At 40.2% G+C, this 72,089-nt stretch overlaps 2 protein-coding genes across 4 annotated transcripts; both read left to right on the forward strand.

The window, feature by feature from the left end:
• The first annotated feature begins 5,471 nt into the window (after positions 1–5,471).
• On the forward strand, positions 5,472–22,233 carry LOC308690326 (uncharacterized protein). 2 transcript variants are annotated; one of them, XM_081364730.1, is made up of 5 exons: positions 5,472–5,543; positions 14,827–15,076; positions 18,433–19,631; positions 21,556–21,652; positions 21,930–22,233. In XM_081364730.1, exons 2-4 carry the CDS (start codon positions 15,019–15,021, stop codon positions 21,604–21,606), a joined length of 1,308 nt encoding a protein of 435 aa, XP_081220856.1. In that variant the 5' UTR covers positions 5,472–5,543; positions 14,827–15,018; the 3' UTR covers positions 21,607–21,652; positions 21,930–22,233. The 2 variants fall into 2 exon arrangements, with proteins under 2 accessions (XP_081220856.1, XP_081220857.1); XM_081364731.1 differs by having other exon boundaries at positions 21,559–21,652.
• A 21,329-nt stretch (positions 22,234–43,562) lies between these two features.
• LOC308701824 (uncharacterized protein) lies at positions 43,563–68,463 on the forward strand. 2 transcript variants are annotated; one of them, XM_081384279.1, is made up of 6 exons: positions 43,563–43,653; positions 61,232–61,287; positions 61,453–61,765; positions 62,656–63,898; positions 67,370–67,466; positions 67,743–68,463. In XM_081384279.1, exon 4 carries the CDS (start codon positions 62,925–62,927, stop codon positions 63,894–63,896), a length of 972 nt encoding a protein of 323 aa, XP_081240405.1. In that variant the 5' UTR covers positions 43,563–43,653; positions 61,232–61,287; positions 61,453–61,765; positions 62,656–62,924; the 3' UTR covers positions 63,897–63,898; positions 67,370–67,466; positions 67,743–68,463. The 2 variants fall into 2 exon arrangements, with proteins under 2 accessions (XP_081240405.1, XP_081240404.1); XM_081384278.1 differs by having other exon boundaries at positions 67,373–67,466.
• Positions 68,464–72,089: the final 3,626 nt, after the last annotated feature.

Raw genomic sequence — 72,089 nt, forward strand, 5'->3', positions numbered from 1 at the left:
AGGTTGTACACACTGTCCTTGTTGCACAATTGCTTAGCCTCCATTAAAAATTGGATGGCAGACAACTTTCTGCAACTAAATCCAGACAAAACTGAGGTGCTGATTTTTGCCCCAGACAACATTAGTCCTAAGATTAGGCAGGCCATTGGTGCTCTATCATCCTCGGACTGTAATGTTGTGCGCAATTTGGGTGTCATTTTTGATAAATCGTGTGTTTTAGCAGTCATGTTAAATCTGTGGTTCATTCCTGTTTTTTCAATCTCAGGAACATCGCTAAGATCAGATCTGTGGTTTTTAAAAAAGAGATGGAGATGCTTGTTCACACTTTTATTTCTTCTCGTCTTGACTATTGCAATGTACTGTACACTTGTTTAAACAAATCCTCTATGGACAAATTGCAAGTGGTACAGAATGCAGCTGCAAGACTTTTGAATAAGACCAACAGGAGATCACATATTACACCTATACTTAAGGCTCTACATTGGCTTCCAATTAGCTTTATGGCTCGTTTCCACTGAGTGCTACGGTTCGGGTCGGTAAACCATGAAACGGCTAGTGTTTCCACCAAGCGGGAAGGAAGTCGACCGGAAGTTGAAGCCGGCCGCGTGCCACCATCTTGTCGCAGAACTTCACCTGCTGTTAGCATCCCATTGACTCCCATTCATTTTGGCGTCACTTTGACAGCGAATAACTTTACATCTGAGGCGTTTGAAGACTCCATTTGTCCATTATTTATTTCTAAAGAAACACGACAATGTATAAAATGCTCCATTACCTTGTAGCTTATGTTATGGCCCCGTAGAAGCAGTTTTTGTAAAAATAGGCTAACGATTGCGTCATAACCACACGACTCTCTGTCACACAGTAGAGAGATTACCGTATGGACGGGAGGAGAAGCTCGCGGGCAATCGGGGAGACGTGGAGGCAAAATGACAAAATAATTAATCAGAATACCTAGCAAAAGTTTCTCCTGCTCCTGCTCATGGACAGCTCCTACTCACGCTCTCCGTCTCTGCAAGATTCGAAAGGGAATGATTCAGATTTCTCTCGGCACAGCTACTAGAAGACAGACGGGTTGCTCACGTCACATCTACGTCGTCAAGCTCGGTTTGAGTCTGCGCGTCAGGAAAGGAAGTGCTAAGAAATCTCTAAAAGTGGGCTTCACTTGTCTCATTTGAGATCCAATGAGATGGCTCTGTCCACTTCTTATACTGTCTATGGTTTCCACTGCCAACAGTACCCTTACTTGATAGGCATGGTGTAGCTTCTGCCGGAAAGAAGCGATCGATGTCATTTTCGCGCGAAGAAGAAAGCGACATAAACAACAATGGATGACATACAACAGATCTGGTTCTTGCTTCTCAGCATGTTTGTCACAAGAAGCCAAGCGCCGCCACCGCCGCCAACATTAGGCGTTTCTCAATAGCAAGTACGCAAAGTTCGGACTTGCCAAGCCCAGGTCAGGAGAATGACTCCAGAGGACGCGAGTCCGGTAATTTCTGCAAAATGGAACAGCGCTTTCTTGAAATGACTCTGCTAACGCTACTCCGGTTATCTCTGTATGTACATTTTAGGCAACAATAAAACGAAATATGTTATAAAACAACACACTGCCTCTTTACGTTTTCATTTAAAGAAATCTTAACCATTATAGCCACACAAATGTGGTTCAGGCAATGCGTATTGATTATATTCACTGCATGTAACCTTAGCCTATTTATAACAACAAAAATATATATTTAACACAACCCTGCCTCTTTTCGTTTAAATTTTAAAAATATTAAACTTATTAATATGGTTCAGGCAATATGTGCATTTGTACTCTGATCATCTTCACTGTAATAAAATAAAAAATTACAAAACTAAACCCTGTCTCTTTTTGTTAAATTTCAGTTTTATCAATAATAGCCATTATAAAAGTATAAGTAAAAAGTACAAGAAGCTATACAATAAGAAATAAAGCAAACAATTCAGTCAAACATACAAAGTCAGCACTCGAGTCTAACGTTACAACGGTAAAGTTAAATGGGCAACTTCAGTCCTGGAGGGCCACTGTCCTACAGAGTTTAGCTCCAACCCTAAAAAAATCACCTGCCTGTAATTTTCTAGTAATCCTGAGGACCTTGATTAGCTTGGGTGACACTTTATATTACGACCCGCAAACAACTGCGCAAGTAAACCGAAACTACGGTGTACGTTTCTGTAATTATAGTGTACTTCCGTGTAGGTATAAGGGAACAATATGTTAAGTTTTGGGTAATAAAGGGGTAACAAGCAGATATACAACCTGCAAAGAACTTCGTAAGTAAACCGAAATTACGGTGTACGTTTCTGTAATTATAGTGTACCTCTGTGTAGGTATAAGGGAACAATATGTTAAGTTTTGGGTAATAAAGGGGTACAACCAGAGCTTTGGACTCTGTGGAAACTTTTAAAAAACGCCCAAGACACATCTTTTTGGACAAGCATTTAATTAGCAATATGGTTTTGTATGTTTGTATGTTATGTGTATGTGTATATCTGTTATGTGTATATTTTAATTCTGTGAAGCACTTTGTGACCTTTTTGTCTGTGAAAAGTGCTATATAAATAAAGCTTGTTTACCACTACTGTATATATTTTGTCCCATTTTTGTGTCCTTTTATCTCTTTCAACACAAGAAGCACAAAGGGGATCTAGTGGATCCTGAAGACTCCCTGCACTGACGCTGTACCCTCACCTTCAGTCTCAGCTCCTTGGATTTTGCAAGACTTTCCTTGCTCCTTATTTTCAAAAAACATTAAACTTCCCAGTGTTGGTCTTTGTGAAAAAGTGCAGATACACCCACGTATGACTAGCGCACAATTTAGCACAAAATGGTAAATGGAAGTTTTAAATCAGCAGTTTTTACCAGAATTTGAGAGAGATCTACAAACCTTTTGACTCTGCCACAAGGGCCATTTAGGCTCATCTGGATGATGCATTATCATGTATACTGTAATAATTACCATAATAAATGACATGCAAATTGCAGGGTTTTTTTTTTGTTGTAAATTTGCACATAGTTCGTTTGTAAATATGCAATTAATTCAACCAAAGGTTTACCTTCTAGGGGCAGATGATCCTTAAAGGGGCATTTCACCCATTTGAACATTGCTTTTTATTTAAAGTGGGTCATATATGTAGTCGAAATGTAAAAGAAATTTTGAATTTGGTGCCTTTGTGACCGAGAAAAGACAAAAAATAACTTCAGGACGCATTTGTATGAAAGACAACAACTCCCACAATGCACCACATTGCACAGCTCCGCAAGCCACTCCCACTAATCCAGAAAGCGCATATCTGCCTATAAGAGAAATCACTCTTCCGTCTACAAGTCTAGCTACCACCAGAGCTTGAAATTAATTTCACATTCACACAAAATGTCTAGTTAGTTGGCGAACTCATTAGTGCATTACTCCTCGTTTGTATTTCTTTCGAAAAGGTGAATTATTGCATGGTACCTGGATGTTCAGTCAGAACATTATGCGGTGCGAAACTAGGAAACTTGTTCACAACACAAACGTCCGTGTCCTCGTCTGATTCAGAGATTTCGTCCAGGAGAAATTGTCATCGTTGAAATTCTTTGCCGCAGACGGACTCTATCTCTGTGTTCGTAGCGGTTCGTAGTTGCATAGTGAGATCACCGGCGCCACCGGTCCGCCCTAACCCGAGCCAGTCCGGGCTCCTCGTCCGCGGCAGGCAGGTCTTCTGCCTCGGCTGCTCTTCGCTATAATGTGGCTTGTAAAGGTAGCCACAGACACCTGATTCAAGCATCAGACTTCCGAAATCCTCTTCATCTAGTCTATATCATATGGAGCACTCTCCTCCGCTATTGTCATAACTTTACATCATTCTGTCTCCACAGCGCCTGTTAGCTTAGCTTCAAACAAGATGGAGGATATTGCTTTCAGTTTCAGAGCGTAAAGTCCCACCCACTGATCTGTAATAGGTCTGTAGCGTGAGCGGGTCCCGCCCCCTGGGAAAGATGAGGAACTAGTGCTTGTAGTCTCAACAGAAATCCCCCCCCTCTTACACTTCCTCCTACAATGACGCAAAATGACGATTTTTGCGTCATTGTAGGAGGAAGTGTAAGAGGTAAATAACAGATTTCTCCCATCTCAGGGGAAAATGAGAGAGTGTTGCACGACCATTCAATAGAATGACTGGATTTCTAACAATGCAAAGCTTAATGCAAATGGGTGAAGTGTCCCTTTAACGTCTCTGACTGAAACTGAATATCATTAGCTGCGTTTACATGGACACTTATAATCGGATTGACGGCTCAATCGGACGAAAAAAAAAAATTAATGTAAACACCTTAATCGATCCGATTGAGCTCGATCCGAATGAAATTTCGATCGGATTGAAAGGGGTGGTTTATCCCTATTGTAATCCGATCGAGAGAACATGTAAACACTTGATCAGATTGAAAACCTAAACTGAAAGGACTGCGCATGTGCGATGACGTTAAATAGCGTAATGACGTATGACGCGCAGAACGAGCCATTCTTCCTGTTGAATAAAGTGTCATACTAATAAGTTTCCCGTCATTCTCATTTCACTTGCGCGTCTGTGAAGTGAAGCAGGACAACGTCCCACCAGTCCTTGTTTTGGATTCTCATCCACAGACGTCTGGTTTTGGCCGCGGGAAGGGTCATTTTTTCTGCGTGATCAATAAGCAGCACGGCACAACGGTTAATATGCTCTAAATTATGACCAGAGATGAATATTATGTCCGCGCACTAAACCCCGCCCTCAAATACTTCTTGTCGGTGATTGGCTGGAAGACTGTTTGTTATGGTTTCGTGGTGCGGGTGAGCCCAGTTTGTTTTTGTTGCCGTTTGTGGAGCCTGTGGTGTCTACAGAGACCGCGTTTTTTTACAGTGTGTTCAGGGGACAGGCAGCTAGCGGATAGTGAGGAGATGTTTGCTGTATGTGACAAAAAATGTTTTGGCCTAAAAAACGTGTGGCATCGCTTAGAGCACCTTTAATTGTGATCATTAAAATAATTGAATATTAAATATTTAGTGACCAAGTTTTGCTAATTATATATATATATATGAAGAGTTCGGTTGCAAAACGCGATAAACGCCATTTTTTGACATTTGGATTTTATTATTGGAAATCACTGTTCAGATGTACCTTAATCTATGTGTGAATTGCTGCCATTAATAAGATTTAAAAATGTACATTTTAAGCCTACTACAAAATGTATTTTTTCACAAAACGCGATATCCGCCAGCCCAGTTTCTTTACAAAGTGCGATATAACGGTTAGGCTATATGTAGCCTGTGGATTTGGGGTGCTCTCTTTTCCCTCTCTTCTCCATCTTTCTTCGCCTCTCGCTCATGTTCACTCTTTCCCGTATTGCTACGTCACCTAATGTGGGTGGGAGAGGTTGGCAATTAAGCGCAGGCAGGTGTATAAGCACCTGGGGTCCTCATGCCGGTAGCCATTCATTGTAGCTAGCTATTGACGCGTTGGAGTGCAGCAGTGTTCCTGGGTGCTGTTTGTCGTGCAAGGTAGGTCTAAACTAGCTGTTGTTGAATGACTATAATGGTTATTTGCGTTCAGTGCATCAAGGGAAGTTTTAATGTTTTCTTGATGGGCTAAGGTGTTACCGAGTGATTGCCAACGGCGCTACTGTCTTGTGTGTGTGTGCATGCGTTTCCAAAACACGTTGAGGATGCCTAGAGTGACAAGCGTATAGAGAAGGTACCCTTTTATTTCATCTGTTTTAGTATATCTCTGTTGGTCTATTACGTTAATTGTAATGGGGCTCCGTTGTTATGTTCGCTAGCGTCCAGTGACCCTGGTGAATGCGTGAAGCACGGAACACGGTCTACTCACCCAATCGCTAGCTTGCAAAAGGTATGGCTTTAATAATAAGGTGTTTGGTAAAAAGCAAAACGTGTAACAAAGTTATGTGCTTATGGTTTTTTGCTAAAGAAGTAATGGTAGAGGGTTTTTCTCGCAGTAAATCTACTGGCTTACGTCTGATTAGGATCTAACAGTATGTCATTTATGGGTCTCGCGTTTGCCGTGTGTGCGCATGTATTTAGTAGCTATATGTAAACAGACTACTGATTATGACTCTTAGGCGCACAGAGCACTCAACTGGGTCTTTTGTTTCTTTTTTTGTTGTTTGTTTGTTTTTATACAGCAATCAGATTGTCGGCTGCTGTTCTCTTGAATGTGTTTGAATGTGTATGTATGTGCAGGTGCTGCTTCTTAGACATTTTTCGTTTGGTTTATTGATTTATTGTATTTTTCTTTTTTTTCTTTTCTTTTACCACTAGCCGGTGGGCTGTAAGATATGTGTGTTAGTGAACTGATGGTGGCCACCGGCTAGCGGTTTCTTCTCTTTGCTTGTTTTCTCCCCCCTTCCCTATTAATAGCCTATTGTGGATTGGGCCCATAAGATGGATTAGCCTATCGGGCTCTAGTCTGGTTTCCTTAGAGTGTTTCACCCATTTGAAACTGAGGTGTGCAGTGTAATGCTGTGAAGCGTGCATCTGTTGTAATAGCTCAACAAGCAACGTTGCTGTGATGTGTAAGCTGAGTTTGTAGTGTTTGTTTTACTCTAAAGTGGTGTGCTTTAGCTCACGGTGGTAACGAAACCTAGGCCTGTTTAAGCTTACATTCTGGTGGCTCACTCTACTATGGCTTATCCCTGTTAAATGATGAATTTGTGTGTTATTTATTGACTATCTAAAGCGACTCATTTTTTTAACTAAGATAAAATAAACATTGTATCTTTTTACTTGCTAAACCAAGCCTGTGCGTGGTTCTTTTTAAAAAAAAAGGAGAGTCCCCTTGCTCTCACCAGTCTTGTCCAAGGGGTGGCGTAGTCAGTACTGCCATCGCCCACCAGGAGGGGGGCAACATATAGAACGTTCAGGATGCTGCGCGAGCTCAGGATGTCAAGCGAGGAGAGAGTCACCGCCGGTGAAGTGCTCCGAGTTTGCTCAGTGATTTAACGATAATATCAAAACATAAAACATATGTTTTTAAAAAGAGGATTCAATAGGCTAACTAAAACACGTTTACCATTTAATTGTTTATACTGTAGGCGGCGAGCTGTCAGTCACGTCTGATCAACAGCTGTCTGTCAAGCGGGTCGCACACCGGACGCGCAGCTCAGTGTTCAAAATCCTGCCGCGGCACAGCGCCATTTACATAGTTTTATATTAAATTTACATTTGTGTCTCAAATCGTAGTTAATGTAGGCCTATACGGACTTAACCCCATGCTGCAATATACATTTAGTTTTAAATTTATTTACAGAAATCAGAAAATTGCTGATGCTAACGGATTTCAGGTGAGAGTTGTCCTAGACGTGGCGCGGCGAGGCGCGGCGCTGAGCTGCGCGTCCGGTGTTGCGACCCACTTCAGAGTCAAGCTAACGTCATAGGATCTGATCATACAGGTTTGGTTTTCAGCAGCGGTGTGGAAGGAGCCTCCACTCTTTCTGTAACAAGCTACAAGTCGTTTATCTAACTAACTTAATCTTACTTATCTAAATTTTAACTAATCACAAATAGTCCGAAGCTGTTAAAGGATGGTTAAAACGATAAACATCCTGCAGTTTGTCTGCTCTGACAGCTCAGCTAGCCAGGCAGCGCAACGGGGTTTTATTTTTTATTTTTTTTTTAATGCCCACTGTCCCTATGTGAAGCACAAGCACACAGACGTCCGTAGGCTACGTTGTTATCCGACCTTTTCATTCAGGGACTGCCCTGGATTACTGGCACATGCCATAGTCACATTATGTTTATTATGGCATTATGTTTTTGAATATTATTTACGATTAATTGATAAATTATTGTTAATTTTCCCACTGATGATCCAAAAGATTTCTTCAATGGTATTACAGTAGTAGAACCTATGGTGGATATATAGCGTTTTGCAAAAAAAAAAAAAAAAGTTATGTTGTGTTGTGTATGTTCTGGCCAAAACTAACTCAGAATCTTATTATTATTAATCAATCTTTGTATATACTATTCCATATATTTATGATGTATTTTTTTAAACCAATTTAAGATGTTAAGATAAATATGTTGCATTTTGGCATGGTTTTTGACTTATTTATGAACTATTTATGGACATAAAATTAAATAGAAAATATAGTGGATTTGAAGAATATTGTGTCCATGGCCTTCACTGAGCTCAAGAAATAGTTTAATGTACAAAAAATGTGAATGAACTTGACTGTTGATGTCTTAAATAATAATGTCAAATAACCAACATTTCTCAAAATGGATATATCTCGTTTTGCAACGAAACTCTTCATATATATATATATATATATATATATATATATATATATATATATATATATATATATATATATATATATATATATATATATATATATATATATATATATATATATATATATATCGTCGCTGTCCGATGAAAACCGCGTATGTCCATTTTGCCGATTTTGAGATTTTTCGACGGATAGAATGTCCAGGTTCATTTCCGTATACAGTATGCTTCACATATCTAAATGACCTATGAAAAGTTGTGAAATCATGTCATCTGATTTTCACGTATATCCATTTGGTGTCAATGCTGTCAATCACGCCGCGTATCTCCCGCCCTGTGGAGGCATCTCGCGGTCTAAGCGTCTCTGGAAGCTCAGCATTGGATAGCCGAATAACTCTGTGAGGTAAAGTATCAGCAAACGTTTGTTTTTGACAACTGTTCAAGTTTATTATATATTCGCAATATATTCACAACTGTTATTTACCAGTAAATGGTCTAGACGAAGTAATTGTCACTGTTTATTGTGGAGATGTTAACGCACGGGCCTGTTAACTTAAGCAATACTTTTAAGGTAGTCTAATATTTTTCTGACTAATAAATTACTGACACAGTAAAGGGTAGATTTAAATAAAGTATAACTAATTTTAAATAAAGAAAAACAAAATTTAAATAAAGAAAAAAACTAAATTTAAAAAAAGAAAAATTAAATTTAAATAAAGAAAAAACTAAATTTAAATAAAGAAAAATGACATTTAAATAAAGAAAAAACGAAAATTAAATAAAGAAAAAAAACGAAATTTAAATAAAGAACAACGAAATTTAAAGAAAAACGAAATTAAGTTATTTTATTAAAAACGAGATTAATTTAGATTGATAACGGGTAAAAAGGCTAATAGCCTACATGTTGGGTCCGTGTACTTTTTCGTCCATTCATTATTCTATTTCGGAATGAAAGATGAAATGTAAAAAAAAAAAAGCTGCAGCTTTTTTTCTTTTTTTTTTTTGTTTAAAAGAAAAAAACAGAAATGGCTGTATTTTTTTTGTACATAGCATAGCCTACTTTGTTATGATTTTAGTATCATAATGATTAATAAATGCACGCACAATTATCCGTGAACTTGATTTGAAGCCTTTCAACTTGTGTGTGCAAAATTCAGAATTAAATGAATGTGCAGCAGTTTGTACAAATAGAGTCTGTAGGTCTACTATGCTGTTGAAAGTATGAAAAGTGAACAGCACGAGTAATAGGATGCACAATTTGAGACGGGTCAGACATGATTTTGACCACTTCATTAAGTTTTGTTTTGTATAAAACCTTTCTTTAAAGTGAATTTCGTTTTGTATAAATTGTATCTTAATTTTAATCAATTTTTCATCAACCATGGATTAAATAAATAAGCAAATACCGGTATATAGCAGACAATATAATCATGGAGACGCCCGCGCGTTCACTTGCATTGCACGTTAACTGGAGCGCATCTCATTAACGAAACTCAGTGTATGCCTCACACAGACATGAGAAAGACATCAAATAGGCTACACAAAGCTTGAAAGGTCTTTAAACGAAATAATTTAAAACGAAAAGAAAAAGGCAACTCTCTGATTATGTATGATGATATATGATCATAGCCTAGCCCTAGCCTATTTTGTGAATTGTTCATTCCCGGTTGGCACACATTTTGCTGCCCTTACAAAAGTGCCGCTCTAGGCAATTGCCTAGTTATATGGACGCGCCGGCCCTGGGGTCAGCAATGAGTGTATTCATTGTCCCTTCATAGTTTGCAAGAGATATTTAATAAACTGAGCGTATTTAATAAACTGAGACGTAGGCTATTTAATAAACTGAGCGTATTCATCTGTCAATATGAAACGCGACTTGGCCATTCTAATTAATGATCGGAAGAACGCGTATCGACCACCGTTACTGTAAAATATGCACGTATGTCCATTTAAACTCGATTTTGGTCAAATGTGGATTATATCATTACACTGGCAAGAATATGGCTACATTTAAAAATGCCATACCAAGTATGACAACGCTATGTTCATATGCTTTTAAATTATGGTATTTTTTTCACTTCCTGAAAAGTAACCGTTTTGGACATACGTGATTTTCATCGGGCAGCGACGATATATATATATATATATATATATATATATATATATATATATATATATATATATATATATATATATATATATATATATATATATATATATATATAGTGATAGTTTATTCTAAGTTTACTCAAGTGGAAGAATGTGACTAATAATCTTAGGCCTACTAGCAAATGCATTATATTTTGAAAAATAAGTAATTATCTTAATATCAAAACCTTAAATTTCCTCTGGACTCAATGATAAATACATGTCTGACCGTTGGAACGAAACATAAAAACTAGAAAATCGCATTCATGACGATTTATGGTTATTTTATTTCCATTAGACCTTTGCCTACATTGACGCTGATGCATTAAGAGGAGGGGCTCCCCTATTCCAAGATGGCGGCTCTATTGACGCATTCGTTCCAATGAACTGCCGTATATATCTATGGTTAAAGCCCTTAAAGCTGTATCGCCCAGTCTCTTTACGACTACAGCTGCTTTTATGTGGATCAAACAGACATAACGTGCAAATAAACATCCGCTCATGTCCGTGGTAATAGTGATTGAAGCCTAAAAGTGATTGAAGCCTCTACTTATTGATTGAAATGTTATTTCTGCCCTGAAATTAGTTGATTTCCTTCAGAAGAATTATATTTGACAGATTATAACTCAACTAGTACTTTTTACCTCTTAAAATACCTTTAGATGGCCAATACAACCATTATAATGCGACGTTTCACCTGCCAAAAAGTGACTGAAGCCTCTACTTATTGTCTGAAAGGTTATTTCTGCCCTAAAATTAGTTGATTATATTCATGAGGGTTATATCTGACAGATTATAACTCAACTAGTACTGTATCACACACGGCACGGCCCAGCAGACAGATCAGGGTCAGACACAGGAGAACAAACGTGATAAATATGAAGTTGCAAAGGAAGAACTTCTCGGATCAGGAGATGAGGTGAACTAAAACAGAGTCAGACTGCAATAGCCTGAACTTAAGACCCAACAACTAATCAATTAATAAAACATTTCGGTTTCTTATAATTTGGCTTTGGCTGCATTACCCTATAGTTTATTTTTATTCTTTTTACAAATGTAATCAACATTTTCATAAGTACTAGATGTGTTTAACATGCCATTTTATTTATATTATGTTGAAATGAACGAAATGACTCGAAAAAAGATTCGTTCATTTTGCTGAACGAGACTCAAAGATCCGAGTCAGTAAAATGATCCGAACTTCCCACTACTACTACGACCAAGAGAGATCCGTCATTGAGTTTCACCGTCGAGTTTTCTGAGGTGAGGAGAGCAGTTCACGGTAGGCTATTTATCATATTTTACACAACCATCACACATACTTTATACAGTTTGATTAAGCGACAGACTCATTTCTTTAGTGTTTTCATCGATCACAGCGATACTTGTGCGTCTTTTCTGGCGTCTTCCTTCTGAAATAAACATTTAGTGCAGCAGCAGCGAGCATGAGGAGAATATGTTGAGTTCATTCAGACCTGAGCGAGTTTGTGTTCGTTTGTGTGATTGTCTCGTCAAGTCAGAAGTCAAAGTCAGTTTGAGATAGTGATGGGCATTCCGGCTCTTTTTCGTGAGCCGGCTCGTTTGACTCGGCTCACTGAAAAGAGCCGGCTCTTTTTGACTCACAAACGGCTCTTTAAAAAATATGTTTTAACTCGCTTAAAGTCCACCACACAACTGTGCAACGTGAATATTCACATTTTTAATTGTCCATAACAACCCAAAAACTAGCCTGCTTGACTTGCACATCTAATTAATTGGCAAAGTTATGACTGACTATTTTTCGTACCTTCTTTTTTTACTTTTTAATGTGGATATTATTGAGCTTGTAGAAGTTCAGCTCTTGCGTTCTTCTGAACATCTTGCGCTGCAATTGCCCGATGTCATTTCTGAGTCATATCAGACCATGATCTGTCTCTCTTTTAAATGCCTATTCCACAGTGGTAGGCTACGATTGGCTGTTTTAAAATATAATTAATATCGAAACAAAATAACCCAGACGGCCTCCTCCAATAGTACTGACAGCTGTAGGGTAGACTGTGTACAGTTGAGACATAGGTACAGTTGAGACACCTTAAATAACTTGCGCGCGCAGCATGCACAAGTTGTGATTTTTGCTGTGCACATGCGTATTAGTGTCCTCTTTTATCCTGCAAAATCTGAAGACTGGACGCGTCTCAGATCAGAAGATATCTGCAAAAGTTTTTTTTCTAAGGGAAGGCTTGCATCGTTTTTTGCGCACTCAACTATGAATAACTTATTATCCTTATGTGACTGTTAAACGTAACTGGTACCATTACAAACATTATTCTGTGCCCTAAAAATTGGTATATTCCATGGTAATGAGTCATGCAAGCTCAATGCAAAATCTAGAGAAATGTGCGAAGTGGCCAGCGGGGGATAGTTGAGACACTAGTGTCTCAACCGTACCCCAATAGAGTTATATTACAAAACACGCTGTTTATTTGTTCAGTGTTATGATAGCAGGTTAAACGTCATAATTGGCCAGCATAGGACGCAATTAAAAATACAATTTCATATTTATTATATTTAACTGTATATGTTATTAATGAATATATTTTTTAAACATGCATGTTAGAAAGATAACCTAGCAAGTTATCTTATTCTTGTGCAGGATGCCCCGCACGAGAGCTAGGACAACAAATAGGGAATGCCAGGAGACCATTTAGAGAGGGCCGCAAAAGTTGTAGATGAGGGCATATCAATTAGGAAGGTAGCTGAGAAGTTCAAGATTCTGTTGCTTCACTGGCCTGATATGTGAAAAAAAAGAAAAGAGCTTCATCTCTTCATTAGTCTTTTTTTATTATATTTGCAATGAACATTTAGTTACATTTCCCTCATTAAAAATGGGTGTCTCAACTGTACCATAGTACTGTCTCAACTGTCCCGTACATACAGTTGAGACAGAGTTGACACAAAAAGCACCTTATTTTTATTCGCTAATTGTGGAAAATGTAAACTACTTATGGGTATTATTGATTGATAATACATTAGTCTACATGCTAATGTAATGTCATGTGGCATTTCATGTGAAAATTCAATTCTTTTCCGTATGTATTTTTGTGTGAAAAATCAAAACTCAAAAAGTGTCTCAACTGTACACAGTCTACCCTACTATTGAAACTTTTTTCATTTGATTGGTTCAACCGCCGCCCGCCCGAATTTAATTAAAATATTATTTTTCGTCACATCATCCGCCTGATCCGCGGTTTTTCCGCATCTCTATTGTGTGTGTGTGTGTGTGTGTGTGTGTGTGTGAGTTTGCTCTGCCCTCCCTCATGCAGTTTAATTGGTTGACATCGCGTGTATGATTGACAGGAACAGAATGTGAGGCTGATCAGACAGTCGAAACAAATGTGTGTGCGCCTTTAGGCCTATATAATTATGTTTTTGAATTAGTCAATTATTTTAAATGCAATTAAAATCATTCATTATTTCATTATTAGCCTACATAATGATTTAATTTATATAGGCTATATTTTTAAATATAGAGTCGGCTCTTCAGACATGCGAGCCGGCTCCCGTCGTTCACCGACAAGAGCCGGCTCTTAGATCCGGCTCATTCGCGAACGACCCATCACTAGTTTGAGATCAGTGAGGGAAATTGATATGGGAATCAGTCTCAAATAAATCAAGTGAAAATCAAATAATTCAAAAATCAAGTGTCATACTGGAACAGAGACTGCTTTACATTGAGCCTATAATCCACGTGAGACATTAAATGAATGCTAATAAACATGAATAGCGTTTACCTAGTAACAATAGTGCAACTCTTTGGAACATAACTAGCCTATATTCCCTTAGTTCCCATAACTATTTGGAAAGTTGTATGATCATTTTCAATTTCTGTGCATGTAAATATATAAATTCTAAGCATTATTATTTTAATGATCTAACTACTTTATAGTGATTAATGTAGTTATCATAAGATAAAGCTAGCAATATTAATTTGGGCATATTATGCTGCTGTAATTATTTTTCTGCAGTGGTTGATGAAGATCATTATTGATAGTTTTTGTTTTATTGATTTTTAATCCATGTCATAGTGTGAGAAATTACAGTATTGTCTTTCAGTGGAGCAGTTTTATAGTCTTTTATTATCTATACTGACTCAAATAATGTGTTTCTAACAACTCAGAATAAAGTGAGATGATCTGCTGATGATCCTGAATGGCTTGTTGATAGTCTGACAATTATGTACATTTATTTCTGTCTTTTTTACCTTAATAATATTTGGAATAATTTTATTACATTGTTTAAAGTCCGGCTATCAGTAAGTATAAAAGCATTAACGTTGACTTAGTAACTGATTTTTTATTTTATTTTGGGCAGATCAGCTCCTCCCACTTATATTTACCATAATTTAAGCCCCTCCCACAGCAATCACATCATCAGAGAAGCTCCTCCCACAGCATCTACATCATCAGGGAAGCTCCTCCCACTGTAATTCACCAGTAAATGCTGTAAACTCCCATCAGCTACAAGTGAAGACGAGCATCAGAGCATCAGGAAGAGCTGAGATCTGCAAAGACTGAGTTTATTAAAGAGGACAGTGAGAACATGAGTGATCCAGAACCCTGCAGAATGAAACACACTGAAGATCCTGAAGAACAAAGAGGTTGGTGTTTATTCTTCATTCATTCATGATGCTGAAGATCATTCATGTTAGAAACATTCCAGCACTTCATCACGTTTAGATAAACAGTTCAACTATGAAATGGGTACAAAAGTTTCATTTTTGGTTTTCAAAGAATGGTCAGTAAAGTGAGTTTTGAGAAATGTTCATATTTATTGTGAACATTATGTCAAACCAGATTTAAATTTAGCTCTTTTATTTTAAATTTATATCTGGTTCAGATTTTTTGATTTTCATAGTTTACAACAGTTGTTTCTTTTTTTTTTTGTTTTGTTTTTTGCAATAAACATCCTGTATCAAGTAAAGGAATGGCAGACAGATTTGTAAGCGTAATGTAATGTCATTCACCGTTGTTTTGTGGCTCTTTTTTAAGTATCGGTTCAGGCACTGGTACCGGTATCGTAAAAAACCCGAACAATACCCAACCCTAATTATTCATAGATATAGAGATTAGTCTTCTTATAATATCTTTGGTAACAGGGTAGATGAATGTGATCAATACTGTGGCATTTGTGTAAAAAAGGAGACAATGGATTGAGATTATTTTCTTGTCCTCCAGTCATGCTGTAAAAAGAGCCCAGATAATTAGTGATCGACAATACTGTTTTTTATGATCAATACCTAGGGATGCACCGATATGAAAATTTTGTGATAATTCTTTATATTTGAAAGCCGATAACCGATATATTTGCAGATTAATCTAAATCCAAATGTGTTTATAATTTTTTAGAGCCTGATTACAAAAGTCTCACCATTAAAAGCCATGACCCAAACACACAATTATAATGTTCTCATCATAATTGTATGTAGCCTATATGATAGAGTTGCACTGAACTGTATTTTCCTTTTGGAAGTGATTCCAATCATATTTTAAGCAATTTAAAACTCATCACTCATCTGAAGGAAATAATCCTTTATTTATCAGCTTTAATATATTGGCCAAATTTTCTTATTGGTCCGATAACGATAACATTAAAAATGAACATACAGTGAGGAAAATAAGTATTTGAACACCCTGCTATTTTGCAAGTTCTCCCACTTAGAAATCATGGAGGGGTCTGAAATTGTCATCGTAGGTGCATGTCCACTGTGAGAGACATAATCCGGAAATCACAATGTATGAATTTTTAACTATTTGCATGCATTGTATGAGCTTCTGTTACTTTCACTGTTCATTCTATTGCTCTATCATATTTTATCTTTCATTTAATATTACAGCACATATTTAGAGCAGCTCCAGAAATGTTTCAGTGCTGAGGATTGGTTAAAAAAAAAAAACAATTGCATATTCTTAACTGTATACATTTAATATAGATGTATATTTTTGTAAAGTTGAAAAGGGTAGCCTATTTAGTCAAGAGCAGTGAGTAATTTATTTGTTCATTGTTTGATTAAAAAAGTATTAAACTTCTGCCCCTTTAAGCCCGAACGCACGGACGACGGACCTCATTTGAATATAGCTAGGCCTACTGTCTACGTTCACTCGAGATATAACTGACTTTGTTTACTGGGATACTCGCCAAGATGGGCGTTTTACATAAACTTGTGTGAATTCGTCCATACAAGCGCAAGACGTGAAAGACAATTCAATTCATTATCCGCGCGCTGTCTGAGACACTGGTTTGCGGGGCGCGCGCTTTGGATGTTTGCGTTCATGGAACTTCTTGCCTTGCTCACGCGTCCTGTAACAATGTAGGGAACCACAACCCATTATACATAAATCAGGTAACAGTTCATGTTTTACGTACATATACGATTTAGTTTAAATCCAAATGACACGTGCTGAGCGAACGATCAGCAATCAAGAGCATTCAACAGAAGTGCTCGCTCTCTCTCTCTCTCTCTCTCTCTCTCTCTCTCTCTCTCTCTCTCTCTCTCTCTCTCTCTCTCTCTCTCTCTCTCTCTCTCTCTCTCTCTCTCTCTCTCTCTCTCTCTCTCTCTCTCTCTCTCTCTCATCAGTTAACGTTGATAAGATACATGTCTTGTTTGACTTCGCCATTTACATCTGACCGAACTACAAACTTTCCAATGACGTCTGGTTAAAGGGATGCGCTCGACCAGCTCGTGCGTCTGTCCCGCTGCGCGCTCAATCCACTGCGCGTTTTTCTCTTATCAGCTCGCGCACCAAGGCAATGTGTTACTATATTTTGTTTAATATCCCACTAGGCAGATACATTTACTTCATAGACAGCCTCCTTTTTTTATCCCCATTTATCCCCTCTGTTGTCAGAGTTTCTTTTTCTGGACACAAACACTGTTTACACGCGGCCTGGTATCGGTCGTTGGTATCGGAGCATTTTACGAGTACGAGTATATTGAGCTCAGTATATTCCTACTTGTACTCGTGCATCCCTAATAAATAGGATTCAAAAAGAGTAAATAATTAAGTGCACGGTCACTAAAGCGTCTTTTTTAAATAACATGTAACAAATAAATCATTTAAAACTAATTCAAACACATTAAAAAAACATTCTAAACCACTTGAATAAAAAACATTGCTACTTCAATGTACCTTAGTGCTCTCAGTTGCATATTTTATGTATAACAACAGCATTTATATGAACTATAGGCACATTATGAACTATATTTCAAATGGAGAACATAAAAAAATCAACAACGGGGAAGTCTATCAACTTTGCATAAATGTAAGCATTCGTTTTCAACAGGAATACACTGGGGATATGAACTGCAATATGCATACAGTGAAAAATAAACAGAACAATGTTCTGTATCACATTATCACTATTACCAAGTCCATCTCATCTGGCGTGTCATCAGAATTATTAATGTTTTTGTCTGTCTAGATTGTAAAGAACCAGCTGACAGAGAGCTGTTTTTATCTGTGCGTTTACAAAAACTTAGTAATTAATAATTTTGATGTTTAATAGCGAAATAAAGGTTATATGTCAATACAATATAGGGAGTTTTAAATGAGAGGATCAGTCTAGACTTTCAGCATGTGAAATTTCTACAGACATTGACATTGTTGTCAAATGTCACACTCTGTGGTGTTTTTTTGTTAAGATAAATTCAAAGTGTAACAAATAATAATAAATCCAAAATTTAATAAAATACAAAAATTAATAAATCTGCTCCACTTGATTGCAAAAAGCTTGTGTTCTTGTAATTAAACTAAGAGGCCACAGTGTGACGTTGAATTGAGTTCGCCAAACTCACACAGGAACACAGGGGAACTCGCTTTATTTAACTTTATTTATTTTTTTATTTTTTTAAACGGCAAAATGGTAATATTTTATAGCAGTTGTCTACTTTTATGTCCTTTCACTTCATTTTTTTTTCTCTTTGTATTATTTTGATGATTTTTTCTTTCACTTCAGATCTGATGGAAGAGAACGAGGAGCGTGGAGAACATTTGCGTCGCTCAAAGAATAAAAAGACATTTTTAAAGAAAAATAGAGCCAAGAAATCTTTCACCTGCACTCAGTGTGGAAAGAGTTACACAACCAAACCAAGTCTTGAGCGTCACTTGAAAGTTCATACAGGAGAGAAGCCGTTCACATGTGATCAGTGTGAGAAGAGTTTCACACGCAAAAATAGTCTTAAGATTCACATGAGAGTTCACACTGGAGAGAAGCCGTTCACATGTGATCAGTGTGAAAAGAGATTCTCAAGCAAACAAAATCTTGAGCTTCACATGAGATTTCACACTGGAGAGAAGCTGTTCTCATGTGATCAATGTGAAAAGAGCTTCTCAAGCAAACATCATATTGAGATTCACATGAGGATCCACACCGGAGAGAAGCCGTTCTCATGTGATCAGTGCGGGACGAGCTTCACACAAAAACATCATCTTAATCTTCACATGAGGATCCACAACGGAGAGAAGCCATTCTCATGTGATCAGTGCGGGACGAGCTTCACACAAAAACATCATCTGAATCTTCACATGAGGATCCACACCGGAGAAAAGCCGTTCTCATGTGATCAATGCAGCAAAACATTTCTTAGTGCACCAGACCTGAGGAAACACCTGACAGTTCATACGAAGGAGAAGCCGCATTCATGTTCTGTGTGTGGAAAGAGTTTTTCACTGCTGCAATCTTTACATAAACATGAGAAAACTCACACTGGTGTAAAAGAGTACATGTGCTTTGAGTGTAAGAAGACTTTTATTACAGCGAACTGTTTAAAACTGCACCAGAGAATTCACACTGGAGAAAAACCTTACATGTGTTCACACTGTGACAAGAGATTCAGTCAGTCATCAAATCTGAAATCACATGAGAGGATCCACACTGGAGAAAAACCTTTCAAGTGTTCACACTGTGACAAGAGATTCAGTCATTTAATAAGTCTGAAAACCCATGAGAAGAACCACACGGGAGAAAAACCTTACAAGTGTTCACACTGTGACAAGAGATTCATTCAGTCAGCAGATCTGAAAAGACATGAGAGGATCCACAGCAGAGAGAAGCCGCACACGTGTGATCAGTGCAAAGAGATTTTCTCTATTAAAAATCACCTGAAGCGACACATGACGATCCATGCAGTGGAGAAACCACAGTCTGAGATCACAGTAAGTAGTTCATCTTAATGTGCTGAGCATTAAAGTCTCTCCTGTGTAAGTTAGTTTCCTAACATGATGAGCAACATGACATCTTGGTGGTTGCTTGCTATCTGCTTCACATTTTTTTACATTATTATGAGATACAGAGTTTTAATTATAAGAAAGTATCTCATTATTATGAGAACATTTATCATTATGAGATGTTAAGTCATTATTATGAGAAGTTTCTAATTCATGTAGGATTATCCGTGAACAGGCCATTTCATTAAATGAACCCAACACCGCATTCCACAGTTCGGAACGATTCCCCAGTGAACCATTAGTAAGTCATAAAACACAGTCATGGTGCCGAGATGGCTAAAGGAGATGTCACCAGGAATCAGCAGGAAAAGATTTCTCTTTGTTCCCCAAACTTAAGACCATATGGCCAAGAAACCCTGTGGTGACCCCGATGCATAAATCCACAGCCTTATCAGGAAACGAAGGATGCTAAGGCATTCCCATGGCACAAACCTTAAACCAGGGACACCTCCTTTCTGCAGCTGTAAATTCCAGAGACTTTTGTCACCAAAACCAATAGACTGAAATTATGTCACAGTTCTGTTCAGTTAGTTTCATTTTTATTGACTTTTAGTTTGTTTTCTCAGTCACATGTTCACCTTTGTCTTAGTTTTCCCACCACTCATATGTCATTGCGGTCATTCATTTGTTCTGCACAGGTGTATTACCTTATGAGTGGATTATTAAAGACGTTATACCTCATCTTCATCTTCATCATGTGTTCCTTGCAACCGTTGGTGCTTAATGTAACAATATAGTGTAAAAAAATACATTTGAGATTTGTGCTGGCTAATGTTTACAGGCACCAGGGCACCATACAGACTTTATCAAAGAATTTGCTGACTTTCTATCGGAGTTAGTACTGGGTGCAGATAAAGTCCTAATTGTTAGTGATTTTAATATTAATGTAGATAACATTAAGATGCAACGTATGTATTGTGGCAGGCATAGTCCATTTTTTTACATTATTCATTTCAGGGTTCGTACATCCTTTTGAGAGTAAAATTCAAGCACTAATCAAGGACTTTCAATCACACTTTTTCCAGCTCTTCAATTTCTTTTTATATTATCCAGTTTTAATGTTATTTTTAATGTGATGACCAAAACCATGATTTGTTCATCCTTAAAAGATTGACCCCATTTGTAAAACTAAACGTTTCAAAGTGTAGGAAAACTTATAGTTGGCAAACCAACATATTTATTTAAAATTTTTAAATTAGCACTATGACCAGTAGATGGCAGCAGAGGACCGCTTATTGACTTATAAGCCGTTTCCACTGCAACTAACGACTATTTTTGTATTGATTAATCTATTGACTAAATTAGTAAAAATTTGTATACAAACATAAAATAAAAAATAAAATAACAGTAAATATTGGTAATAACAATAATAAGTCTGATAAAGTCAGCATGTTCTGAATGTCACTATATCCACATGTTCTGGGCTTCTGTTCAGCACAGCTAGATGAAAAAATAAATAGGACTTCAGTAGTGAAACGCCAAATGAAATCCAAATTTCTATGAAATCCTTTTTTAAAGCAAAAGTAAAGTAGGGCTGCAGCTATCGATTATTTTAGTAATTGAGTATTTCACCAATTATTCCACCGATAAATCAAGTAATCGAACATAAATGTGGTAATAAAGATAGATCCAAGTGAAACAACAGCCATTAAAATACAAATATATAATAACAAGCAATAATTGGTTCAAATAAAGTATCAAAGTAAGTAATAATTTGGGTTTTATTGAACAACACGGTTAGGTTACATGATCAAGGTCACTATTTTTTTAAATGTGATTAGCCTTAGTACTTGAAATATTGATTATTCCTCTCTCATCATGATTGTTAGAAATGAAACTTGTTTGTTTTCAGCAGAACTGCCAGAAAGCATCTGGAAGGAGAGGACGGAGAGAGCGCCAGTGATCCAGAACCTGCAGAATGAAACATCAAGATACTGAAGAACAAAGAGGTTGGTGTTTATTCTTGATTCCTCATTCATTCTTCATGATGAAGAACATGCTGATGCTCACCAGATTTACATTGTGTCATGACCAAACTAGTGACTTATAACACAAATCATCTTCATGACATTAAAATAGATCATAATCGTGCACAGCCGTTGTCCACCAGATTTGATGAGATTAAAATGACTATTGAACTCATCAGTGATCTTGACTTTGAGCTTCACTTATCATTTCACGTTTGTCTCTCATTTGAAATCTCACTTGATTTAATGTTTCTTTTAGACCTGATGGACGCGAACGAGAAAGGAAAAATGTGTGTAAATGTAAATCAAGTCTGAAGAATCTCATGAGGATCCGCAGCGGAGAGAAACTTTACATGTGATCAATGCGGGAAGAGTTTAACTCGGGTTTCACTTTCATGTTCAGGAGCTGAAGAAGAGGCCGTAACACTTTCAGCAGAGACGTGAATGTGATATTAATTTGAACTCATTCATTGTTTTTCAGAGATCTGTCTTATTAGTTTTAATTTTCATAAAAAAAAATTGTACTTCAAATTATGATTGATTAAACTCATTATAATTTTATCAACAGCTTGTTGTTTTTGTCCAATTTTATTTTCTGCTGATTCTTCTTATAATTTTCATTTCTGAAAGCCAAGTATTACGTTTGCTTCAGGGGCTTCCCAGCAAACACAGAACGTTCCCCTAACATTAGTTTTTGGTTCCTGTCTTTTTATTGTTTTGGGAACTAAATCATAATGTTCTAGGAATGTTTTTTTTATTTTTTTGCAACAATAATATAATGTTCCCAGAAGGTTGCAGGGTAGTTATTTTTAACAACATAGGCATTTTTAATATTAACATAGAAATAGTTACCAAATATAGAACGTTCCCCAATGGTTATTGTTTATATAAATATGTAAACTAACTTTACAATTAAAACGCTACAGATATTTTTGTATAATGACCTGTACTGAGCTCTGAAACTAGTTTATGCAGCATTTAATAAAATGTAGCAATTAGTTTGATTTAATTAGACTGAATGTGAAAAGCACAGAAATCATAACTTCTTGGGTTTGTTTATATCTTCATTTACTGCTCCTCAGGGGCCTGTTTCAGAAAGGAGGTTAAGTGAAAACTCTGAGTATGTTAACCCTGAAATGAGGGAAACTCCTGAGTTTTCTGTTTCAGAATGGGAGGTATGTTAAACCTGAGAAAGCAGAGTAAGTCAAGCCCGTTTCAGAAAGAGAGGTAACTTATACTCAAGAGTCAGTTACCATGGTAACTTACTCTGTGAACCTAACCTGGTCGGGAGCAGGTTTTCTTCAGTAAACCCAGAGTTTCTTTTGGTCTCCTCCCCTTTTTTAAAGAGGAAGCAGTGTTTAAACACCTCATTCATTCTTTCAGTACATTTTTATTAATAAAATTAATATTTTATTAATAAATGAAATATATATATATATATATATATATATATATATATATATATTTTTTTTTTTTAAATAAGATGAAGTCTATATAACTCCTTAACTGGCAACTGAAAACACAGTAGTAGATTAGAGTTGCATAAATCACTAAATCAGAAATCACTGAACTGTGTTCATCTGTGCAGCAGAAGTTGATGGACCGTCCTCCTGCTGTTCTTCCACACTCTGGGGGAGAGATAAGAATACCCATTTATACTTAGATTTAAACTTAGATTCTATAGGCTACGCCACATGAAAATGTGAAAAAATCTGAATGTGTAGATTGTTTGATGTGTAGACACATAATATTAACATTACCTCTGTAGGCCTCTCTGTGGCAGCAGACACTCTTTATCCCCATCGTCCTGTGAAGATGAGCATTTGGTTGAGTACACTTTATAACACTATTTATCATAATTTCTGGTGTATTGAGTAGGCGACTTACAACTGCCTGGGGTTCTGCTGGGACAGGAGGCTCCAAAAGACAGATATTACCATCAGAATCTGTTGGGACCAACAAAAATCCTAACCCAAAGTAAAATAAATGGACATATCAAAAATAGCCTATATAAAAAATAACACGAATGTAAACCTCTTACATTTTATGAAGGCCCTTGGATCTTTGGGACTGGCTCTGAAGTCCGTCCAGGAATTCCCTCATCCAGAAATGCTGCTGCACTGCTAGACACTGGATGCTTTAGTTATTTAATATGTCACATGTTTGTAAAGTCAGGTAGCCTACACTCATGATATGCTCAAGCCTTACTTGACTGAATTATGTTTTTATATTTAATTTTCAGCTGCTGTCATGTTCTTCTAATGCCTGCAGGATTGCACCTACATGAACATTACAATTAGGTTGAATAACATAGGCCTACTGTTCTTCCAGTTTCACCTCTGATATTATAACAGTTGGGTAAGTTACTTGTATTACTAACTACAAATGACATCTTCAACAGTGTAATTAGATTAATGTAATAATGACTATCTTTAGAAATTATTGGTCTACTTATTACTAATTACTAAATCCCATATCAACCTCAACCACTTGAACAATAAAGGAGAGACAAGAAACAGCACTTTTAATGCTTTCAGATAAACAATATACAGTTGCATGAATTATTCTTGAATTGACCAAAGTGTGTAGAGGGAGAAGGTTAAATTAAAAATATACCTTTTAAAAATGTATGTTAAATAGCCTATACAGAATTGTTCTATAGTCTAATACAATTACATCAGATTTAACTTTAAATTACAGAAGAATTAAGAGTAATCCCTTTAATTAAATTACAGTATTTAGATTACTTGGTAATGAATTACACCCATCACTGTATAACAGTAATTAAAATGTGAAGAAATATGAAGACCTTTTTTTGTCTGACGCTGTTGCCATGGTAACTCATAATATCTGCGCTCCATTGATAATGGCTTTTTATAGTTGTGGTGCACGCGCTAAACTCAGAGTCAGTCAACTCAGAGTTGATTGAACTAACTAATTTCAGCTGTTCTGTAACCAAAAACTCAGAGTTTCCCATCTCAGGGTAAGTCAACTCAGAGTTCAAGTTTTAACTCAGAGTTGGTTGAACCTCCTTATTGAAACAGGCCCCTGCTCTGCACACGCTTCTCCAACACGTGTTGTTGTACACAGTGCAGTGTTTCGGGGATCTACGTCAGAACGCTGCCTCGTTATTGGCCAGTTCTGCGTCAGGATCACACGCATTGGCCGACGCTGGTCATGTGAGCAGCACAACGAATGCTGAGTCTGCGTTCTGACGTAGAACAACTTAAACAGCATTGGAGAATGACGGAAGAGAAGAAATTGATGAATAAAGTTATTTTGTTTTGTTTTTGCGCACTAAATGTATTCTAGTTGCTTCATTAACCGCAGTCTGTGCCTCTTTGTCTCCGTCTCTGTTTGAAATCTGCAATTGCAGTTATTTGCGTAATTATCTTTACGAGTGTTGTGCATCAGCACGGATGAATAATGTCTGTGGATTGATGTGGACAGAGTGATGGTCATCCAGAAAAAGAACCCACTGAGAATGGCATGTCAACTCTGTAGGAATTGTAATAATGGCAGAACAAAATGCCTCTCTTTCTCGTCATGATCCCAGTCCATATGTGTCCGCTTGATGTTCGGTGTTGGCTCTCTGCCACTCACTTTATGCCAGTCGCTCGCTCCCAGACTCACAGATAACAGTCGCCTGAGCTCCTATTTTCAAATCTCTCACCCGAGTCACTTGGTTTTCGGGCCATGGCTCGATTTATTTGTTTTTCAGCCCACGGTCTGGTTCTGGTGACGAGGCTCTTATCTCATTGCTAAAACATTTTATCATCAGGCCCTACTGCCCTATACGCTTGTTCCCTTTGCATTCCTTTTCTCTCTCTCCGCTCTGCCTCCCCCAACCAGCAATCCTTTTTTTCTTACAATCCACACACACACGCAGGGGCGTCATGCAAGCCAAAATTCTGGGGGGGCACAATCTGAGACATTGCAATTGTTTTCTGATGGGTGATATGGATCATGTTAGGAGGGGTCAGGGGGTTTCTCCCCCTGAAAACTTTTAAATTCTGGCTGCTAAACATACCATTTCAATGCAGTGTGGGAGGGACAGAAATACCTTAACGGAGCTAGCAGCAACCCTCCTCTATCTGAGGACTAAGTTAAAGTTTCTATTTTGTAAGTTTATGTAAAAGACAGGTTGATGAAAGAACTGTAAGCTCAAATTCAAAAGCTTTTGAAGTCTACTTCATTAAAGCATGTTTACACACACACTTACTGTATACACTTAGGCCTACTACACATGATTTTAAAAACAGTACCATTGCAGTTTTTATGATATGATTTTAAATTGGTATGTGACCTACAGTAAGAACGATCTTATATTAAAGGTACATAAAGGTGCTGAGGTCTGACTTTGTGGTGCTCTGAAATTAAGTTATTTTAATATTAATATGTGATGAAGGACTTTGAAAGAAGTTTGACAGATTTCAGTGCTGAATAAGGTTAACACTACCCTGTTTATTTGAAAATGGTTAATATTTGACAGAAATGTAAAAAAGTAATCAAATCAAATGTAATATGCCCTGATCCGTGAAGAACCGTGAAGAACAGTCTATGGGAGAAACATCAAGTCGATGCCTTGATAATGTTAGGTTGGATTTTGCAGTTAACAAATTTAATACCCTGGTTTCTATGAAACTGAAAACAATTGAACCAGCTGGAGACTTTGACACAAGACAAAACAGAACAGATGTTTCAAAACCGATCAGATAACGTTATGGCTTTGTATGGCAGTAACGTTAGCCAACTAGTTTACGGTTAGACTAGGCTAGCTATCGATAAAGTTACACTGACACAACTTAAGTTAATGCTCTGAATTCGCAGCTAATATCAAATCCATAACTTTTTGATCAAGTTAAAATTTCCAGGTCAACCACAAATAATCCCACTACCTTTTAATATCATCCGATAACTAATTCAATGCCGATTTGTTGCTTTGCCCACTTACCACTTCAAGACCATCTGTAAAACATTGCCAGCTCAACGTGTGAGACGAGTGAGTTGCTTGAACATACACAGCAAAGATTCTAGATTTGATACACAGACACCATATTAGGGAAAAGGGGCGGGCTGATGCTGACCGATTTATTACACATCCAGAAGAATACATTTGAGTCGTTATAGGCTCTGGTATATTATGGAGCATAATAGGAATAAAGTTGTGACAAAAAAAATTATCAGAGAGGAAAAATCTGAGGGGGCACGTGCCCTCACTTTGAATGGGCATGACGACACACGTCTCACATAACACCCCTTTTGTTCACTCCCTTCTTCCACCGACTCTTGCACCGTTGTAAGCCTAGTGACACTTAAGGTTCCCTCCTCCTCTTCTGATTGGCTGAGAGAACATTAAGTCTAAACAATAATTCATTTTTGATAGATAAGTGGGTATATCGTCGTTAATCAGAATAGTTGTCGCCCAATTCCAAGATTTAAGTCCGTGGTGACCTTCCAGGGTCCGAGAAAGACGTCTTCAAGTCTATATGTTGTATATCACAGAGTTCAAAACCTTCAACGAATATCAAACGCACACACACAACACTGACGAACAACAGTTCTCTTCAAGGCTGAAGAAGGCCTGAGCCTTATTATCAGAAGAGCAGTCCACCAGAGCAGGCTGATAAGACATTTCACTCCTCAGAAAGCAGGAACGATAATATCCCCCTTTACTCCCTAGAGAAATACACATGAGGATTAATTCATTCACTTAATGAAAAGCAGATGAAAGGGTGTAGAAATCGACCCTCGAACTTATACAAGTCAACTAAGACAGATATATAGAGCAACACATGGGTACAGAGTCTCTCTCGCCGCTCTCTGAATCCCAAGAGAATCATCATCAAAAGGCCCCTTGCATGTGAACACGACCCACGGGCACACATTGATTCTCAGAATAGCAAGATATAAAGTTAAAGTTGCAATTCTGTCTTATAAAGTCAGAATTCGGACATTATATCTCGCAATGAACTCGCAATTGTGAGATAAAAAGTAGCAATTATCTTTTAAAATGTTTTATTCTGTGGCGGAAACAAGCTTCCATTTGACAACATTAAAACATGGATGTAAATTATCTCGTGCAAAATCTATAGCATTCTGACCACTGTAATATTACTTCAGAAAACTGTTCATTAACAATAACGGAAAACATGCCTGTGATGTCCGTTAGCAAATAATGCAGTTATAATCCAAGTCTTAATATCCTGCATTTTATAGTAATATTGCCTGAAAACATCAATCCAGAGTGTCAGTCGTTTTCGGCGTGCTCCTGAAGAGCGCTGGGTTTCAAAATGCACATCAGGATTGGTTAGAAAAGAAAAGGCGGTGCTTAAAAGACAAGGGAACACATCGTAGGATCAGCAGGATGACAGACATAAAACAAAACCAAACCAGACAAACAACATCACAACACATCTACGCAAACACTATTCAGAAGTGTCAGTGATCTTAATGTTTAGTTAAAGACCGTTGTTATTAACCCTTCTTTCTTTTTCTTTTTTCAAACTCAATTAGATTAAGTATTTCAGAATAATAGGCCTATATGGTGCAGTTGAGAGTAAGGCAGCCAATTGTAATTTCTCAAATGCATTTTGTCATTTGTTTGCTCCACTTTTTCATAATCTTTTTGTTTTGTGAGAGCTCTACCTAATCTTGGATCCATGGCCAATAACGTTTCCATCTCATTATCCCAGTTTTGACATCATTTTTGATTTCCTAATTTTGGACCATTTGGAGTTATTTTTCCTTCTCCAATCTATCTCTAGAAAATGATTAAAACAAGAGAATAATGGCAGAGAATAATTCTATCATGCTTTTAGCCCCATAGTTGTTGAAAATAATAGCCCTCACTATATCAAATCCAGCCTCAGTTTGAACTATTTGGTGAGTTGAGCTCCCACTATTTTCTTTTTCTTATAGGCCTGGACTTGTACCTAAAGCAGAGAGGGTTAGTTTAGCAGAGAATATAAGTAATTGCTATGAGTGAATAATCAAGAAGAATAAAGTTAATATAATAATTGACCAAATTTGAAGCAGTCTCGAGAGTGATGATTGAAGTAGCCACACCTGTTCTTCTGCTTTTAGATCAGTGTGTTCTGTCGCTCTGCATGTTTTGTTGTCAGCCTTGTTGTCACTCAAAGGTCGTTGCAGAGTGGAGAATAGGCTCTGTTGTTTCTCTGCCTCTTCTTAGTTTGGGCTTTTGATCGATCCTGCCACAGTTTTGCATCTCAGAATTTCCTCTTTGTCCTCAGGAAAAGTCTCAAGTGAAAGGTAAGACCTTTTCCAGCATTAAATCAGAATTTCTGAGTCTTTTTGAACTTCAGGAGGGGAGCCGAGAACCCCTCACCCGCTTCTCTCTTCTTCTTTCTGCATTCGCCTCTTTGCCCTTTGCCCTCTTGTTGCTTCCATTCGTCAGGGTCACAGAAGCCATCTGAAATTTGAACACTCAGAGATCTGCATGAATCAAATTGAACCTTTACAATTAAGCTATTAGCTCTTTATCTACATTCCACTTTTTAACCATCGTTTTACTAGTTATTTTATATAAAAAATCTCACTGGTTGACCACAGAGGTTCCCTCATTTTATTTTAGTAAAGCAAGTTCTTCGTTGCAGGAAAAAGCAAACTAGTTCTGTTTTTCTATATCAGCAATAATATAACTCTGATGATCTGAGAATAATACAATTAAATAATTTTCCCTATCATAAAATCAGACTTCAATCTTATGGCGTTATTATCCAGTCAAATGTCGAGAGCGCATTATTGTAGGGCGAAAGTACATTAATATAATGCGCGAGCGCGAATCTCTTTGCTCGCGCGCGGAATATAATGCGTGGACGCGAATCTCTCTGCTCGCGCGCGGAATATAATGTGCCGAGTGCGAATCTCTCTTGCTCGCGCGCGGAAACTGAGCGCGCGCTCTCAGACAGGCTGCTCTTGTAAGAATTTTCTCTGGGCTCGCTCAGAGAATATGCCTGCACTTAAGACATGTTCAGTGCAATCGCGAATCTCTCCTCTTCACTTAAAGTAAGCGTGTATGTGCTTAGACATGCGTTCGCGCATGCTTAAGTATTTTTTTTATTAATGCCAAGGTATTAAAAATAACTTGCACAGCAAAAATGTACAAAATACATACAACGGAATAAAGAAAGCAAAGCAGCATACATAAAGCCTGTACATATGCTCATAAAAAAATAAATAAATAAACAGACCAGAAAGCTGTAATGAAATAAATAAAAAAGTTGAAACAAGTATTGTCTTAAGAGTTTTAAGATTCTTAGATAACGAAATGCTTTGGATGTATTGTTGGACCTCTCTTCTAAAAACAATGAATAAGGGATTCTGCTGAGTGAATTTACTACGGTGAATGTGAAATTTTGCAAGGAACAATACTAGCTTAATAATAAAATACTCATTAAATTTAGCTTTTTGTATATTAAAGAAACCAAACAGCACATCCTTAAAAAGCAAAGAGAAATCCGGAAACATATTGCGCTTAATAAAATGATAAAATTCAACCCAAAATACCTGTGTGTGAGGACAATCCCAGAAGATATGATGAGCAGTTTCATCATCTGATTTAAACCTTTTCAAAAGCTAAATTTTATATTATCAATCTATTATTGTTCCTTGCAAAATTTCACATTCACTGTAGTAAATTCACACTCAGCAGAATCCCTTATTCATTGTTTTTAGAAGAGAGGTCCAACAATACATCCAAAGCATTTTGTTATCTAAAAATCTTAACGTTCTTAAGATAATAAACTTGTTTTAACTTTTTTATTTATTTCATTAAAGCTTTCTGTTTATTTTATTATGAGCATATGTACAGGCTGTATGTATGTATGTATGTATATATATATATATATATATATATATATATATATATGCTGCTTTGCTTTCTTTATTCCGTTGTATGTAATTTGTAGCCTACATTTTTGCTATGTAAGTTATATTTTTGATACCTTGGCATTAATAAAAAAAAAATAATAAATATATATATATATATATATATATACATATATATATATATATATATATATATAAATATAGCTGCGAGCAGCGATTGCGGGCCCAAGCCGGTGGCACCGCCAACCTGGTGCCTTTAGTACACTAAAGGCACCGGGGTGGCGGTGTCACCGGCTTGGGCCCTCCATCGCTGCTCGCAGCTATATATATATATATATATATATATATATATATATATCTATATATATATATATATATATATATATCAGACAAGTAATATTCTTTGTCTTGTCACTTAAAAAAAAAAAATATATATATATATATATATATAATTACCTTTTTTTGGATGCTAAACTATTGTTTATTATATGCTTTGTACTTCACTCACGTTCCAATATCGAAGGGAAAAATGATCCTCTTCACATGCGCAAAAATGTCCTTGGAAAATTCACAGTGGAGCGGTGCTTACTGTGATTGTACGAATTGTACTACTGACTATTTAGAGCAGTGTAATCTTTATATGTTAGGTTGACCATTTTATTATTATATTTTATTAAGTCTATAATGAACAGGCTGCAATGTCAAGATTGCAATGCTAGTGTGTGTGTGCGTGTGTGTGTGTGTGTGTGTGTGTGTGTGTGTGTGTGTGTGTGTGTGTGTGTGTGTTCATGTTTTTCTGTCCCGGTGGGGACTTTAACCTGAATGCACACAGACTCATGGGGACTCGTATCACAGTGGGGACCTAAATAGAGGTCCCCATGGGTAAACAAGCTTCATTCAGAATGAGTTTTTTTGGAAATGTAAAAATGCAGAAAGTTTTCAGTGATGGGTAGGTTTAGGGGTAGGGTTAGTGTAAGGAGATAAAATATACAGTTTGTACAGTATAAAAATCATTAAATCTATGGAGAGTCCCCACAAAGATAGTAAACCGTGTGTGTGTGTGGCGTGGGCGCGTTTGAACAGTGGACACATAAAAACATACTCCGTCATTATACAGGACGACATTCAAACTGCAAAGTGTTAACTTATATTTGTGTACAGTCGCAATAAAACACAACATTGTGCTTTTGTAAAATAATTTCAAGCAATCAACCCCCGAAAGGCGCTAATTTTAAAATTAAACTAAAATGCTCATGGCTGCACGGGCATTCATAACGGTGCACATCCACGGCGAGGAACGAGCAGAACAGAGTGAACGTTTTTCAGTTAATTCCTACTTCCATAGGAATTAATTTGAAACGCTCGCTCAACCACTATCAATGTCAGTGTGGACGAACATATTTTACTTTCGTTTTTAAGTTGGCGATTCAAAAGCCCCCAGCGGTGTCACATGTCGATTAACCGGTGGTAAAATATTCTCACCGTCACATACCTAGTATATTTTTAAGTAGATACAATAGGCCTACCTGATTTTGAACACAAGAGGGCAGTATAGCCCTATGTATGACTTGACTTTTATGGGACTAAATAGTACAATTACTATTTTTAAACTTATAAATATTTATTAAATTGAAAAAAAAAGAATAAAATGGGTTTAGTTGTGATATTTTTATACTTTTATATAGAAATAAATGGTGTTTAATTACATTTTTAGAAGATGAGGCTTTAAGTGTTACTTTACTTTAGTCCCTCACTATAGCAAAACCGTTTGAGATGTTTAATATCCGTTCACAATTTAGCATCTTTAATGTATCTTTATCATTTTGAAAAAGTTTGGTGTGAATAAAATAAACCAGTTAGGAAGAGTAGCTAAAAACTCAGAGTCTGAAATATCCAAAAAATCCACATTCAAACCAAAATATCTGACTTCCTTTTGCTCTGAGCTAATAACTGTAAATTAGAAAGTTGTCCGGCTCGGTGAGACCAATATATATACTGATTTTTGTAACTGTTGGTAAAACTAACCCACCCACTTTTGTCAAACGCATGTTGAAAGTGACACACTTCCTGCTGCCAGTTGGTGGCGCTATAACTTTGACTCACGATAGTTACATCCATCTGATCTGCCTCTTACCACGAACACACTGCTAAAGTTTCATCAAGATCAGTTAATGTATGCAGAAGTTATAACACTTCGTCTCCTCTCTTTTCTCGCCATAAATTTGTTTCCTCGCCACGGCCAAACCGTTCGAGATATCAAAAATCCGTCCGCAATTTAGCATTCTCAATGTCTTGACTTCATGCTGACTGAGTTTGGAGGTGATTGAATGAATTCTCTAGGAGGAGTACATCACATTCCACAGCAAGCGTTTTCCAAACAACCCATAATAGCCGACTTCCTGTTGGGCTGGCGTGAAACTTGACAGAGGGAAAGTTGTTCAGCCCGATGAAATCTATATGTGTACCGAGTTTCATATTAATTCATGCAAGCGTGTTTGATATATGAACCAAGTTTTCAGACCCTGTTCAAGAGGGCGCTGTTGAGCCCCCCTGCCACGCCCGTTTCTGAAACTTTAGTCACATCCATGTGATCGGCCTCTTACAACGAATACACTGCTGAAGTTTCATCAAGATCTGTCAATGTATGCAGAAGTTATAACACACTTCCTGTGTCCCATTATTCGCCATAAATTAGTTTCCTCGCCACGGCCAAACCGTTCGAGATATCAAAAATCTGTTCGCAAGAATTCATCCTCAATGTCTTGACTTTATTCTCACCGAGTTTGGTGGCGATCGGATGAAATCCCTAGGAGGAGTATTTCACATTCCATTGTATGCGTTTTCCAAACAACGTATAATAACCGACTTCCTGTTGGGCTTTTGTAAAACTTAGAGCACGAAAGTTGTTCGGCCCGATGAGATCTATATGTGTACTGAGTTTCATATTATTACATGCAAGCGTGTTTGATTTATGGACCAAGTTTTCGGACCCCATTCCAGGGGGCGCCGTCGAGCCCCCCTGCCACGCACCGGTACCAGCTTCAGCCCGGCCCTGATGGCCGCGGGTTCTGACGTGTGTGCAAAATTTCAAGAGTTTTTGAGCATGTTAAGGGCCCCAAAAGTGTCAAAAAGGCAAAAAAAAAAATAATGAAGAAAAAAAAAAATAATCCTTACGGAAACAATAGGGCCTTCGCCCTTTCAGGGCTTGGGCCCTAATAAAAAGAAATTGAAGAGAAGAGTAGCCTACTTAGGCATGCGCGAATGCACGGGACACAGTCTAAGCACATACACGCTTACTTTAAGTGAAGAGGAGAGATTCGCGATTGCACTGAACACGTTTTAAGTGCAGGCATATTCTCTGAGCGAGCCCAGAGAAAATTCTTACAAGAGCAGCCTGTCTGAGAGCGCGCGCTCAGTTTCCGCGCGCGAGCAAGAGAGATTCGCACTCGGCACATTATATTCCGCGCGCGAGCAGAGAGATTCGCGCTCACGCATTATATTCCGCGCGCGAGCAAAGAGATTCGCGCTCGCGCATTATATTAATGTACTTTCGCCCTACAATAATGCGCTCTCGACATTTGACTGGATAATAACGCCATACAATCTTTCTTCTATATTTGCATGCTGTTCAAAATAATCTAGAATGGTGAATAAAATGTGCCTCAACAAACATCAAGGAATTACTCTTATTATTTATTCTCAATCAACCAGGGCTTGAATTTCAGTGCGGGATTGCGGGTATATTGCGCATATTTTTTATCATTCCCGCAGGTCTCCCATTTATAATGCGGGAAATTCCCACAAACATTGATTCACTTTAGCATGTAGGTTGTATTAATAAATGAATCCACACAGATTATAAAATCAAATCAGTCATTTTAAAACTGTCTGCGAGACAGTTGTGTTGCACAAGGGAATCGTTAGTGCGCTGCATACGGCGATACACTCTCGCGTTTCGGGATAGACGGAATTGTCACTTGCATAATCGGGCCAGCATTGCATCATGAGTAACGTACTTGGTTACTTACGTAACCTCGGTTCCCTTAGAGATAAGGGAACGAGTACTGAAGCCTAAATTTCATTTTAAAACGCATTGTCATAGCACAGACGAGAGCATCATGCTCGTGCGCGAGTGCTGATAGGCTGTGCTGAGGCTAGTGCACGAACCAATGGCGAGCGGGCTGAGGTGATTAAACCAATGGGAGACATTGGCGCCCTGCAGCACGTGACCGAAGTGAATAAATACGGAGGCAGATCGCCATATGACAGGTATAATCGACTGAAGCGAAAATACCTGATGTTAGGAAAATAGCACGGCAAGGCAACGCAGTACTCGTTCCCTTATCTCTAAGGGAACCGAGGATACGTAGGTAACCAAGTACGTTCCCTTACGAGAACGTTCTCTCGTACTGCGTTGCAAACGCTGTGGGAATGCTTTTTTAAAACGCTGTGCTATTAATCCTGTGGTTAATCTGAAAATCCGGGAAATTCCGGGATTATAACAGAATAACCAGAATAACATAGACCAGAACATCGGGCCAAAAACTATTATAAATTTATATGGAGCTGGGCCAAAAAAAGGGCCAGACATCTAAGTATAACCCACATGACTTAATCAACATAAGTTTCCAAGTCAAAACTAGTCTGGGTCCACAGAGCCAGGATCTAGATAGAGAGAACTCGTGCTTGCAAAGCAGGGACTTCCAAGTTATAGAATCTAACAAATGTGGACGGAGCGGACCAGCCGGCCGCCGCACAGATGTCTTCTATTGGAATGCCACTAGACCAGGCCCACGAAGAGGCCATGCCTCTTGTGGAATGAGCCCTAACACCTATGGGGCAAGGAAGGCCCAGTGAGGTGTAAGACAGAGCAATAGCATCAACTATCCATCTGGATAATGTGATTTTCGTGACTGGAAGACCCTTGGTCCGGCCTCCGAAACAAATGAAGAGCTGTTCAGACTGTCTGAAAGAGGCAGAACACTCTAGATACACTCTCAGGGCTCTGACGGGGCAGAGCGTGTGAGCATCATCGTCCTCCCCAGAGACTGGGAGAGCAGACAGAGAAATAACCTGGGCTCTGAACGGCCTTGAGAGCACCTTAGGAATATAGCCATGTCTTGGCCTCAGGAAGACTTTAGAGTCGTTGGGACCGAATTCGAGACAGGACGCGCTCGTGGAGAGCGCCTGTAAATCTCCCACTCTTTTAACTGACGCCAATGCTAATAGCAGAGCGGTTTTCAGAGAGAGGGGTTTCAGATCCGCCGACTGAAGTGGTTCAAAAGGGGGTCCCTTAAGAGCCCTTAGAACCAGGGAAAGATCCCAGGGTGGCACCGAAGGTGGCCGGGGCGGGTTAAGCCTTCTAGCTCCTTTAAGGAAGCGGACTATAAGGTCGCTTTTACCTAAAGAAGATCCGGCTACCATGTCGTGAAACGCTGCAATGGCTGCCACGTAAACCTTGAGCGTGGAGGGGGAAAGTCCCGCGTCCAGCATCTCTTGGAGAAACGAAAGTACCATAGGTACTTCACACGTGTATGGGTCGAGGTTCCGAGCTAAACACCAGCTGGAGAACACTGACCATTTGAGGTTGTAGAGACGTCTAGTAGACGGAGCTCTGGCCTCGTGTATAGTATTCAGGACACCCTCTGGGAGGTCCTGGGGTACCCGTTGAGTGGCCATGCATGCAGGGCCCACAAGTCGGGACGGGGGTGCCATATCGTCCTGTTCGCCTGGGCCAAGAGGTCGCGCCTCATTGGAATAGGCCAAGGGTCTGTCACAGACAGCTGTATCAGCTCTGGGAACCAAGTTCGAGTTTGCCAGAGAGGAGCTATCAGGAGGACTGCACAATTCGTTTTCCTGATCCGTTCGATGACCTGAGGGAGCATCGATACAGGAGGAAACGCATATAGTGGGAGGTTGGGCCATTCGTGGGCCAACGCATCCTTGCTCTTCGAAAAGAAGATTGGGCAGTGACAGTTGTCTTCTGAGGCAAAAAGGTCCACTTCTGCCTTTCCGAAGACCTCCCATAATAGGAGAACCGTCTGAGGGTGGAGTGACCATTCTTCTGGGGAAACGTTGTCCCGAGAAAGCATGTCTGCTCCTGTATTCATTGTGCCCGGCACATGAGCCGCCCTGGGTGAGCGCAGGTACGTTTGAGCCCAAATCAGAAGCTGTGTGGCTATGGTCAGCAGGTTGCGGGATCTGAGACCGCCCTGGCGATTTATGTAAGAGACCACTGACATGTTGTCCGTTCGGACTAAGACGTGGTGTCCTGCCAGGTATGGAAGGAAGGTTCTTAGGGCTAGAAAACTGCTCTCATTTCGAGGCAGTTGATGTGTAGGCGTTTCTCCGAGCTCGACCAGAGGCCGGAGGCAGGCCTGCCCTCGTACAGGGCTCCCCAACCGGAGTTGGAGGCGTCTGTAGAAATGACCCTCCTCTCTGATATCACACCCATGTTTACGCCCTGCTGGTACCAGCTGGGGTTCTTCCAGGGAGCCAGGGCCTGAATACAGCGCTGGTCTACCCTGATATTCAAAAGGCCTGAGTGCCAGGCGTGGGGTGGTACCTGAGGTGCTAACCACAGCTGAAGAGGACGCATACGCAGTAGGCCTAATTGGAGTACTGATGATGCCGAGGCCATTAGGCCCAGAATCCTCTGAAACGTTCGGAGGGGTACGTGAGAGCCCTCTGTGAACGAAGCGGCGAGCCGCTGAATCGATGTGCTCTCATAAGAACGGAGTCTAGAACTGTGCCCAGGAACGTAATACGCCGGCTGGGTAACAGAATACTCTTTGAGAAGTTCACTCTGAGCCCCAGACATTCCAGATGGCTGAGGAGCCAGGCTTTGTGAGTATGTGACTCCGCCTCTGACTGAGTTAGTATGAGCCAGTCGTCGAGGTAATTCAGAATGCGCATTCCCCGCTGTCTCAGGGGGGAGAGAGCTGCATCCATGCATTTCGTAAATGTACGAGGCGCCAGGGCCAGTCCGAAAGGAAGGACTGTGTACTGGTATGCCTGCCCCTCGAAGGCGAATCTCAAGAATGGCCTGTGGTGGGGGTTCACTTGAATGTGAAAATACGCATCCTTTAGATCTACTGAGAAAAACCAGTCCCCGGGGCGAATCTGCGCCAGGATGTGTTTGGTTGTAAGCATCCTGAACGGCCGAGACATGAGGGCTTTGTTCAGGTGTCTGAGATCTAGGATGGGTCTCAGACCGCCATCCTTCTTTGGAACAAGGAAGTAGCGGCTGTAAAACCCTGACTCGCTTTGTGATGCGGGGACTGTCTCGACAGCCCCTTTCGTGAGCAGAGACAGTACCTCGGTGCGGAGGACGTGAGATATCGTGCTCTTTACTGAGGTTTGAATAATCACGCGAAATATTATGATATTCATCACCCAATCTGAAACTCCAGGGATGGCCTGCCAAGCCAGAGCCCGATGAGCCAGAGGTATAATCATGTCTGAGGACTGAACGCCCAGGGATGGGGGTTCGCCCTGATAAGGATTTGGGTGAGAATTTTTGCTCGATTTGTGATTTCTGTGGGTCGCTGTTTAAACAGCGTTTGGTTGCAGGGGTGCGTGACAAGAGACGGGCCCATGTTCTGCATTTTGAACTGCTCCAGCCACCTGAACTGAAGAGGGGGCTGTGAGGAGTGTACGAGCGATCTTCGGGGCTGGTCCGGCCGCGGCGGGACCTAAACCCCTCTTTCTCCTGGCTAGGACGGCTTCTTAGGCTCGTGGTCGAGCGTAAGCTTGGGCCGGGGTCCCTGGCGCTTGGGGAACGGGTACTTCTTAGCGGGCTTCGGCTGTAGGCTGGTCTCAGCCGCTGGGCGGGGCTGGTGGACCTGAGGCACTGGTCTGTCTGGCCGCGGCGTGCTCTTGGGGCGCCGTGAGGCCGAACTGGAGCGTTTGGGCAGAAAGTGCTTCATAGCGCTGGATGCTTTCTGGGCTTCAGTGAAGCGTTCCGCGAAGCCGCTGACCGAAGGTCCAAAGAGACCCGTTGTTGAGACCGGAGAATCCAGGAAGGCGGTTTTATCAGCGTCCCTGATATCTGTCAAGTTAAGCCATAAGTGGCGTTCCAGCACCACTAGGTTGGCCATGTTGCGACCCAGGGCTTGGGCGGTTGACTTAATGGCCCGTAAAGCCAGGTCTGTCGCACTTCGGAGGTCCCTGAATGAGCTTGGGTCAGGTCCTGACTCATCCATAGCGCGGAGGAGCTTAGCCTGGAAAACTTGAAGGGTTGCCATGGCGTGAAGTGCAGAGGCGGCTTGGCCAGCGGCAGCATAAGCGCGGCCGGCCAAAGCTGAAGTGGTCCTTCACGGTTTAGAAGGGTGCACCGTTTTAGACCTCCAACTGCCTGCGGTGGGAGGGCATAAATGGGCGGCGACCGCTTCTTCCAATGGCGGAAGAGACACGTAGCCCTTTTCTTCAGCGCCGTCCACCGTGGAGAGCGTGAGAGAAGAAGAAGAGCGCGTTCGCGCTGAAAAGGGCGCGCGCCAGCTTTTGGTGAGCTCTTCGTGGACCTCAGGCAGAAAGGGAGCGGCGCGCTGGCGAGGGGCCTGCTGGCGCCCCGGCAGGTACCACTCGTCGAGGTGGCTTCTAGTAGGCTCTGCTGGAGAAAGCCAGTCGAGTCCTAGCTCGTCGACAGCGCGAGACATGACACGGAGAAGCTCGGCGTCAATGCTCGCTCTAGTGTCAGGACGATCACATTGAGAGGAGGGGGCGGGGTCCGCGGAGCCCGACCAATCCTCACTCCCAGATGCCGCCACGGAAACAACATCATCCTCCTCGGCCGATCCGCCGAACGAGACGAGTCCCGCCGCTTCAATAGAGGGGCGTTGATCGCTCTGGGCGAACAGCACTGGAGATGGAGGCGCGGGCGAAGCACGCGGGGACTGACCCGGCGTGAAATCTTCCACCTCGCGACGTTCAGGAATCCTCTGATCACGCCGTTTCTTCCTACGGGGCTCGAGAGGCGCCGAAGACGGAAGATGGGCGGGTTCGCGCTCAGATGAAGCGAGGGCGAGTCTGGATCTGAGGACGGTGACAGGCATAACGTCACACAGCTGGCAGCCGCCATTAGTGAGTGCTGCCTCGGCGTGCTCAGGACCGAGGCAGACAGCACACTGTTTGTGTCCGTCAGACACGTGCAGGGGAATCCCGCATGAGTCACAGATGAGCGGCATGATGTAAGCGCTGTTAAAACAGCGATTTGCTCTTTTAGATAGCGTTAGTAGAAATGAAAAGGATACTCGCCGGATGCCACAGGGAAACGCTCGCTGGCGAAGCCGAGATGCGAAGCTGTTCCGCTGGAAGGCTGATCGACGGCGAGGCGGCTTCTTCACCGGAGAAATCAGCGACGAGGTGAGTCGAGCGCTGAAGGAGATTAAATCTGTCATATGGCGATCTGCCGCCGTATTTATTCACTTCGGTCACGTGCTGTTTGGCGCGCTCGACACTGGCAGGGCGCCAATGTCTCCCATTGGTTTAATCACCTCAGCCCGCTCGCCATTGGTTCGTGCACTTGCCTCAGCACAGCCTATCAGCACTCGCGCGCGAGCATGATGCTCTCGTCTGTGCTATGACAATGCGTTTTAAAATGAATTTTAAGCTTCAATATTCTCGAGAAAAGGAGTTTTCCACAGCGTTTGCAACGCAGTACGAGAGAACGTTCTCGTAAGGGAACTAAAGTTTACCATTTGCACGTTTTTTTAAAAGTTTTACCAGTTTAAACATTCACACGATTTTAAACTATTCGGGACTTGCGCGCTGTTTGAGAGAGGTTTTTTTCTCTGCACACATACATAGAGTAAAGCCACCTCACAAACAGCTCGCGGGTAACAAAAGTTATTTTTCTTGCATTATATCGCTTTAACAGTCAAAAACATAAGAAAATTATGCCAATTTCGGTCTTGGTGAGTATCCTCTAAACACAGTCGGTTATGTCTTAAAGCTACACTGTGTGATTTTTACCCCCATCTAGCGGTGAAATTGTATATGACTACCCAGTGAAAATTATTTTCTGTTCCTCTCAATTCCGAGGGCGTTTAAACTCCTACGGTGGCCGTATTATTCCAATATTAACATGGCTTCCAGTTATCACTTCGTCCATGACAATAATAAACAATACGTCTAAAATGAATAAAACTACAGGACAGATGTCAGGAGGTAAACGTCACCCTTGGAATCGGCTATCCCAGCATAATCAGGCAACGTTACAATGTGTACAAAGTAAAAGCAATTAAAAATAACTAAAATTTACAGTGTCCTTTTTTTATATATAGCTTAAAAAATTGCGCCTTTAAAACTATTCATCACCTGTGATCCGTCGCAGCACAGATTTATGTTACAAGGTAAACAATACTTTTTCACCATTGACGCGAGGATGAAGTTATACTAGAGGTCGTTCTGACGTTATGCACAACCATACTATGGTTAGACAAGCAACTATAAAACTTCGAATTTACACAAATGAATTACAACAGGCTGAATTACCAGTCGAGAAGAAAGCAGGCAACCTCGGCGTCCGTTTTAAAATCTTTTCTCCTCATGAGCTCTTTCCATCTGGGAAAAGTTACTCCAATATTGACTATGGTCTTGCTGATTTGTCTGTCGCGTTGACGTTTTAATTCTCTCTTTCAAATGTGAGTATGCACGCACACACACACACACACACACACACACACACCACACTATCTTTCAAATCTGCCGGCACTCGCGAGCTCGCGAGTAATCTCCCGCTCGCATTCGTCACGGTGTCACTGAGTGAAAAACGCAAAAGGCGAAGCTTGAATTTACAGGCATGTCCCTCTTTGGCTAATGTAGTTTCAAGATGGAGGGGCAACATGGCGACCGGCATTCGAACCCCTCACCCGTATGTACTTATGGCAGATTATAAACTTAATATAATACTTTATTACTTGAAAGAAGTAAATATATATTAATGAGCACATATATTTTTGAAAGAACTAAGTGTTTTTTGCTAAGAATCAACTAAAAAAGTTACACAGTGTAGCTTTAAGCATAAATCGCACGTGACCGTATAATGAAAACAGGATCCGTGCACTAGCTCTTAAAGAGACAGCAGCCATATGTCTGTCATTAATATGTTTGTCAAAACAACAAAACATAGCTTTCATTTTAAGGAATCAGGATTAATAGCCTATGTATTTAATTTAGTCAGGACTAAAATACTACCCCATGTTATTTTACATTTGATTACTTTATTCAGTCTCTGTAGTATTTCTGAATACTAGTTTTAGACTTAAGCAAAAACCTTTCTCTTTATTTCTCTTTATTGGTATCTTTATTCTATTGTATTTATTTGTGCTACTTTTTTTTTTAATTTAATTCAAAGATTGAAATCAAGCTTCCTTGAGTTGTGTAAATTCTTAAGACCAAATTTACCCCATTGTAAAATGCAATGAGTAAGCATACATTTAGGCGAGATAAATGTAATTAAAAAAAAGTCTAAACTCCCCCCTCAAATAAAAAATTCCCCCCCATAAGAATTCCCTCCCATCTTATTTGTATTCATCTATTAATATATATTATTACATTTATTGATTAAATATGTCGCATTATTTTAACTTTTTTATACTACAGTATTCTATATGGTTAATATCTTGAAACGATTGTTTTCCCTTAGTTAATTTTTTAATACACACCATTTCATATCCCTTCATTCACAGGTCATTCACACATTATCGGTCCCTTCAAGCAACCAGGGTCAGAGGTCACTTATTTTCAACCACAGGCACAGTCACAGGATCACACACACACACACACACACACACACACACACACACACACACACACACACACACACATACATATACACACACACACACACACACACACACACACACACTATGTACTCCCTGTCAGATCTGAACAATACATTAAAATCTTCACTCCTCAACACAGTGACACTTTTAACTATCCTATTCCATAGACCTCTGCGATTCACTTCCTCAACACAACAGAGTGAAATAAGACCTAGCTTCTTCTGTATATATGCTATTCTTGTATCCTTCCAGGCCCACTTACAAGAAAACACCGATCAATAATTGATATCTTTATCAATACGCTTGTCATCCTTCCAGGCCCTCTTGACAAGTAAACACAACTTAACTTGTATCCTTATAAATCCTCTGTGTGCATGCTTTGCTCATCATCCTCAAGGCCCTCTTGATAAGCAAACACAGATTCTTACGTACGTACGTCAAAACTCTTAGCGCTAAATCAGCGGTATCAGTATCTCAAATAAGCCACATACATAGAATTATTTAAGCATTGGTAAACACTATCGGGAGCTCTCCACACTATTACAAACTACTTGACCTCTACAAAGACAATGCATGCAATCATTTATGAAATCAAAGATCTGCACTTTTTAAGTTCTTTGAATTTGGAGAAGCTTTTCTTACCACATCCGGGATCGCTGGTGACTAACACACACCTTATTCAAAAGCAAAAACTGCTCAAAAAAGTCATCATCGTGTCACTGCAGCTGCCGTTAGAGAAAATGACGTTTGACAATTTCATCTGTCACACTTTATTAGTGTCTGTGTTATGTTGATAACTTGCAGATTTTAAATATTTTAATCAACATGTTTATAATTACATACCAAAATGTCCCCTGATCCTGAAATCATCATGATGGCAGCCTCCATTTTTAGAAAAGTCTGGATTTAGGCTCATTTGTCTGCGGTGTTACTGTCTTTCCTAGTAACACCACAGACTCTATAGTAACTCCACTGACAATATAGCCTATAACCAGAAATGTTGTATTTTTAATAAAACACATAGGACATCCAGATCTCTCTTGTCAGGTGTGGCAAGATTAACTACTGCTGAAAGGCAGTGTTTTAGTGACTGCTCATTTTAGAACGAACCAAAATTTGACTTTAAATATTGTTAACACCATAGACATTGTAAATAAGGGCTATTTATGTTCGGGGATCAGCCAATCAGCGCTTTCGTTTCGGGGTCACCGAGAGGACATCTGTTTGCGCTGACTGATATGTTTCGTTTAGTAGTGAGAGAGTGACCACTGGCAGCACATTGTAGATTTCTGAAGTACATAGTTGTCGTCTGTGTCGCTATCTGTGCATGTGTGCGTTCAGAGACATGTGAGTACCCTGGTCTTAATGTTTACACATGTGTATTTTGGTGCCTTAGGTTTTTTATGAGTGTTGTCTATTCTGGGATACTCAGTTGAAATGCAGTATGTTAGCATAAAGTTCGCTAGTTACACTACTAGTGTGTTTATGTGTGTACTCACCTGACATTGTAGTTATTAGCTAATGTGTGCTATCTGGTAGGCTATATTGGTTATTTGATATAAGCAGCTAAAGTTACTTGAAGGGAAAGTTGTACTAATTAGCATTTATTAGCTTTACTTATTGCATAATATCAGCTGCAGCATACTGTAGGCTACACTCACGAAGACATAATCATCTGCTGCTGTCAATAAATCCATTGAAGAGCATTAGCATTGGATTGTATTCTTACCGTGGTCACACACTCTAGTGTTACAGTCCTAGCTATCAAGTCACCATTACAGACATATTTGGTTGTTTCACCAGTGTTTGATTAAAATGATTTAAAAATCTAAATGTTATTAAGCTGCAATTTTAATAGATATATAATATTAAACTAATTTTAAATGCATAGAAATGCTTTATTAGAGGAAAAGATACTGCTAAATGTTTTACATTGAGCCTATGATGAGCCACGTGAGACATTAAATCAATACTAATAAATATGAATAGTGTTTTACTCTTGGAACTATAGTGCTTTGTGGTGATCTTTATCTGATCATTTTCAGTTTCTGCGCATATAAAATGTTATTGTAATTGAGAAAATAAGGTTAGCCTACAATTTAAATTTCTTGATTGTTTTGAAATAAAGTTTTTAAAGAGTAATATAAAGTGATGTGTTTATTTCAAAGTGAATTTTTTTTTTTTTCAGATTACATGATTTGTCAGTGTATTTTACAGTTCTTTAAAGTAGATAATGCAGAATAGGTGTTCATATTTCACTCTCTTAGTGTTCATGTTGTAACTCTGTGTTGGTGTTGCGAGAGTCAACACTCTTGAAAGTGTCGAACTACAGTAACACTTTGAGGGTTGTTCCCATATTTACACTTTTAAAGTGTTGAAATTACCATAAAACTTCAAATAATAGCCGAGTCCCAAATAGACGCCTAGCTGTCTCTTTTACACGCCTGGTGTGGCTACAGGTTTGGATAAATAAAGGCCGGTCTCAAATAGAGGCCTGGTCTGTTTTTTTAGTTTCGGGTTGTATTTAATCTTCTAAAACCCGTCAGATCGTCTGTTTAAGCCGGTTCTATGGAGCAGATTGCGCACGCAAGAGAGCCCTGCGCATCTGGACGGAGCTGTTAGCGCAAGCTAGGCAGGCAGAGAGAGTTAGCGCCGCGCCTATGACAACTCGAGGTATTGCACACCGGACGTGCATTTTGTCAGTTTATGGCCAGCAATATTGTTATGTTTAAGGATATTATGGAATTAAGATCATGTCTGTACTATGTTATGATTGTACTGTACAATTAAATACAATAATTTCTTAGTCTGCAGTCTGAACGCTTTACCTCAGAGCGTCCGTTAAAGGAGAACTCCAGTCAATTTTAACATTGAGCTCATTTTTTTTTTGTCAATTTGGAGTGCTGTTAATACAGAGAACAACGACAAAAATCGGTGTGCCTACACCGTGTTATCCTCTTTTTAAAATTTGCACCCTGTTGATTTCAATGGGGCAATATTTAAACTAGCTTTTAGCCTCTTAACATCCTTGATGTGTCATTACATGTGCACAGGTCATGTGAGTGATTCCTTCAGAGTGAACATGAGTGAATCTGACTGCAGTAGATGTGAAAGAAATGGATAAAAATTATGTTATTTAAGCCAGCGCAAATACCTGTATTTACATCCTGTTTTCGGTTGAAGTCCAAAGTAGTCGATTGTCGAGTTCACACGCATAGTTTTAGTTACCTATGATCACGCGCGTGAACTCTGCAATCGACTACTTTGGACTTCAACTGAAAACAGGAAGTAAATACAGGTATGTGCGCTGGCTGAATTAACATCACTTTTATTCATATCTTTCACATCTACTGCAGTCAGAGTCACCCGTGATCACTCTGAAGGAATCACTCACATGACCTGTGCACTTGTAATGACACATCAAGGATGTTAAGAGGCTTAAAGCTGGTTTAAATATTGCCCCATTGAAGTCAACAGGGTGCAAATTTTAAAAAGAGGATCACGCGGTGAAGGCAACACCGATTTTTGTCATTGTTCTCTGTATTGACAGCACTCCAAATTGACAAAAAAAAAAAAAAAAGAGCTCAATGTTAAAATTGACCGGAGTTCTCCTTTAAGTGAATTAATTGAGATTATCAACTGAAAATCGGGGAACATCAGCAATTTTCATTCAACCAGCTGATTTCTGTAAATGAATGTAAAACTAAATGTATATTGCAGCACAGGGGAAAGTCTCAACACTACATTAAAGGCCTGTCACATATAGACGCCTGTCTCAAATACAAGCCGGTGCAGTTCGGCGATTTGGGAAAATAAAAGCCCGGGCTATTATTTGAAGTTTTACGGTAAGTACATTGGTGTTGATTTCCGGATTTCAAATTTACTGTGTAGTGATTAATATAATTATTATAAGATCAAACTATATATTTAGATTAATTTGGACATTATGCTGCTGTAATCTGTAGTGGTTGAGGAAGATGAGTGTCATTGTTTTGTGTTATTGATGTTTTATCCATGTCATAGTTTGAGAAATTACAGTATTGTCTTTCAATAGAGCAGTTTCACAGGCTTTTATCATGTATCCTGACTCAAATAATGTGTTTCTAACAGCAAACACTCAGAATAAAGTGAGATGATCTGCTGATGATCCTGAATGGCTTGTTGAATGAGTGTTGATAGTCTGAGGCTCATCAGTATTAACAGATCTGCTGAAAACACTCTTAATTTCATGACAATAGTTCCTGTTCTCTTTCATAGGTTCACTCAATGCTGCAGATAGCGCAGTGGGATATTCTCTCTGCTCCTCAGATTTCTCTGCCTTCAGAACGAAGCGGTCACGTTTGCCCCTCGCTCGTGATTTTTCTGAGCTCGAAATAGGCCTACTTCTGGATTATTCTCGGCGCTTCTGCGACTGTTCAAGCGGAACTCTGTTTCTCCTTACGGTGAAGTTGCCATGGAATACCGATGCTGTACTCCGCCATGTGCTCGTTACATCGCTAACGACGACCCTCACAGTAAGTGTGTTAAATGTTTGGGTTTTCCACATGCGCGCGAGGCAGTCATAGGAACGTCTAAATGCAAATTCTGCGAAAATTTTGTTGCTCAAAACCCTCAAATCGCGGCTCGCGGTTTTTGAGAGGGAATCATTCATCTCCCCCTGTCGCGCTCCCGAGGCCTCTCGAGGATCCGCGACTTGGGGTTCGGATGTAGAGCTTGAGGATGTGGAGTTCGAGCAGACGAGCCCCGCTCTTTCTCTCCCTCCCTCCCCTCGGCATGCATGAGGCATGCCAGTCAAATTTTCGCACGATTATTTGCGCCCCAGCCCGGGAGCACGCGACGCGGTTTCTTTCGGGTCGGAGGATGTACTTTTTACCGAGGCTTCCGACTCCGAGGATTTCGGGCCTACTCTCGCCGAGAGGTTATCCCGCCGAGAGGCCAGGAAGCGCGGCCTACTGCGGCCTACGCAGAGCTCGTTGACGTACTTTCGCGCGCTATGGAGAAGCTCGCTATTGATTGGCCCGAAGAGCCCCGCGAATCTCAGTCGTCAAAACTCGACGAGAGGCTTCTCAGTGGCCCTAGTTCTAGGCCTCAACGGAGAAAGCTGCCATTTTTCAGTGATCTGCATCACGAGATTTCCAGATCCTGGAAGCAGCCTTTCTCTGCGCGCCTCACTAATGCGGCAGCTGCTGATTTCACCAACCTAGTAGGTTCTGTGGAACAGGGTTTTTCCGGCGATTGAGGAGACTTTAGCCGACCATCTTGCTCCGTCGTCTGCGCCGTCTTGGAAGTCACGCCCCCTCCTCCCCTCTAAAGCATGTAGGACTACTTCCTCTCTCATTGGAAAATCCTACATGGCGGCTGGGCAGGCAGGCATGACCCTGCACACTATGGCCATTCTTCAGGCCTACCAAGCAGACGTCCTGAAGGAAATGGACGAGGGCGAAGGCGTGACCCCTGAAGCGGTCAAGGAGCTTCGTAAGGCTACGGATTTAGCCTTAAGAGCCACCAAACATACCGCACGCGCTATAGGTTGCTCTATGGCTGGTTCCGTTGAGGTGGAGCGCCACTTGTGGCTTAATCTCACGGAGATCCGTGACAAGGAGAAGGTTTTCCTCTTGGACGCCCCCATTTCTCAAACAGGGTTGTTTGGTGAGGCGGTCAACACGGTGATTGAGAAATTCCGCTCCTCCAAATCCCAATCGGCCGCGTTCAGACAGTTCATGCCCAGGAGGGCTAGGGAACATTCTGCTCCCTCCCCTGTTCGACCCAGAGAACGTCCCTCTCATAGACCAGAGTTCTCTTCCAGGAGGAGCGAACCAGTGCATCCCCCACCTACCTCGGTTTGGGGAGCCCGCGGTCGCCCTTTTCCCCGTCAATGGCCTCACAAGCGCCTCCAGTTGAAGCGGTCCGACAAACCGACCGCTTCGGCGGCCCAGAGCCGTTCCTGACTCTCCGGTCGGAAAAAGGAGAGCTCCTCTGCTTCCTCAAGGTTGGGACAGACCGCGCAAGCGTTTCTGCCCACCTCCCAGCTCTCCTTTCCTTGCCCTGTCACCTTCGCCAAGTGCAGGCCATTTTTCACCATCTCTACTCAGCCCGGCGCGGGAGGAAGGAGACGCTTTTTGCTTTCTCCCCTCACCCCCGACACTCTCTATAACTGCCGGTCGCATCCTCGGAGGCACTTTCCCTTTTCCTCCGAAGTAGGCGGTCCTGGTCACCATGACCCCAACATCGATGCCTCCCTTCACGTGCCAGGACGCCAAGGTCTCTCCTGCACAGTCAACTTCTCTACCCCACGGACGTCAACACGGCACCCTCACTCAGGTATGTCGTCTGCATTAAAACATCCCTCTTCCTCTTTCACATTTCTTTCAGGAATGGGAGCGCTTACCAGGGGTATCGTCTTGGGTTCTTCGCACAGTTCGGTTCGGCTACACTCTTCAGTTTTGCCGCAATCTTTCCTACTGTAGTAGACAGCCCCACTCAGGCTTCTGTACTTCAGCAGGAAATTTCATCCCTCCTTCTCAAAGGAGCAATAGAGGAGGTTCCTTCAGGGGAAACCGAGCGGGGCTTTTACAGCCGTTATTTCCTGGTCCCGAAGAAGGGCGGCGGTTTGCGTCCCATACTGGACCTCCGCTGACTGAACTTCGCCCTTTACAAAGGGAAATTCAAGATGTTGACGCTGAAAGCTATCATATCTCAGATTCGGCCAGAGGATTGGTTTGTGACAGTAGACCTAAAGGATGCTTACTTTCACATCCAGGTTGTACGGCGACACAGGCAGTTCCTCAGGTTCGCCTTTGGAGAAAGAGCGTTCCAGTACAGGGTCCTTCCCTTCGGCCTCGCTCTGGCCCCGAGGACATTCACGAAGTGTATGGATGCAGCTCTGGCCCCATTGCGGCTCCAGGGCATCCGTATTCTAAATTACCTGGACGATTGGCTCATTTTAGCCCAGTTCAGGGAGCTAGTGACCCACCACAGAGACATCGTCCTGAGTCATATCCAGTCTCTCGGTTTGAGGTTGAACTCGGAGAAGAGTGTTCTTGCTCCGGCTCAAAGCACCGTTTTCTTGGGGGTGAACATGGATTCCATTCTCATGTAGGCCCGCTTGGCTCCTGCACGGATTTCCAGTCTGACGACATGCTTGGCCCATTTTTCGCTAGGCCATCATGTGTCTGTGGGCACTTGCCACAGGATGCTGGGCCTAATGGCCGCGGCCGCCTCCGTGCTCACGCTGGGCCTGCTCCACATGAGACCCTTCATGTGGTGGATAAAGCTCTCAAGGGTTCGGCCCTCCGGGCCAACCCTTCGCCTACTGAAGGAATCGCGCAGTTGCTTTCGAGCCCTGTCAGTTTGGCGGGACCCTCTTTTTCTTCGGAAAGGGGTCAGCATGGGTGCGGTATTTCGTCGCCACATGATTACGATGATGCCTCTCTCACCGGCTGGGGAGCAGTTTTCGAGGGCAGACTAGCGTGTGGGGTCTGGACTGGCAAGACTCTCTCTTGGCACATAAACTGCCTGGAGTTAAGAGCCGTTTTTCTGGCTCTGCATCATTTTCTCCCTCTTCTGGAGGGACACCATGTAATTGTCAGAACAGACAAAATGGCAGTGGTGTCTCATGTGAACCGGCAGGGGGGTTCTCGGTCACGCACCCTAGACAGGCATGCGCGTCACCTTCTCCTGTGGTCTCAGAGCAGATTCCTATCTCTAAGAGCGGTTCATGTCCCAGGGGTTCTGAACCTCGCAGCAGATTTTCTGTCGAGGCAGAAACTCAGATTGGGAGAATGGATGTTGAACCGCCAGACGGTGGCCCTGATCTGGGAGGTTTTCGGAGAAGCAGAAGTGGACCTCTTTGCATCTCAAGAGTCGTCCCAATGCACGCTTTGGTCCCCCGGCTCCATTAGGGATAGATGCGTTCACTCACCCTTGGCCAATGCAGAAACTCTATGCCTTCCCGCCCATCAAACTGATCCAAGCGGTCTTGGCCAGAGTGAGAGAGAGCGGAGTCCGCCTCCTCCTGGTAGCTGTGTTCTGACCGTCTCAGCCATGGTTTTCGGAGCTAATTCCTCTGCTGGAATCTTCCCCCTGGAAGATCCCGGTCAGGGAAGACCTGCTGTCCCAGCTGCAGGGAGGGATATGGCATCCTCGCCCATGTGGAAGCTGTATGTTTGGCCGATCCGAGGCCGTTATCATTAACCCTCTGGGCGCCACGGTCGAGTTTACTCGACAAGATGCGGCACTGAATAAAACGGCCGATTTTGTCAAATAGGGTGTCAAATTTCGTTCAACCTCCCCTCCACTAGTTGACAGACATGTCATACTTCATCCCTGACTCAAAAAAACGTCATGTTTCTATACAAAATCTTCGAGCTAGAGCGCATTGAATCAGTGCGAACAAAAGCGGAGCTAGTGTGCGAGTGAGCCATTTTATCAGAGCAATATTGTCAACGTCAGCGAGTTTTTGCATTAGATTATTATTATTATTATTATCTAATGACATCAATAAAGCTTACCCGCAAATGAAGTGTTGTGTCTTCTATTCGCGGACCCTGATTCTGAAGGGGAATAACGTTATCTGCCTTCAGAAAATGACGGTGATTCTGAAAGTGAAAGTATAGCCCTACACCAAGTACAAACGGTGAATCCTTTGCCCAATATAACGTTAGATGGTCCTTTACCCAATGTCAGTGGTGGGAACAATGTTTCCCGGGGTCGGAGTGTTCATCGCGAAGTTAGAAGGCGTGTTAGTGTTGTGGGGAACGAGGCGGCCGCGGGAGATTTTTACCGCGCTAGCCATGGTGACCGTGTGCCTCTCCGCAATCGCGGCGACAGTATTGTGGTGGAGGCTTTGTCTATTGCCACTGGGTATGTTAGACGAGGTCGAAGTATTCATACGACAGTAAGGGGGCAACGTGGAGGCAGTGTGGGGAGTCGCAATGACAATGACAGTAGTCCGAGCTGTGCACACTCGGCGCGCGCGCGAGGCAGATCTGGCCGCGCCCGCGCTGCTGCTCGTAGCAGGAGAAGAGGCGATGTGACACGGGGCAGAGGGGCTATTATGCATAGTCAATCGCAAGACCACACCATGAAACACTACAATAAATGTCACCTGGATGAATAGGGCGTCATTATCTCTACAGCAAAAGCCCTGCAACAATTGTTTTTGTCTGCCATTTATTACACTGTTGATTTACATTTCCCTGACCATTTAGTAGTGTACAATATGTGTTCTTTTTTGTGTGTTCATGTCCTTGTGATGTGTGCGTCTTTGTCAGCTAAAAAAAAAAATAAAAAAAAATAAACATCAACAAAAACTATAAAAATTCTATAATCCAATATGGCCACCACCATATGATGTCATAATATGCAAATTAGATGGGAAAATGTAATCCCTACATAAACTTTGGGTCATCCTTAATATTTCTCTAATTTACAGAAAGTCTCTATCTTTTATCACTTTTAAGATATAGCCTTTTGAAATTAAGATGTCAAAATCGAACGTTTTAGGAAAAAACCTCTGGCGCCTAAAGGGTTAAGTTCTAATCTCCCAACTGACGTTCAGGAGACCATTGCGAGTGCTAGAGCCCCTTCTACAAGGAGGCTATTCTTCCAAATGGAAGGTTTTTGAGACATGGTGCTTAGCACATGATAGGAGCCCAGTTAACTGCCCTGTTGGTTCAGTACTGGAGTTCCTGCAGGAGAAGTTTGCTTCTGGAGCAGCTGCTACCACTCTCAGAGTTTATGTCGCAGCTATTGCAGCACATAGGGAATCGGACAAGATTCACCTGGGGAAACTAAGGTTAGTTTCGGCCTTCATGCGTGGGGTTAAGCGCCTGAAACCGGCTCGCTCCCCTAGAGTTCCCTCATGGGACCTTTCTGTTGTCCTGGAGGGTTTGACGAAGACCCCCTTTGATCCCTTGGAGTCAGCTCCGGAGCGGATTCTGACTCTCAAGGTTTCTCTTTTGTTGGCTTTGTCCTCATTAAAGCGGGTAGGAGACTTACAAGCTCTTTCTGTTAGCGAGTCTTGCTTGGACTTTGCTCCTGGCTTGGTCAAGGTTTCCTTGAGGCCGAGACCAGGGTATGTTCCCAAAGTTCTTTCCACAACTTTCCGCTCGCAGGTGGTTAACCTTAAAGGGGAAATGAAGCAGTCAATCAAGTTTACATGATTTACAAGATGGATTTCCACTATAATCAACAATTATATAAGAAACATGACAAATGTAAACATATAAAAGAAAAAAAAGAAAAACCGTTATATCTTTTGCTGCCAGGGCGCTGCCATTGTGTGCAGTATTCTAAAGTGTGACGTCACGGGGTTGGTTGGCTTTAATAAACCTGGCTGAATGTATTAATATCACGACGTCAAACTGTCTACACCCAGTGGCGTACCGCACATCTCCGAGGCCCCCCCCGCAAAGAAGGCGACGGGGCCCCTCCCACCAGCAGTGATGCTATGCCTATCAGTGATGCGCGGGTCAATGTATAAACAACCCGCACCCGACCGACGTTTTAAACTAACCCGCCCGCAACTCGGACCACAAAAAAAAGAAAAAGAAAATATTGTACCCGACCCGCTTCCTGACCCGCATTTTTTAAAAGTAGTAAATCCTCTTCGTTGCGTCGTTGGGGAAAAAAAAATAATATAGGCTATTCTAATTTTGTCAAGAATTATAAAAAATCGTCAATAAGCTCATAATTTGTAAATAGTCTAAATGTTTAGTTTTAACAACAATTTTAAAAAGCTGGCTATGTCTATTTTGATGTTTCTGTGCAAGTTCAACAGACAGTGAGGTTCAGGTTTGTTCCGAGCTCGTGAGCGGAGAGCTGAACCTATTCCGCTTCGCTCACTCAATCTGCAGGGTCGCTCGCTCAACCCAGAATGGCCTGCTGGTTCGAAAATATGTGGAATAAGGGCTACCTCCGACTAATTTTTTTTTTCTAGTCGACTAGTAGTTGTTCATTTAAGCCATTCGTGGACAAATCGCCCCTTTATATTAATTTAATTAGCCTACTTAAATAGGCTATAGCCTATGGATAATAAGCGTTATGACCGCACGCATAAAGCTTGCCACAAAGAACCGGTTAAAGTAATGATTATGAATGTGTCTAAATTAGCAAGGAGACATTTAATTGTTTAGTAATAAACTGGTGTTTTCTGTGTCGCTGCAAAGATGAAGTTGACAATTCGGACTCGCCATGAACGCCAGAGAGAAATGCACATTTCATTTGGATTGCATAATCAGAGAGTAGCCTATTTATTTTGGTTTGAATATTTTCGTTTAAAAGTAGACAATTGATTGATAAAACATTGATCAAAATTAAGATACAATTTATACAAAACGAAAATCTTTTAAAAAGAGTTTTCAATAAAACAAAACGTCGTCAAAATCATGTTTTACCAAAAACAGCGCCGTTGCGGGCGCCAGCGCCTCTGCCTCTCAGCAGCTCTGCCTCGCGAGTGGATGATGATAGCCCTGAAGACGCCTAGCAATGATAGCCTATACATTAGTGGTAGTATACCTTTAGTTAAGTTATACCTTAAGAGTCTTCGTAGCGCGCTAATAGAAAATATTTTTGGAAAATGCAGCCCAGGTATGATGCGTAATGGAGATTCCAAAGCGCTCTTCTTTGGTCAGAACCATGGAGAGCGATCGCGGATAGGTCCATCCTATGCACCGAAACTTTTAACAATGCAACAAAATATTTAAAGAGCATCAAGCTATTAAAATTTATATTATGTATACGCACGCACAGATAATAACAGCTATATTAGTCAATATTTTTTTATTAAGTTAAGCAGTGATTGGATAACGTTTTTTATTTTTTTATTTAACGTTTTTAATTTAAGGCCCACCCACAATTGGTCTGGCTTATCCAAAACTGAAATCCTGGCGCCGTGCCTGGTTGGTCGTGCCAGTTTTGTGGCTATCAAATGTGTAAATAGCATCGCAAGAAGTAGGCTACACATGACAAAACCAGCACTTTGGTCATCATCTTTCATTATTTTGGCAAATGTCTCCCACACTCCCACAGCTTCCACTCCCCAGTCTTCACCTTTTCTCTTGCCGCCTCCATCTCTACCTGCAGACTGAGCTCGTGCGTCATCGTACTTCTTGCCAGTTATTCAGCCAATAAAGTGTAGACCTACGTATTTAATTGAAAATAGTGTCTAGTAATATATAAATTACAAAGGTTTAATTGGCATCTTTATTTCAAACGACCCGACCGACCGCGACCCGAACATCATTAAAAATATTTTTTGGATGACTCGTAACCGCGGGTGACCACAGGCACCCGCTCATTTCGGATCAACCCGCGCATCACTGTAGGCTATAGTGTTAATGACAAGTCAAATGTAAGAGAAAATTGATTTTCCCTGATTGCTGTTTTAGAAAATTATTTAGCATTATTAAGAGTTTTTCACGTACTTTTTCAATCATTGCACTACCTTCACGCTTTGCGTGCCGTTTCTCCAGCATGACACTGCATTCTAAATTCATCTCAAATTCATTTGCCGCGTCTTGAGTTTTTCAAAGCAAAAACACGTTCTATCCTATGTGGTGTGTGAACGCCTTTTAGAAGGGCCTGGGCGGGGCCCTCCAAAGAGGCGGGGCCCCCACGCACCGCGGGGGCTGCGGGGGTGTCCGGTACGCCACTGTCTACACCACGGAGTTTTGACCGCGAACAACTAATGAAGTCTAACGTTATATGTTATACAGCAGATGGACTCTGACACGGTGGGCATCGCATTACAACAGCCACACACGTTGCAACTTACCAACCCGCTCTTCGCCCAAAACCACCACCGGCTGTTCGACATAACAGCGTAACTTACCACTGCTCGGTTCCCACGCCGTATCGGCTCAAATGCATATATTAATACATGCTAACTTACATGGTGTTGTTGACAAGAGACATGAATATGATGGCAGACATCGCGAACAATGTTTCCATGTGCAGTTTGTTAACATAACGTTAACGTTAGACATCGTCTTTTTGTCTGGTACTAATAAACATAAACTCCACTAAAGTTAGCTAAACACTAAGTTAGTGTTAGCTAGTTCATGCTTACAGCTGTTAGCTAATAATGACTGTACCTAACGTTAGTTGTTCGCGGTCAAAACTCCGTGGTGTAGACAGTTTGACGTCGTGATATTAATACATTCAGCCAGGTTTATTAAAGCCAACCAACCCCGTGACGTCACACTTTAGAATACTGCACACAATGGCAGCGCCCTGGCAGCAAAAGATATAACGGTTTTTCTTTTTTTTCTTTTATATGTTTACATTTGTCATGTTTCTTATAGAATTGTTGATTAAAGTGGAAATCCATCTTGTAAATCATGTAAACTTGATTGACTGCTTCATTTCCCCTTTAACGCTTTCCACCCTCCTCCATTTTCTTCTGAGGAAGATAGGAAGCTTAACTTGCTCTGCCCATTTCGTTCTCTTAAGATATATGTAGACCGCTCAGGTGGTTGGAGGAAATCTAACCAGCTTCTGGTTTGCTTCGGTGCTGGCCACCGTGGGCTTGCTGCATCAAAGCAGAGGATTTCTCACTGGGCAGGGAACTACACTAACCTTTTCCACTGGTGGCACTTGTGCTACTAACTTTTTCAGTTACTGGCGCAAAACATGATTTGGTCGCACAAATTGTTTATAGTAACCCGCTCTGGATAATAATGAACAATAATGAAACTGTATTGCATACAGATGTGCTTTTTATTTTACTTGCCATCTTTTAAACCACATGCCTTCTTGTTTTTGTTTTCTTTAACATTAGTTGGGACAGATTTACTGCAATAGAAAATACATACACAATAAAGTGCCAAATGGATTTCAACATGCTATGGTTGGCACAGATGGTCTCCTGAACTCTTAAGTAGTGATGCACCGATGTGAAAATTGTGGCCGATATCGATAATAACCGATATTAATATTGCTGTTATGGCCGATATCGATATCTCTGTATAGAAAACATGTTTTTTTTTTACTTTAGAAATTACTTATGTTGGGCACCTTTACCTGTGTGCAAAATATGTCACACATAAGGGCACACATGCATTATATTGCATTGCATTGCATATAATGTGTGCTGGTAAACTTGTCTAAAATTAAGAAACCCCTAGAAAACAGTAAAAAAAAAAAAGAAAAAAAAATAGGTGTACAATAAAGATAGGCTACTTAATTTATTATTCCAATAACCAAATATGATACTAAATAGCACAGGGAAAAGAGCTTCTATTTGTGACGTGCTGTCTTTGCCTTTGAACATTGCACATTTTAAACAGGACAGGCATAAGCTATGGGATGATTATAGTCTCAATTTGATTGACACGTGCAAGCACACTTATCAATGAACTTCATACATGTTGCAGAAATGTTTTATCCATGCCTTTCAACTTGCATGTGCAAAATTCTAAATTGAATGAATGTGAAGCAATTTGTACAAATAGACACATTTTTGTGAATACAAATGTTTTCCTTTGTATTAGTGTATCATAATCTGCGCATGCAACACAGAAGATGTGCATGTGTGGATCAGGTGACACGCGTGCATTCATTGACGTCTCCTCTGAGTCGATCTCATTTGATTCATTTGGATTTTGAGACTTTCTTTTCGCGGTTTTTAAGCATTTCACAACCCACACACAAACAACTACAAATGAATAGGCATGGTGCTAATTATTAATGTGTGCACAACTACCCATCTATTTGACAAATTCACAAATGTGCGTCACTACATTTAAACTAATACAATACAACTTGAGTGTGCAAAATCCAAAATCACATGAATGTGCAGCATTTTGTACAAATAGAGACATAGTTGTTAATACAAAACCTCGATTTTAAATTAATGTAGGCCAGAATTTGTGCATGCAACAAGTAAGATGTGTATTTGTGGATGAGGTGACACGCGTGCATTCATTGACTCGTTTCTGAGTCGATCCTATTTGATTCATTTGGATTTTGAGACTTTCATTCCGCGGTTTCGCCTTGCTCGATCCACACACAGCTGTCTGAGAAAACCTGCTACCACTAGATGGCAGTATTCCGCTAAAACAGACAACGGCAGCATAATAAAGCGTTCTTCCTCATTTAAGACGCTTAATGAGAGTGATATTGAAGCACCACATTTAGTACACAATATAGGCCTACCTTATTAATAAAGCATACTTTATAGAGGCAAACAGATTGCATCAGATTATGAACAACACCCATAGAAAAACATTATAAAATGCTTAACGTATAATAGCGCGTTGCATGTTCAATAAGGTGTAGGCATGGCTACTGAGTTTAAATATCACCGTCATTACTGCATTGACGTTAAGCTTTTTCTTTATGCGCTATGGGAGGAAAACTATATAACCTAGACAAGAGCCTATATGAGCGCGACGCGCGGTGTTTCATGTTAATGGCATTTCCCTTCCTGAGCCTGTTAAAAAGAAAAAGCTTAACATGAAATTCTGCAGTTGCGTTAAACTTTGCGTGTGTATGGGAGAGCAACCGATCCGAGAGCTCAGTGAAGCAAGTTTTAGGTTTTGATATTCGCCGCATTTTCTAAAGGGACCATCTGCAAATTCCACTCACAGTCAAAAAAATATAAACGTCCAGTCATTCATTCAAATTATAGTAAATGCAAATTTACCTGTAAGTCAGTCTTACAGGAACCTTCTACGAGCTTTGGAATTTGAAAATGTCTGTTTTTAAATATTAAAAGTAATTTTAATTAAAACAAATTATACGTTTTAACGCAGTTAGTGGAATTGGCAGACGTTCCCTTGTGCATCATGAGCTGTGGTTAGCGCGACAAATCATTCTCAGGTATAAATATGCAGCTACACAAACGTAGGGCCAGTTGATTTTCAATTAAGATTTCATGTCGATATACAATGGTTGCATATTGTTAAAACTCATATAGCCTATAACAGTGGCTTATGGGTCAATGGAAAACAAATGTACTGCGAAAATCGTCTTTAACATTTAAAAACAGACATTTTCAAATTCCAAAGCTTGTATACTAGGCTATGTATACAATGTGTAGTCAGATACAAATTAAGCCTATAATATGAACGCAAATGCGAAATTTCACGTTTTTTTAACAGGAAAAAATGCCAAGCTTATGCCATGTTAAGCTTTTTCTTTTTAACAGGCTGAGGAAGGGAAATGCCATTAACGTGAAACGCCGCGCGTCACGTTCATAGGCTCTTGTCTGTAGGCTATATAGTTTTCCTCCCATAGCGCATATTATAAAGAAAAAGCTTTACGTCAATGCAGTAATGACGGTGATATTTAAACTCAGTAGCCATGCCTACACCTTATTGAACATGCAACGCGCTATTATACGTTAAGCATTTTATAATGTTTTTCAATGGGTGTTGTTCATAATCTGATGCAATCTGTTTGCCTCTATAAAGTATGCTTTATTAATAAGGTAGGCCTATATTGTGTACTAAATGTGGTGCTTCAATATCACTCACATTAAGCGTCTTAAATGGGGAAGAACGCTTGATTACGCTGCCGTTGTCTGTTTTAGCAGAATACTGCCATCTAGTGGTAGCAGGTTTACTCAGACAGCTGTGTGTGGATCGAGCAAGGCGAAACCGCGGAATGAAAGTCTCAAAATCCAAATGAATCAAATAGGATCGACTCAGAAACGAGTCAATGAATGCACGCGTGTCACCTCATCCACAAATACACATCTTACTTGTTGCATGCACAAATTCTGGCCTACATTAATTTAAAATCGAGGTTTTGTATTAACAACTATGTCTCTATTTGTACAAAATGCTGCACATTCATGTGATTTTGGATTTTGCACACTCAAGTTGTATTGTATTAGTTTAAATGTAGTGACGCACATTTGTGAATTTGTCAAATAGAAGGGTAGTTGTGCACACATTAATAATTAGCACCAGGCCTATTCATTTGTAGTTGTTTGTGTGTGGGTTGTGAAATGCTTAAAAACCGCGAAAAGAAAGTCTCAAAATCCAAATGAATCAAATGAGATCGACTCAGAGGAGACGTCAATGAATGCACGCGTGTCACCTGATCCACACATGCACATCTTCTGTGTTGCATGCGCAGATTATGATACACTAATACAAAGGAAAACATTTGTATTTACAAAAATGTGTCTATTTGTACAAATTGCTTCACATTCCTTCAATTTTGAATTTTGCACATGCAAGTTGAAAGGCATGGATAAAACATTTCTGCAACATGTATGAAGTTCATTGATAAGTGAGCTTGCACGTGTCAATCATATTGAGACTATAATCGTCCCATATTAGCTGCATAAATGTTAGCCAATACAAACATATTTATAGAAAACAGTTGACAATGAATAGACAGGAGTCCAATAATAGCATAACGAATCACGTATTCTAAAAATAATATCAAGTAAGCTATAAGTTTGACGAATCCGACATATAACGATCGAGGGCTGTGTTGTAAAATGTCCGTCATTTAACGAATTTTAAAAACACGGATGGATAATACAATATGCTTTCCGACATTTTGACAGAAAAAAAAAACAAGCAAGAACAAAATTTAAACTATAGCCCGTCAATTTTCATTTTACAATCATCTTCTCTCTCTGTGTGCGCGCGCGCGTCCGTATTTGTGAGAGAGAGAGAGCTCGCGAGTCGCGCAGATACAATGGTACGTTTTAATCTAAGTAACGGTCGCGGGGCTGAAGCCAACTTATGTGTTGAATGCTCAGAGCATGTTATAAAACGTATTCTTAAAATACACATTTCTGTTTTAATAAATGCTCATAGTAAATCATAGCATATTGCCTAAAACATAGGTACAAAAATAATCAGTGATACATTTGCGACCCATTAAAAATTTTGGTCGCAATGGCATTTCAAAAGGTCGCATATGCGACCATTTTGGTCGCAGTGTAGTTCCCTGCTGGGTCACAGAAGCTATCTCGTTGGCTTACGAGGTGTGTGGCTTGCCTTCACCTCTTAGCATTAGAGCACATTCCACCAGAAGTGTGGCATCTTCTCAAGCTCTTTCTAGAGGAGCACTTTTGGAGGACATTTGTGTTGCGGCAGGCTGGTCCTCTCCGCACACTTTTGTAAGGTTCTATAATTTGGATCTTGACATGACCCCGGTTTCCCAGGTTATTTCTGTTTGAACTCATCTTGGTCGTTGTCTCATTTATGTACCAATCATGGTAAGTGCTCTGGCTTGGCGAGTTTGGTAGTCCGTTCCCACTGCGCTATCCAAGGCGTTGAGTGAACCTATGAAAGAGAACGTCGCTGGTTACTTACGTAACCTATGTTCTCTGAATAGGGAACGAGACGCTGCGTTAGCTGCCAAGCTCCTCGCGCTGTTGACAGTTTTCTTTTCGGCAGAGAAATCTGAGGAGCAGATGGCGCACGCGAATATGTAATGATGCGATGTAAGAGCGTCGGGGCGGAGCCAGATTGCGCGGGCGCCATCAGCCAATGAATTGGCGTGATTCTATAGGGCTTCAGACAATCGGCACATTCAGAGAATATCCCACTGCGCTATCCGCAGCGTCTCATTTTCTATTCAGAGAACATAGGTTACGTAAGTAACCAGAGACGTTTTCACCTCATTTATGATGTCTTCAGATCTCTTGTAAATTGACACTTAAAGCTCATTTCATTGGTGTCAACAGACTGAGGGTATTTGATCGTTACTATATGTTGCCTATGTTTATTTCTGTTGTGGTAGAAATTGTATATGTTCTGTGTGTTTGCATTTTCTTATATTCATAGAAACTTAGAAAACATGATGGTAATAAAATGCACGGGATTGCGTGTGAAGTCCCATGATTCTCTGCTACATGAATATAACAATGAACTGTTATTAACCCTTATGCATGTTTGATAAATAATGTAACAACAATGTGTTCGTTATAACTGAGACATGTTTTCATTTATCCTAGAGAAATAACCTTGGGGTGAGTCAGGACAATAATGAAGGAAGGATGCCCTCCTACATGTTTGTCTCTTATTCAGTAATATAAAATTGTTTGCCACCACACTGTTTATGCTTTCAACTGTTTTTCTTACCATTGTTTATATTTGGGAAAATTGACATTATTATATTCTGTAGTCCATGAACATAAAACAAACTCAGTAACTTATATATTTTTGATTTTGGCAGATCAACTCACACTACAATTCATCATCAGTGAAGCTCCTCCCACTGTAATTCATCATCAGTGAAGCTCCTCCCACTGTAATTCATCATCAGTGAAGCTCCTCCCACAGCGGTCACATCATCAGTGAAGCTCCTCCCACTGTAATTCCCCAATAAATGCTGTAAATTCCCATCAGCTACAAGTGAAGACGAGCATCAGAGCATCAGGAAGAGCTGAAATCTGCAAAGACTGAGTTTATTAAAGAGGACAGTGAGAACATGAGTGATCCAGAACCCTGCAGAATGAAACACACTGAAGATCCTGAAGAACAAAGAAGTTGGTTTTTATTCTTCATTCATTCATTTAGGGCTGGGCGATATGGAGCAAAAAATATATCTCGATATACGATATATATCTCGATATCTTTACAGGAAAAATAACCCCCAAAAACTACTGCAAAAACAAATATGCCAAATACCACAAAGTATTTTTTTATTGAAGTGCAAATAGGTAGGCAGTTCATGGAACAAAGTGCTTCTGCGACATTAAAAAAATAATAATAATTTAACTGTAAAATAAAGGAATAAATAATACATATTGCACTTTTTTAATAAACCTGCATATAAATATCAATACTAATTTTGGCAAATTAATTTGGGGAAGATTGATGGCCGGTCAGGCACATCAATCTTCCCCAAATTTATTTGCCAAAATTAAACTCGGGGGACTTGGTTGAATGAGACAACACGCGGAGGTGGGCACAGCACAGAGAAGACAAACAAACAAATTGGTGAAATCAGAATTTAATACAAACAATATATCGATATATACGATATGTCAAAATCCATATCGTGTTTAAAAAATATCTCGATATATTTTAAATATCGAGATATTTCCCACCCCTACATTCATTCATGTTAGAAACATTCAAGCACTTCATCACTTTTAGATACACAGTTTAACTATGAAATGGTACAGAATGTTCTGGGTTTTTCTTCAACAAATGGTCAGTAAAGGGAGGTTTGAGAAATTTTTATATTGATTATCAACTTACTATTTTAACTGATAAATAATCAATTTATCAAATTATCATAATATTTAAAACAGTTGTCTACTTTCTACTATTACTTTAGGGCTCACTTTCATGCCCTTTCAATTTATATTTCTTTCAATGAATTATTTTTGATGTAGTGAATTTTATTTAATTCATTTTTCTTTGATTTCAGACATGATGGAAGAGAGCGAGGAGAGAGAAGAACTGAGTGAAGTGGAGGAGGAACATCATGTCAAACCTGGAGAAAAACGACTTTGAGTCGCTCAAAGACTAAAAAGACATTTTTAAAGAAAAGAAGAGCTAAGAAATCTTTCACCTGCACTCAGTGTGGAAACAGTTTCACACGCAAAGATGGTCTTGAGCGCCACTTGAGAATTCACACTGGAGAGAAGCCGTTCTCGTGTGATCAGTGTGGAAAGAGATTCTCATCTTAATGTTCACATGAGAATCCACACTGGAGAGAAGCCGTTTAAGTGTGATCAGTGTGGCAAAACATTTATCTGTGTATCAGAGCTGAAGAGACACCTGACAGTTCATACGAAGGAGAAGCCGCATTCATGTTCTGTGTGTGGAAAGAGTTTTTCACTGCGGCAATCTTTACATAAACATGAGAAAATTCACACTGGTGTGAGAGAGTACATGTGCTTTGAGTGTGAGAAGACTTTTATTACAGCTCAACATTTAAAACTGCACCAGAGAATTCACACTGGAGAAAAACCTTACAAGTGTTCACACTGTGACAAGAGATTCAGTCGATCAACAGATCTGAAATCACATGAGATGAACCACACTGGAGAGAAACCGCATACGTGTGATCAGTGTGGACAGAGTTTTGCTTTTAAAAGTCCACTGAAGCTACACATGATGATCCACACTGGAGAGAAACCGTTTAAGTGTGATAAATGTGGGAAAGATTTCAGACGATCTTCACACCTTAATCTTCACATGAGGATCCACACCGGAGAGAAGCCGTTCTCATGTGATCAATGCGGCAAAACATTTATCTGTGTATCAGAGCTGAAGAAACACTTGACAGTTCATACAAAGGAGAAGCCGCATTCATGTTCTGTGTGTGGAAAGAGTTTTTCACTGCGGCAACATTTACATAAACATGAGAAAACACACACTGGTGTGAGAGAGTTCATGTGCTTTGGGTGTGAGAAGACTTTTATTACAGCGAACAGTTTAAAAAAGCACCAGAGGATCCACACTGGAGAAAAACCTTACAAGTGTTCACACTGTGACAAGAGATTCAGTGTGTCAGCAAATCTGAAAACACATGAGAGGATCCACACTGGAGAGAAGCCGCACACGTGTGATCAGTGTGGAAAGAGTTTCTCTATTAAAACTCACCTGAAGCGACACATGAAGATCCATGCAGTGGAGAAACCACATCACCTCAGTCTGAGATAACGGTAAGTAGTTTATTTCCATGTGCTGAGCAACAAAGTCTCTTCTGTGTAAGTTAGACACACATCACCCTATAGCCAACTCTCTCCTCTCCACCTATAGCCTGTGTGTGTGTGGTGAGCACAGGACACTTTGTTGATTGATTGATATCTATTGACTTTCGCTCTCTGACAGTAGGTGGCGTTCATGTAAATGGAAATTCATTATAATCCATTATAAAGCTTGGAAGAGCCAGGACATTTTTTTTTAAATATAACTCTGAAAGTATTTGTCTAAAAGAAGAATGTCATACACTCTTCGGATGACTTGAGAGTGAGTAAATCATGGGCACTGACTTGGAAACCAGGAGAAACATTGTGCCATGAACGAACAAGTTCATGAAGTTTTAAGTAATATGGCTTTTAAGTCCACAAATCACCAATATTCCCTGTGGATTTAATGTAGTAATGCTAACTGTAACCATGGTATTGTGGCAGAAATAGTCAAATGTTTTTACATTAATCATTTAAGGGTTCGTACATCCTTTTGTGGGCGGCAGTGGCTCAGTGGTTCATGTAGATTGTCTACAAACCGGAAGGTTGGTGGTTCAATCCCCGGTTCCACCTGACCAAGTGTCGAGGTGTCCTTGAGCAAGACACCTAACCCCAGCTGCTCCTGACGAGCTGGATCGCCTTGCATGGCTGACACCGCCGGTGTATGAATGAGTGAGTGAATGGGTGAATGTGAGGCAATATTGTAAAGCGCTTTGGTGGCCATTGGGTCTGTGAAAGCGCTATATAAATGCAGTCCATTTACCATTTACCATTTACATCCTTTTGAGAGTAAAATTCAAGCACTAATCAAGGACTTTCAAGCCATTCACACTTTTTCCTTCTCTTCATTTTTTTAAATATTATCCAGTTTTAATGTTATTTTTAACATGATGACCAAAACCATGATTTGTTCATCCTTAAAAGATTGTTAAACTAAACACTGATTGTTAAACCATTTGTAAAACTAAATGTTTCAAAGTGTAGGAAAAAAGTAGACCGAAGGTTTAAAACTACAGTTATACTTAAAGGAGAACTCTGGTCAATTTTAACATTGAGCTCGTTTTTGTGTAAATTTGGAGTGCTGTTAATACAGAAAACTTGACTTCAATGGGGCAAGTCTTAAACCTGCTTTTAGCCTCTTAACATCCTTGATGTGTCATTACAAGTGCACAGGTCATGTGAGTGATTCCTTCAGAGTGAACACGAGTGAATCTGACTGCAGTAGATGAGAAAGATATCAATAAAAGGGACGTTAATTCAGCCAGCGCACATACCTGCATTTACTTCCTGTTTTCGGTTGAAGTCCAAAGTAGTCGATTGTCGAGTTCATGCGCAAAGGTTTAGTACCTATGATCACGCGCGTGAACTCGACAATCGACTACTGTGGAAAAGCAGGTTTAAAACTTGCCCCATTGAAGTCAACAGGGTGCAAATTATAAAAAGAGGATAACACGGTGTAAGCAACACCGATTTTTGTCGTTGTTTTCTGTACTGACAGCTCTCCAAATTTACAAAGAAATGAGCTCAATGTTAAAATTGACCAGAGTTCTCCTTTAAGAGTAAAGAGAATGGAATATTCGCGGGAATATATATTATTTATATATATATATATATATATATATATATATATATATATATATATATATATATATATATTAGTGTTGCACGATTAATCGTATCGCAATCGCGATGTGAAGCCTACGTGATTATGTGACGCAAAATGCTGCGATTTTATATTAAATAAACAAATTAGCACTGTTAACGCAATTAACGCAGCATCTGTTCATTTTTGGCATTCTTTGGCTAGTGTTACATGATCCTGTTCTCTTATTCATGCAAATGCTTTTAAACCATTCATGCGCGATAAGACAAAAAAAGAACGCGCTGTCAGTGAATGTCCTCCTGACACACACACACACACACTCACACACACGACCCACAGATAGACGTGCGCCAGTATGAAGTTCTCTTTCGCAGTAGAACGAACACACATGTATGCCAAAATGAACGCACTGCCTGTGAATGTCCTGATGTGATACACAGAAAGACTCGTGCTAATATCGTGCGTGCGCACAAAACAGCACGCCAGAATACAGTTCTCTTTCGAGCTTGAACGAACTAACACACACAATTATGCCAATATGTCTTTTTGGCGAGTATCTTCATAACATAAGAGTAGTCTTATGATGAACGTGAAGAGTTGTGACTCGTGAGAGAATGAGGCGCGTGTGAGATCCGCGTCTCTGACAGCAGCGGCTGCTCTTAAAGGGACAGTACACAGTAGCCACTAATTATATCTGTCGCTAAAGTTAATCAAAGAACAAAGGGAACAGAGAAAAACACTTGCTCTTGACTAAATAACTTTTTTCTTTAGGCAGATGATCTGTGTTTCGCATATCGCAATCGCAATATTTACCTCTATTATCGCACTATGACATTTTCCCCAAATCGTGCAGCCCTAATATATATATATATATATATATATATATATATATTCCAGTGAATATTCCATTCTCTTTACTCTTAAGTATAACACATAAATATTTTTTATACATTGTCAGAAAAGTAAACAAAACAATTAAAACATCATCGCAATTACCAAGTCCATCTCATCTGGCATGTTATTAGAATTATTGATAATGTTTTATTACTCATATCTGTTTATATGACACATTAGTTACAGTTTCTGTTTTCATAGACGATAAATGTAGGTTTTAAATCCTTCATGTTAATCTTCTATGAATAATGTAGAATAAACCAATGTATATTTTAGTCAGAATAATTGCTCTTCATCAACTTGTGGTCCTGGAGCTCGCTCTGTAAAGTTGAACAGAGACTCACTCGCTCTCGGGACAAGCATTGAAGGAAAATGGAAATACACACATGAATTTCTTACATTTACTGATAAAGATATAACCATTAAATATAAGAATGTGCCTCAAAAGTCATTGAAATTACAATCATTTATTTCAATCTCTGCATTTAATAAACTACCAGGGATTGTTTTTATCACAGCTTGTAAATGTTTTAAATGAATGTGTATGTGTGTGTTTTGTAATGTATGATTTTATTTCTGTCAAGCTGTTGGTGAAAATAAGAGCTTGTTCTTCAGTGATTTGCCTGGTTAAATAAAGGTTAATGAGTTACACAAAGGGAATACCACATCAGAGTAAACATCACATGCATCTGAACGACGTGTTCAACTTTATGCTTAAGAGTTTATTTGAAGTGCTGAATATGAAGCATTTTCATGTTTAGGAAAACTTGGCTCGTGTTGTTTCAGCACTAGGTGATTTATGTCAGTTTTGTTTGTTGTGTTGTTGTGGCTTCGACAAAAACTGATAATCTTAAGTTACATGATCACGGTCACTTAGTTCAGAGTCTGAAATATTGATTATTCCTCTCTCATCATGTCTGTAAGAAATGAAACTTGTTTGTTTTTAGCAGAACTGCCAGAAAGCATCTGGAAGGAGAGGACAGAGAGAGCGCCAGTGATCCAGAACCTGCAGAATGAAACATCATGACACTGAAGAACAAAGAGGTTGGTGTTTATTCTTGATTCCTCATTCATTCTTCATGATGAAGAACATGCTGATGCTCACCAGATTTACACTATTTCATGACCAAACTAGTGATTTATAACACAAATCATCTTCATGACATTAAAATAGATCATAATCGTGTACAGCAGTTTTGACCAGATTTGATGAGATTAAAATGACTATTGAACTCATCAGTGATCTTGACTTTGAGCTTCACTTTTCATTTCATGTTTGTCTCTCATTTGAAATCTCACTTGATTTAATGTTTCTTTTAGACCTGATGGATGCGAACGAGAAAGAAAAAATGTGTGTAAATGTAAATCAAGTCACATGAGGATCCACAGCGGAGAGAAATTTTACACATGTGATCAATGCGGGAAGAGTTTCACTCGGGCCTTCGTTCTGAAATCTCTTCTGCCTTCTCATTCAGAAGAAGAGCACCAGAAAAATTACACCGGAAAAACACTTTCATGTTCAGGAGCTGAAGAAGAGGCCGTAACACTTTCAACAGAGACACGAATCTGATATTAATTTGAACTCATTCATTGTTTTTCAGAGATCTGTCTCATTAGTTTTAAATTTGATTATTTTTTGTACTTCAAGTTATGATTGATTGAACTCATTATAATTTTATCAACAGCTTGTTGTTATTGCAGCTTTATTGTCTGCTGATTCTTCTTGTTTCAGGAATAATTCCATCATTTTCAGTTCTGAAAGCCAAGTATTACGTTTGTTTCAGGGGCTTCCCAGCAAACACAGAACGTTCCCCTAATGTTAGTTTTTGGTTCCTGTATTTTTATTGTTTTGGGAACTAAATCATAATGTTCTAGGAATTGCTCTTTTAATTATATTGCAACAATAATATAAAGTTCCCTGAAGGTTGCAGGATAGTTATTTTTAACAACATAGACATGTTTAATATTAACATAGAAATAGTTACCAACTATAGAACATTCCCCCAATGTAATGCAATGTAAACTAACTTTCCAATTAAAACGCTACAGATATTTATGTATAATGACCTGTACAGAGCTCTGAATCTAGTTTATGCAGCATTTAATAATATTTAGCAATTAGTTTGATTTAATTAGACTGAGTGTGAAAAGCACAGAAATCATAAATTCTTGGGTTTGTTTATATCTTCATTTACTGCACCTCTGCTCTGCACACACTTCTCCAACACGCGTTGTTGTACACAGTGCAGTGTTTCCGGGATCTACGTCAGAACGCTGCCTCGTTATTGGCCAGTTCTGCGTCAGGATCACACGCATTGGCCGACGCTGGTCATGTGAGCAGCACAACGAATGCTGAGTCTGCGTTCTGACGTAGAACAACTTAAACAGCGTTGGAGAATGACAGAAGAGAAGAAATTTATGAATAAAGTTGTTTATTTTGTTTTGTTTTTGCGCACAAAATGTATTCTAGGCGCTTCATTAACCGCAGTCTGTGCCTCTTTGTCTCCGTCTCTGTTTGAAATCTGCAATTGCAGTTATTTGCGTAATTATCTTTACGAGTGTTGTGCATCAGCACGGATGAATAATGTCTGTGAATTGATGTGGACAGAGTGATGGTCATCCAGGAAAAGATCCCACTGAGAATGGCATGTCAACTCTGTAGGAATTGTAATAATGGCAGTACAAAATGCCTCTCTTTCTCGTCATGATCCCAGTCCATATGTGTCCGCTTGATGTTCGATGTTGGCACTCTGCCACTCACTTTATGCCAGTCGCTCGCTCCCAGACTCACAGATAACTGTCGCCTGAGCTCCTGTATGGTGGGACAAAATTCTTTACAGAAAGTAGTTAACGCCTCAGCAAATTTCTCACTTGGTTTTCGGGCCATGGCTCGATTTATGTGTTTTTCAGCCCACGGTCTGGTTCCGGTGACGAGGCTCTTATCTTATTGCTAAAAAATTTATCATCAGGCCCTACTGCCCTATACGCTTGTTCCCTCTGCATTCCTTTTCTCTCTCTCCGCTCTGCCTCCCCCAACCAGCAATCCTTTTTTCCTCTCTTACAATCCACACACACACACGTCTCACACAACACCCCTTTTGTTCACTCCCTTCTTCCACCGACTCTTGCACCGCTGTCGGCCTAGTGACACTTAAGGTTCCCTCCTACTCTTCTGATTGGCTAAGAGAACATTAAGTTTAAACAATAATTAATTTTTGATAGATAAGTGGGTATATCGTCGTTAATCAGAATAGTTGTCACCCAATTCCGAAATTTAAGACCGTGGTGACCTTCCAGGGTCCGAGAAAGACGTCTTCAAGTCTATGGGCCCTATTTTAACGATCTGAAACGCAAGTGTCAAAGCGCAAAGCGCAAGTAACTTTGTGGGCGGGTCTTGGCGCTGTTGCTATTTTCCCGGCGGGATAAATGACTCTTGCGCCAGGCGCAAATCTTAAATGGGTTGGTCTGAAGTAGCTTCATTATTCATAGGTGTGGTTTGGGCGTAACGTGAAATAAACCAATCAGAGCGTCATCTCACATTCCCTTTAAGAGCAGGCGCGCTTGTTCTAAAGCGGATTCCTATTATAACGGCGGATTTGCCAGACGCGCGCCAGGAGCGGTTCACAGCCAAGGAGAGCAACGCTCTCGTCAGGGACGTTGGGGATGGAAAAACCCACCCAAATTAACTTCGGTTAAAAAGGCGTATGATAATTTGGGTAAATGTGTCAGCTAGATGTATGCTTTTATAATAAATGATCTATCTATCTATCTATCTATCGTAATAATGTATGATTTGCAAAAATGAAAACTGCTGCTTCTGTGTAGATGAGAGAATCAAAGTGTATGGGCGTTGTGCACACGCTACATTGATTATGGTCAAGCATGCGCCCTTAAAATAGCATATGAATAACATGCGCAATGCGCCACTGACTTTAAACTATTTTTTCCTGGTTAGTGGCGCAATTGTTTTCTAAACCTGCAAAATAGCATGAAGGAACGTTTGCGCCGGGACACGCCTCCTTTTTTGCGCTGAACCGCCCAGGGAGCGCAAGTTCATTCCCTAGTTTAGCGACGTGCTTCTGTGGAGGGAAAAGCGCGCTTTGCGCGGGTGCAAAATAGGAATGATACATGCGCCGCTGTACAAAGTCAATTGCGCTGGGTGCAAGATAGGGCCCTATATGTTGTATATCAAAAGTTCAAAATCTGCAACGAATATCAAACGCACACACACAACACTGACAAACAACAGTTCTCTTCAAGGCTGAAGAAGGCCTGAGCTCATTATCAGAAGAGCAGTCCACCAGAACAAGCTGATAAGACATTTCACTCCTCAGAAAGCAGGAACGATAATATTCCCCTTTACTCCCTAGAGAAATGCACATGAGGATGTTCACTTAATGAAAAGCAGATGCAATGGTGTAGAAATTGACCCTCCAACTTATACAAGTCAACTCAGACAGATATATAGAGCAACACATGGGTACAGAGTCTCTCTCGCCGCTCTCTGAATCCCAAGAGAATCATAATCAAAAGGCCCCTTGCATGTAAACACGACCCAAGGGCACACATTGATTCTCAGAATAGCAAGATATAAAGTCAGAATTGTGTGAAATAAAGTCGCAATTGCTTCTTATAAAGTCTAAGTGAATTTTTATTTAACCTTCCTACATTATTTGTTGAACCATGGTGTAGTGGCTTCCTTTCCTTCTTAAGCCACTTCCGTGAGGGAAAGTATGTTTGACGCTACACCTGTTTTAACCAGACTTGAGATTTATTGTAACAAAAAGGTGAAAACTTGGAAACAAAACTCTTAATTCAAAAACAAACAGTGTGGTGAAATGTAGGTCAAAAAACTGTCTCCCTTCCCCTCTGCCCTTGCCACATCACTTCCTGTTTAAGATGGCTACCTACAGGAAGTTCCCAAAAGGGGTGCAATTCTTTCCCTTTACCACAGGGGGAAGTACAGACCCTAGTTACATACAGCCGTGACATTAAGTAACATTATTAATAGCCTTATGGCTCCTACATTCCGGCCCCTTAATTGACGATGAAAAGGCAATTATATAAATTATACATATATTGAGGAGCCATATAAATACATATTACAATGTACTTCAAGATTTTTTTTTTAAAATATGTTCACACACAAAAAAGTTTCTGAAATAGTCCAATGGAAAATTCAATCGAAGAAAAAAATTCAAAAAATAGTCCAATGGAAAAATCAATGAAAAGAAAAAAATTCAAAAATAGTCCAATGGAAAAATCAATGAAAAAGATTCAAAAATAGTCCAATGGAAAAATCAATGAAAAAGATTCAAAAATAGTCCAAAAAAAATTGTCACAAGTGGTGATCGTTACCTTCATCAAGAGAGCATGTCAACTCTGCAAGCAACATAAGTTACTCTTAGGGTTATTCTTGAAGAAGACATAGCTTATTAATAGGTCTTTCCAGTATGTTGGACTTTGTTTTAACCAAGACACGACGAACATGTCCTCTTTTGTCAAGCAAGGTCTTTGTGATCCGTCCCATTGGCCAAGAGTTTCTAGGTGATGTATCATCCACTATAAGAACTATGTCTCCCGTCTTAAGATTTTTTCGCACTTCATGCCATTTCTGCCTCTCTTGCATCAGTGGCAGGTACTCTCTTGTCCATCTCTTCCAAAAAA

The sequence above is a fragment of the Scardinius erythrophthalmus genome (genome assembly GCF_964197995.2).
Source record: "Scardinius erythrophthalmus genome assembly, chromosome: 1".
Lineage (NCBI taxonomy): Eukaryota > Metazoa > Chordata > Actinopteri > Cypriniformes > Leuciscidae > Scardinius > Scardinius erythrophthalmus.

What these genes read in the sequence shown, in the direction of transcription:
- LOC308690326 (XM_081364730.1), top strand. Translation starts at nt 15,019, where the DNA reads ATGAGTGATCCAGAACCCTGCAGAATGAAACACACTGAAGATCCTGAA. An exon ending in AGATCCTGAAGAACAAAGAG is followed by an intron (nt 15,077 to 18,432) that starts GTTGGTGTTTAT and finishes CTTTCACTTCAG; the next exon opens with ATCTGATGGAAGAGAACGAG. An exon ending in AACCACAGTCTGAGATCACA is followed by an intron (nt 19,632 to 21,555) that starts GTAAGTAGTTCA and finishes GTTTGTTTTCAG; the next exon opens with CAGAACTGCCAGAAAGCATC.
- LOC308701824 (XM_081384279.1), top strand. Translation starts at nt 62,925, where the DNA reads ATGAGAATCCACACTGGAGAGAAGCCGTTTAAGTGTGATCAGTGTGGC.